Raw genomic sequence first — 72,089 nt, 5'->3', positions numbered from 1 at the left:
CACTTCTTCAGGTTTGAGGACCTGTTACAAGCAGGTGAAGCATACATATCAAAAACAAGTCACATGGTACAAGAAAAAGGGTGAGGGTGAAGAGAACTACAAACGCAATACCAATATAAACAAAAATAAAAATAAACAAAAGCAAAACGCAATCAACAGAAGGTGGCTGGACAAGGTCAGACTGACATACAGACGGGTCGGGGTTGTACGTGGAGGAAACCAATGAACATCACATGAATAGGCACAGCAAGTTGGTGCAAAGAGCTTTAGAATGCGTACGGGGAATTAGGGCTCAAGGGCGAAGGATTAAGGACACGCAGCACCTTGATGGCTAAGAGCTTCCAGACTCTGGGAAAGTGGTGCGGAGTTCGTGGTTTACTGATAGTGTATCATCGTGTATGATGTGAAAAATGGTATCAAATCATACTACAATAAAGAGACTCATAGTATAAAGGACTGCTACTCAGTAATAGGCCGCCGTACACGTTGATGCCTTGCGGCTGTAACGTTGCAAATTTCGAAATGAAATAGGACTCGATTTTTGCGTTTGACGTCATTAGCGTACCCGGATTCTAAAATGGTGATGACTATGTGCGTACGCAGATCATGTCCCGGAAGATTAAAATGCAGCGATACAGGTGACTGAAGTTTATTTTTTTTTTGCACCAGAAAGAATTATTTGATTTGCATGAAGTTTGTTTTCAATTAAAGTGTGTACCAATATCTAGGGAATAATGGTTTTAGAATTTTTACCTCCGGCTTAGGAATCTTCCTATCGTAGGAGAAAGTATTCCTATGGCTATACAAAATATCGAACGCCACAGATAAGGAATCCAAAATGAATCGCAGGTTTTTACTGTAGGATACCCCAGGATGTCGAGAGACTCGCGGACAATGAAGCTCAGTTTCGCGTCTTTCACGTCATCGCGGATCCCCTCCATCGGCTTGCCGAAAACTTCCATGAGTTGCTTACGCCGAAGATGGTGCCTTCCGCGAATTGTTTTGGCCGCTGGGCAATGTTTGCGTACAAATTCTCCAAGGAGACCATCAGTCTGCTTGAGGCTTATTCCAGTCTTGGCCTATGTGCTCACGAACTTCTGAATGACACGTTCCGCCTTCTTTTCCTTTTCACGCTGACGACAGCCAACTTCAGACGTTGTCTGCGCACCTATCGCTTTCTTCCCTAGACTTACCATGTCTTGTTGTCAATGCGAGATGTTCCCTCATAAGATCGTACGGTTTCTTCGCCGGATCAGACGGCAGCACCAAGTTATAAAAACGGAACGCGAGCACGCCCAAGTAACACATGGTACGCTAGTATGTATGTCTAAAAATGGGGTAATTTGAGACTTTAGGGATAGCGATAAATTTAGACATCTAGGAGCCGTCCATTACGCTATACATTATTTAGACGTCTAAGAAGGGGTGACCTGTGATAAAACAGTGATAAAAGTGATAAAACAGTGCGCCTGCTCGGGGAAAGGGATCGCGCGCGTCCAAACCGCGAGGCCCGCGTTGCGCTCGCACGGGGAATCGCGCGCGTCGCGTCCCGAGAACGGGTCCGCGCGCGGCTCGCGTGGGGCGCGGTTCGGGAGCACTGTTTTATCACTTAAACAGCAGCAGAGCTCACCATTGTAGTACCCTCGCGATAAATCTTTTATTCCAGCGCCAGCAGACCCAAGCAGGGTACCCAAGCTTGCAGCCAGCGATGCTGGAATGATTATTTTATTTGATTTCATTTCATTTTGAGTCATTATCGGCTCACCTATTTAGTGAAGACCTATGAACACATGTTAAGTAGTTTGGTTTAAAAATGACGAGAGCTACAGTGTGTAGCGAATGATGTTCACATTTGTCCGTTCTGCTCTATAGTATTCTTGCAAAATATATGGGTGCAAGAAAATAAAAGGAAAACGAAGAAGACAATTCACTCCTGTATGATGAGCGCTGCGTAGAAGCACGGCACCATTTTCTTTGTGGAGGTATAGCGAACGCGCATTCCTTTCTTTCTTTTTTGGTTCGCGTCGGCCGAGTGGCGATATCCTATTACATCCGGAACGAGGACCTATCGCTTTGCGATCGCATACAAGAGTGAGCCATCTTTTGACGATGGTAGGATAATTATTGACCTGAGGAATAATATGGATTTATGTGGTTGTGAGAATGGACTTTGTGTTTGTGAGTGTGAAAATGTGAGTGTGTGTCTGTGTATGTGTGCGCGCGGGCGCGCGCGCTTTCCTGAACCAGGGATCCCACTTGACAAGTAAGTTCTTTGTGTGTGCCTTTTCATGTGACACGAGTGATACATTTATGTACTATTGCGTGGAATAGTGGCTTAAAAAATAAGGGTAGCAGCGCTTGCATTGCTATCTGTAGGATAGACCGAGAGCGTTTTTAATGGAATTACCTCGCGAACCTGGTGAAGTCTTCGTTTTGGGCAGGCTATTTTATGAGAGCCGGTCCTGTTGCGATGCATTTGATACGCTTTCCTGAAGCAGCGTGCTTTGTTCTTGTAGTGTGGTTTACACCTTTATCAATAGAAATGAATAGAAGTGTTTGTTTGTTTGTTTGTTTGTTAGTTAGTATGTATCTGTCACGTTCGTAGCGCTGTTCAAGCGCTAGCCGCGTAGCGATTAGCGGTGATTCTCCGATTATTCCTGAGCGGTACGACTTAAGCCTTTTCCCTGCTCACTTAAGCAAATTTGTGTATCCCTGTCCTGTGACACAAATGCGTGTAATTTTTCGCGGTTCTTTTCTTCTGTCACTTCTTTTACTCAGAATGTAGGTGAGGGGGGGGGAAAGTCAGCATCCAGGTAGAGCAGGAGAAAGCCGCTCGGTAGAGGAGAGTTCATGAGAATGGAATTTGTTTGTTTTTTGTTATATATCGTTGAGTGTCAGTATTCACTAGAGGTTTGCGAATATTCGAAATTTCGAATATTGTTCGAATATTGTTGATATTCCAACCCTATTCGTATTCGAAAATTTGATAATCGAGAAATTCGAATATTCGAAAATTTCGAATAATGGAGCACAAGCGCCAGCATTCCCGCTAAAATGAACAGAATTCCAGGTATTGGGATTAATCTTGCGAAAATTCCACGTTTGGCACGTCCTTAGCGCGATTTCCAATTGGAATCGGACTTCATGTGCATCTAGCAAAACCGCAAGTTGGCTTCACAGCATGCTTCCGCGCATTGCGTGCAGCCAACTTTAAGGCACAACGTCTGGTAGGCTACCTAGCCGATTTGATTTTTTTAATGTGTGCTTTCGTTATTTTTTAAAAGATAGTACAGACTCGAAGAAGTGTTTGTTTGTTTGTTAGTATGTGTCTGTCACCTTCGTAGCGCTGTTCAGGCTTTATTTTCTTTGCAAAAATTCAGACTTTATGGTATTAAGCTGTTCGAGTAGAAGTGACTTTCCGTGCTCGCTTAAGATAGATTGTGTATCCCTGTCCTGTGCTTTCTTCACGCAGGGCCAATGCAAATGAGTATTTAGCATTATGCAATAATTATCTGATAGCAGAAATGGGTGTCTTTGTCACAGTTTATTAGCGTGTCCGTCGTTCTTTTATTTATTTTTTTCTCTTATAGCTATGCGAGCAAAAGTGCGTGTAATATTTCGCTGCTCTTTTCTTATTTTCTCTACTTTTTATGTAGAAGAAAGCCCCCTGCGTAAAAGCTGAATAGTGTTCTACCAGTGGAAGTGGGGTTGTTTGTTTGATTTTGTTCGATATCTTGACGAAGTAAGCAGAGCTTAATCTTGCAGGTTTTTGAGCAGAAATGCTGGTATCTGAGCACGGAGTACAAATTTATATATTTCTCTGCTCCCTAAGAAAATTTGTACGTCGTTTTCCAAGCAGACCGCGTTTAGTTTACGCAGAATAGAAAAATGAAGTTGTGTATGCTCTATGATGATCCGCCGCAGGCTTAGGCCTTTTCCCCGATCACCAGTGTTTTCGCATTCGATGTCGCATGTCTAGACTTGTTCAGTAGTGTTGCAGTTCTTCCCGCCGCTAGTATGTTGTTGGTGTCATGTTGTGCTAGCCGCGTGGCGATGTGTGGTGACCTGAGGTCTTAAGCCTTTTCCCTGCTCACCTAAGGATATTTGTGTATCCCTGTCCTGTGCTTTCTTTACGCAAGGGCAATGCGTCTGTGTATGTGACACTATCAGATACCAGACATGAGTGTCTTTTTCTTGGTTTATTGGCATATGCTTCAGGTTTTTTAAGTCAAGCAAATGTGCGTGTAATATTTCGCTGCTCTTTTCATATTTTCTCTACTTTTTATGTAGAAGAAAGCCTCCTGCGTAAAAGCTGAATAGTGTTCTACCAGTGGAAGTGGGGTTGTTTGTTTGATTTTGTTCGATATCTTGATGAAGTAAGCAGTGTTTAATTTTGCAGGTTTTTGAGCAGAAATGCTGGTATCTGAGCACGGAGTAGAAATATTTCTCTGCTCCTTAAGAAAATTTGTACGTCGTTTTCCAAGCAGACCGCGTTTAGTTTACGCAAAATAGAAAAAATGAAGTTGTGTACCCTCTATGATGATCCGCCGCAGGCTTAGGCCTTTTCCCCGATGAGCAGTGTTTTGTATGCGATGTCGCATGTCTGGACTTGTTCGGTAATGTTGCAATTTTTACCCTTCGCTAATATCTTGTTGGTGTCGTCTTGTGTTAGACGTTTAGCTTCGTAGCGATGTGCGGTGACGCTACGATTATTCCTGAGCGCTCCGTGTGTTTAATGCGTTGTCCTCTGTGCGTGCGTGCGTGTGCTTTTTTTTTCTTCCTGATTTGTGACGCCATCGTGGCATGTCTGGACTTGTTTAGCAGTGTTGCAGTTCTTCCCGCTGCTAGTATCTTGTTGGTGTCATGTTGTGCTAGCCGCGTGGCGATGTGTCGTGACCTGTGGTCTTAAGCCTTTTCCCTGCTCACCTAAGGAAATTTGTGTATCCGTGTCCTGTGCTTTCTTTACGCAAGGGCAATGCGTCTGTGTATGTGGCACTATCAGATACCAGACATGAGTGCCTTTTTCTTGGTTTATTGGCATATGCTTCAGGGCGAGTACAAGCGCGCGCAATTTTTCGCTGCTCTCTTCTTCAAATCACCGATTTTACGCATAAGAAAGTCGCATGGTGCAGCTGAGAAGAGGGTTTCTCTGATTGTTTGTTTGATTTTGTTGGGTGTTCGATATGTTGAGGAAGTGAGCTGTTAAAGGTATCCGTGAAGAAATGCTTGCATCTGAGCGCAGGATAGGAATTCCTGAAGCACGGCACCCTCAGTGTAAATTAATTATTTTGGATATGAGTCTGCTTCCCTGCATGACAAGGCTGAAATGGGAAGAGAGAAAAAATTGGAGCGCTTCATTAGTAGCGATCCAAGTAATAGGGCAATTATAGTTTCCATAGAAAGTAGAATTTTAATGGGCTCCTAAAATTATAGTTTAGTTGTAGTTTTTCTAAACTGCAATGCAATAATCATTAATATAGTATAGGAATGCTATCGTGTTCCCGTAAAGGCGTTCTGTCTTGTGCTTTGGAATGCGCGAATAGAACTTTGCTCCCAGGCTTTCCCACCTTTATGCTCGCAATGCGCGAATGGAACTTTGCCCACCCGGCTTCCGCGCCTTTTTTGCTCGCAGGTGTAGCCTCAGACAACGAATGCATGAGCATAGAAAGGGTCACGTATTACATAAGCCTGGAGGTGATGTTGAGTGGTCTCACTTATTATTTTAAAAGAGCAGTGGCAGTTTACTGTAATTCTAATGACCATGATGAGCCTTTGGGGTGAAAATCGTTAATATGCGGGGTGCTTTTTTGTTGAATTTTAATGAGAGAATCAATGTCATTAAGAGTAGGACAAATGAAATAATCTTGCGATTCAATAAATAATAGGAGTCTTTGTCGGTGTCTTCTTCAGACAGGATGTGATGACGTCACGCAGTCTGTAGCAATGCATTGACCGTTACTGGAAAAAAGTGTGACAATAGAAAAATAGTGTGTATTGTCCTGGGCAGATTTATGATGAGCACTGTTTTTGAATAAGAGGAGTGCGTGTGCTTAGAAATAGTTTGATGCTGGTTTCCTTCTTTGTTTCTTTTCGCTTTTTCCCCCCTTGTCTGACAAACATGTGCTGACATGCCTGGGCTTGTTCTGACATGCTTTCCTTCTACATGTAGTTTTTTTTCTTTTTGTACAAGGGGTTATTCTTGACGATAGTGCTGCCTTGAATGGGAGTAGAGCTATTCTTAATAATTTTGCGATTCATTTAGTTCAGAGAGTAACCGCGAGGGGGACAGGTGTGTGACTTTATGTCTTGCTGAACCATTTTTTTTTTCCTGTACAGTAAGACTTTGGGAATGAAATACTACAATCTCCTCTTGTCTATGGTGCTCTTCTGCAATAGTTTCCTATGCAATCGTTATAGAAGAATAAAGGAAATAATCTTGGGATAGTGATTCAATAAATAATAGGTCCCCTGTCTAGAGCGCACGCGTCCTTGAGCCACGCAGGTGCATGATGACGTCATACCGTGGCTTCACTGCAGATTGACCAAAGGAGCATTAGTGAAAAAAAAAACAGGGTAGCCCTGAGACAATAGGATGACGTCACGACCAATGAGAACCGCCAGCAGGGGGCGCAAGGATTCACTTCTCTCTTGGACACTGACGGGTCTCGACACGCAAATTCTGCTCCTGGCGTTGGCCGTCAGTGGAAGAGCGTAGCTTCGGTGGGGTTCTGTCTGCCTCTGATGGGGTGCGGATGTGGTTCGTCACTGGTGAATGGTGTTCGACGATGCAGGTGGATTTTGTGACGAGCGGATTTACAATGAGGGAATGCTGTGAATAGGAAAAATGATGGTGAGTGCCTTTTTCACTCTGTTCAAGTGTTTGTTTTCCTCTGTTGCCCAGCAGACGTACGATTTGTCCTGACGTGTCCTGACATGCCCCGATATGCATGCTTTCCTTTGTTGACACTTATCATCATCGTTATAGAAGAATAAAGGAAATAATCATGGGATAGTGATTCAATAAATAATAGGTCCCCTGTCTACAGTGTACGCGTCCTTGAGCCACGCAGGTGCATGATGACTTCATACTGTGGCTTCATTGTAGATTGACCAAAGGAGCATTAGTGGAAAAAAAACAGGGTAGCCCTGAGACAATAGGATGACGTCACGACCAAGGAGAACGGCAAGCAGGGGGCGCAGGAATGCTCTTCTCTCTTAGCCTCACGACCAATGAGAACGGCCAGCAGGGGGCGCAGGAATGCTGTTCACTCTTAGCCTCTCGGAGGTGGTCGTCCCAGAGGGCGCTAGGAGCGCGTATGCGTAGCGGCCGCGGAGCGGCGCCCCAGTCAGTTTCTCTCCGGCTGTCGCAGAAAGCAGACGTGCGCTCCCCGCACTCGCTCAGTTTCTGGCTGGTTGTCACGGAGAGCAGTCGCATCGGTCTGCGCTCCTGCTGTGGTGAGGTGATTTGTTGCATAACTAATGCTTTCGTCAACTTTGTTCCCGCTTTGTTTGCGATTTTCGTGCCAGTGCTGGTTGCTGTTGTCCGGGCATCCCTGGCATTTTCTATCATCTTCTGCCTTGGGAACGGCAGTAGTGCTGGCGTGATTCTTAATAATTTTGTTGTGAGATTAGTTGAGAAAGTAACCGCTAGGGGGTGCAGCTACGGGGCTTTATACAGGACAAAAAAGCATTACGAGTCAGTTTCTGCCTGACTCTCAGATGGAGCAGTCGCATCGTTCTGCGCTCCTGTTGTGGTGGGATCATTTGTTGTGTAACTAGTTCTATTTTCTTGTTAGCTATTGGTGGTTTGCATACTCTTGCTTTCCCAGCCTCTGTATTACGAGTGTTTTTCTCCTTGCATGTCCAGAGCTGTCCTAACTTACCCAGACATGCCATGATGACGTCACAGGATGTCCGGAACTGGTGCTGTGATGCTTTGCAACCTGCCTCCGTGCTCCGTCGCCCAGCGACAGTCAGCGGCCGTTCCGGACCGCTTTCTACAAGATGGCGTCGTTGATCTTCAACTAAACTCCTTCTCTCCACTCTATCTCTATCTTTTTATTTTATTTTCTACCTATTTTTTTATTTTTTATCAGCTCAAGTAGCCGGAAACTCACACAGTGGTCTGGACGTGTCTTAGATGATCCCCAATTAGTGTAATGACTCCCAGAATTATCCTAATTACTGTGGGGGGTCCCAAATTGCTCTAATTGCTAATTAATGGCGTCCAGGCGACTGTGTGAGTTTACGGATACTTGAGCTGATACACTACTACTCCCGTACACGGGAACACGACCCTGCAATCTCCCGCACTGCAAAACATGCAAGCACGTTCAACCGCTAACTCCATCAAAAGCACTGCGAGCAATTACGCCCACCCCGTTAACCACGCATTCACATGCACAAGCTCCAATGTCATATACTGCATTGAATGCGGCGACTGCTCTATGCAATACATTGGTGAAACCGGCCAAGAAATGAACAACCGCCTTACCGGACACAGAACCGACACGTCCAACAAACTCCCCAAAGCAGTCGCCGAACACTTTAACGTTCCTGGTCACAATTTTGACAACATTAAACTATATATTCTGGAAACCGGGTTTATATCCACACGTGACAGACGTGATAGGGAGTCTTATCTCATATACAAGTTCAACGCTCTTCACCCGTCCGGTATCAACAAATCACAAGGCACCCTAGCAACACTTCACAAATAAAATATGCTTTTCCCTTCTACCTCCATTATCATCTGTTATGTTCTGCATGGCCACTGCTTTCTGCATTCATTATTGCATGCCACAACTTAGTATTACAAAAAAAAAAAAACACTAAAGAAAAACTTTGCTCGTTCTGGAATTTTCCCCACGTAACCACTAACCTCCTTATCTTTCGCGATGCTTGCCAATTCTTGCCTGTTGTCCCGTTTCGTCCACGTGTTCCTGAGCCGTCCATTTTTCTGTAACCGGTCTGTAGCCTAGATCACTACGTTCACATAATCCCCTCCACACTTTAACAAAGCAGCCATTCAGTCCGGCCGTAGAAGCCCGTACGGAACCTTTCTTCCCTCCGAGCAGTTGACCCACAATTCGCATAAACCTTTAAACACGTCACACCTAACCCTTTAAATACCATGCCAATGATGAGGATTTTTTCTTCTGATTTTCTGAATGATAGATTACTTTGTTGTTTTGATTAGGAATATCTTCTTTGTAGTGGTATAGATTTGATTTCCTCTTGTCGTTCGTGTTCCGCGGTCTTCCATACATCTATCGGCACCCGTCTTCAACAAATCAGGGCAGATATCATTAGATCTGGTTGTTGGTTAGGAGCGTGCTATGTGGTGAAGTTCATTTTTAACATGTTTTCTGATGAGTTTGATTTTTTCTTCTGATTTTCTGAATGATAGATTACTTTGTTGTTTTGATTAGGAATATCTTCTTTGTAGTGGTATAGATGTTATTTCCTCTTGTGTTCGTGTCGTCCTTGTCGTTCGTGTTCCGTGGTCTTCCATATATCTATTGGTAGCTGTCTTCGACAACTCAGGGCAGATATCATCAGATCTGGTTGTTGGCTAGGAGCGTGCTATGTGGTGAAGTTTATTTTTAACATGTTTTCTGATGAGTTTGATTTTATTCTTCTGATTTTCTGAATGATAGATTACTATGTTGTTTTGATTAGGAATATCTTCTTTGTAGTGGTATAGATTTTATTTCTTCTTGTGTTCGTGTCGTTCGTGTCACATGGTCTTCCATACATCTATTGGCACCCGTATTCAACAAACCAGGGCATATATGATTAGTCCTGTTTGTTGGCTATGAGCGTGCTATGTGGTGAAGTTCATTTTTAACATGTCTGTTTTCTAATGAGTTGGATTTTTTCTTCTGATTTTCTGAATGATAGATTACTATGTTGTTTTGATTAAGAATATCTTCTCTGTAGTGGTATAGATTTCATTTCCTTTTGTGTTCGTGTCCCATAGTCTTCCGGGGTCTCTGCTGTTCACAGTTAATTACATACAACTATCAGAACTTCCCGCTATTGCACCGATGGTTCTCACGTATAGGAATATTAGACTTTCTATAATACAACTTATAATTTTGTTTATAATTATATTGATTAAGAATATCTTCTTTGATTAAATGTGGTGATCGTTTCTCGTTTTGATATGGCGTAGCTATTATTTCCCTACATGTTGGATGATTGGTTCTATATTAATGTTACGTGTTGATTCGATTTTTTTCCTTATGTCTGCGCTATTCAATTCAATAGAAATTGATTAATTAAATTTGTGTCATATTGGAATATTAAACTTAGCTTCCATAATGTGCTCGAAATTACTTAGATCTATCAGGTTCTCACGTCTCAGGCTTTTATAATAAAACTTGTAATTTTGATTGTAATCGCATTGCTTAAGAATATCTTCTTTGATTAAATGTGCTCCTACTTCTGATTCATTGAAAACCAGGGTGTCGAACCGAACCCGAACCGAAAACCGTACCCGAACCGTTATTTTTGCCGGAACCGAACCCGAACCGAAATTTTCATGACACTGTTGAACCCGAACCGGAGCAGAACCGTAAAAAATAATAGCGGTAACCGGTTCGCAACAAAACGGTTCGGACATAAAAGAAGTCAGCATAAGAGTTCCTCTCTATCCCCGAACGAAGACACATTGGTATCATCATCACGCGCCTATATCATAAATTTCAGAAATGTTCACCTAGCAGTCAGACGACGACGTATAGTAAGTATACTTTCAGCGTCTTTTCAACATGTTGAAGCGCAGTTATCCTTGTGAGTGCCGCGGCTAGCGCCCCACGCACGCGGAGCGGCGTCTACTCTTCAGAGACCAGGTGCCACGCGGACGAATGAAACACGAATGGAGTAGGCCAGTTATACAGGGTGTTTCAGTTAAATCCCCGGGCTAAATAATTCGCGAACGGGTGCACCAATCCACGAGCTTTCTTTTTTACAAGTATCTGTCCGATACCACGTACAAGCTGCATACCGTGTGAATGAGTGGGAGGCGCTCATTATTAAAATAAAAATGCAAATGAGTTTCGTAAAAAAGCGTAACTTCTAAAGCAGGCCGCTGTCGGCATTAAAATGGGTACTACCCCTTTTGGGACCTTCAGTGGACACCTTTTAGAGAAAAATCTGCCACCGAAGCGGGTCATTTGTTGCAGTAATTAATTGGTTTCGGTTTACGTTTTTTTTTTTTTTTTTTTTTTGCGGCTGGTCGCGGCGAAGCGCAAAAGGGCGTATTTCATTGGTGTAATTCATTGGTGTAAGGACGTAATTCATTGATGGATAAGGGAGTGAAAGAGCGTCCTTTTGCGCTTCGCAGCCACAAGCCGCGACAAAAATACGTAAACCGAAACTAACTAATTACTGCAACAAATGACCCGCTTCGGTGGCAGATGTTTCTCTAAAAGGTGTCCACTGAAGGTCCCAAAAAAGGGGTAGTACCCATTTTAATACCGACAGCGCCCTGCTTTAGAAGTTACGCTTTTTTACTTAACTCATTTGCATTTTTATCTTAATAATGAGCGCCTCCCACTAATCCACACGGTGTGCAGCTTGTAGGCGGTATCGGACAGATACTTGTAAAAAAGAAAGCTCGTGGATTGGTGCACCCGTTCGCGAATTATTTAGCCCGGGGATTTAACTGAAACACCCGGTATAGCTCTACAGGACGAATATGTGATCAAATAAGCGCCCAAGATTTCCCTGTACACGTGAGCAGCACAAATTAAACAAGTCAGAAACATGAGAACTGGAGAAGGAGCGTACGCAGAACGGTGCCTGTTTGATTGGTCGTGCTTTAAAAAGTAAATGTGGTTCTGCTTATTGGTAACGCAGTTGTGTCGTCGTGACACATTGCCGTTGTGTTGTGGATTAACAAGTACACTGCTGTGAGCTCGGACAGAGTAAGGCTTGCAGGCTTATTTTCGACATGCTTCAGTACAGTTTCAGATCGATTCACGCTGCGAAGGCAGTGTGCCGGCAGCTACTGTCGTCTATGTTACGCTGTCCATCTTATTAGGCTTCCTTTAAGTGTATCTTGCTGGCACTGAGCGTGTGAAAAAAGATATTCTGTGAACAGAAAGTAGCAGGACTACACCGCTTCAACAGCGTGAACTCTAGTTGCAATAAGTGTTCATCCATTTCTCATTTCTCTCACTAAAGGGCTACCTCACCGCTAGAGACGTCAATGCAGACAACAGCAGTATGCTATTAGCCACGCATTTCCTGATAAAAGCAGTTTTATGGAACATATATAACGGAAGCGTTGAACCGGTTCGCGAACCGGTTCGGGGCTGCGAACCGGTTTGCGAACCGGTTCGATTTCTGGCCTGGCCGAACCGGAACTGAACCGGAACGAAATCAAAACAACGCGAACCCGAACCCGAACCGAACCCGTATTTTTTGCGGTTCGACACCCTGTTGAAAACTTCCACTAATAAAAAATCTTCTGTTAGATTTGTGATAGCTATTCAATGCTATTGCATCAGATTTTTTGGTTAAGTTTTTCCTATTCACGCAGCGTCATAACATAATTCCTGACACTAATGATTTTAATAAACATATTTTCACTTGTACTTTTTGTGCATGACCCTTCTTTGCATGTCTCTGCATGTAAACCGCTCACAGCACACCTGTTGTACCGGAAAAATTTCTGAGGGAAGTCGGCCCAGGTAGAAAAATGACGAGAGAAGTCGTCCGAGGCTGAAAAATGTGAGAGGGTAAGCGCGCACGCAGCCCTCTCCCCGCTGATAATCACGTGGACAACCCTCCGCACACGCGCCGCGCGGGGAAATATACGCGCAGGGCTCAGGGCAGGGGTGCCGTAGTTTGGACACCATGTTAATAGGACCCCACCTCCTAATACTCCTTATATTATTATTATTATTTATTGGTCCATCAAGGGGCCTTTAGGCCATTACATGAGGGAGTGAGCACGTATGCAACACACTGGCACTGTACATCAAACAATGAACATAGACTAAAAAAACAAGAAGAAAAAAAAAGCCAGCAGACAGAAAAAAGATTATAACAAGGTGAAAAGCAAAGAATATATCTACGTTAGAGAGCAATGATGTGCGTGTACATGGAGCGACAATGGTCAAGTGAACTCGGCGATTAATGCGTTGGTAAATTGGATATGATCCGTGAGTTCTGCAATATGCCGTGGGAGTCTATTCCAATCTGATGATGTTCGTTGAAAGAAGGATGCCTCGAATGATGTTGTACGTGACCGAGTTAGTAGTACCTTATGTTGATGGTCAACGCGGCAGGAAAGGTAAGAAGGGGAGCGGATGTAACTACTGCGGAGCGCGGGAGAGTGATAGAACTTGTGAAATATATATACTTCATCATGAAGTGTAGGCTCTGCACGAAAGTCTTGTTCATGTTAATTGAACGGTGATTTCAAGCAGAGTCATGCAAGTGGCCCGGTCGACCTCTCAGACTTTATCGTTCCAGTCTGTATTGAAGCCTAGTGATTAGGAAGTACATCGGCGGAGGAAATAGCTGAAAATATATTACAATTTTTTGTTTGCGTTTTATCTTCAAGATTGACCATTTCGAGCACTGCGTTTCCTAGCAATTTTCAGGCCTCGTATCTTCGTAAGCATTAAGGTCATGCAGTTAATTTTTTCTACAAGAATTCCCTATGTGCTGCAGTACTGTTATTCTATCTTTGAGGTTCAAGGATCTGCATGTGTGCGGATAAAAAATCGCAAAGTTGCCTCCGTTCGAAAAAATTCCACTTATTCGGCGCGTAACTGCTTTTCTAGAAATACAAGAAGGTTAACATGGGTGACATCGTTCTGCTCGTCTTTAAACGCTCTTTCCGTTCATATAAAAGAGATTGTTGGAAAATCTTGTACATACTTCCTAACGTGCGTTTAGCGAAGGGTGGTAAAGCAAAAACGCGCAACTTCGGTTGCGTACTTTCCATATTCTCCCAATCGTATGTAAATTATGTCCCAATGTAAATTATGTCCCAGACTTCTGTCCATCGGAGGTCCGCAGGACATCTTATGAGGAGACACATGTTCTGGACGTCGCTCAGACATTGGTCGTTGTCTGGGGACGCCTCAACCCACTTGCAGACACTTTATAACCCTAGCAAAACGAACACTGCATGCCAGTTCCGTCAAAACATGCGAGAGGAAGAAATGAAGCAAATACTGTATGATAATTTAGAGCTGATCCGTAAGCTGTAACTGGAACACAAGATTATATGTCCCAGTGAGTCCATGCAAGTCAATGGTTCGGCAAGAAGCGCTTGGTTCTGCTAGATGAAAAATTCAGTTGCCCTAAATGGTACTAAGATCCCAAATTAGTCCGGTAACTGTAATAACTCAAGGTTTGGGAGCTGCAGACAAAACCGAAGAAACTGGACGCAGAACAAGCGGGAAAAGTATTCCTCTGCAAAATATAGCATGAACACATAAAATGCGAAGATGAAAAACGACATCACATAGCATGGCTCCATGTTATCATGTACCTTACACCATACATTGTCTGCTTGAACAGCAAAAAGTAAATAGTACGATCTTTAGATGAACAACGATATGCCAGAAAGGCGAGGGTAAGTATAGAAAAACTAGCATGAAGTAATTTGTGAAATTTTTATTCGGTAGCGGCATTGCGTTATTTCTGGAGACGCAAGTATTGCGCTACTTTCCATTGGAGTAGTGGGCACTGGCATTTCTTTATTCACTATCGGTAGTGCGTATAACATTGAGAAAGACGGGACGTGAAGGAAGCATGTCATCAGCGTCCAGAGTCCATTTAGTCCACACTTTATCCCGACACAAAGTTGTGGAAATATTGCAACGCGTGCAAGAAATATTTTTCTTCTCTTGGGATGTGCTTGTAGGCGCACCCCTGAAAAAAAAACGAAAAACGAAACGTGTAAGTTGTTGTCAGTACAGCGACATCAAGTTTCATGATCCCTGCCAAGTCCCTGTTGTTCTAAACTCGGTGTGAAGTTGGAACACTAGAGAATATCCAAAAAACTGAGTCTAGCGAATCATGTCAAGCGGGACAATCTTACTACGGAATGAAGACTAGAGCTTGTGCTGTAGCAACTGTATGTATATTTGACCGAAAGCTGCATCTGAACATAACCATATACGCAGTTCACCTGTGACTGGATGACAGTACAAATACCGACAATTTAGAGGGACAGCTCATATAGCATAAGCTCATGTTAAGGAAACGGTGTTACTCGCTTTCTTATGATGTTCAGCATCACCGTGTTGATGATGGTAGTGATGGTGAAAGGGCATCACCGTGGAAATATTTTAGACAAATTGACAGCCAATTGTATTATTCAACAATTGAATTTTATAGCCAGCGCGTTCGCTCTGTTCCATCACTGTCAGCAGCTTTGTGTGTGTAAAGGGATCAACCATGCCATGTCAACGTTATCCCTCTTACACACCCGCGTAACATACGCTAGTGTGCGCGAGCTCATATTGATGTCACCTTAATATCAAAACCTGATGCGAGTCTGCTATGTGTGTTTCTCGTAAAAGCTAATAATCGTGAAATGTACAAAATGACATCTACAGGTAACTTCCAGTGTAACACAACTCTGGTCTCGAAAACGGTTAGGAGATCTGAGCTACATCTTTACATTGAAATATGCTGTCGTAGAAAACGTCAGTTAAAGACCTGTCACACTGGTGCGATATGAGCGATTTTTATCCGAGCGACAGCCGGTGTTCAATGCCCTGCCGTGTAGAACTTCTGAACCTGTGGTGAGACACACTAGCTCCAAAAACGTTGTGCAACTTCGTATTCGAAATTTAAAAATTATCTCCGATAACTTCTATGGGATTCTTTTCAGCAGCTGTCGATGTGTCTGCCCTGTTGCAGTTGTAAATTTCAAGTGAACCTCTGAGCACACGTCGATGAAACTTTTCGAAGAATCGCGAAAAGGGGAAGGTGGTACGCAGGTAGCTCACTCTGTGCGCCCTTTGTGTGTGTGTTTGTGTGTTTGTATTCTCGTCTGTTTTAGCGCTTTTAATATGTGACAATTATCTATTATCAGTGCCTAAGGAAAAGGATGTGGTACAGGCTCAAAGAGCGAAGAAAAAGGGTGATTCTCCCACAGAATGCAATGTAATGGTGGCGAACGCGCCTGTTTACCGCGTGCGACGATTGCAGATGTTTCAGAAGATATTCAACGCCGCCGCGCGGCGCAGTCGTATGGCATGCTTCGTCCGACTGCTGGATGAAGTCTGCAGTCACAGCGATAAAACTAGTCTTACGACACTGGTCCCGCTGTAGTGTTGCGGTGGTGTCGCCTGAGGGTAATGCTAAGTCGGCGACATCTTCAGACACTGACGCTAGAGGATAACAGCTTTTGACTACTTGTGTCGTGTCGCGAAGTGTTAAATATCGTGTTGTACCAGTGTGACAGGCCCAATAGTTTCCATCATGTTACTTTTTCAAAAACAAACTATTTACCCCAGCAGCGTCAGCCATTTTGTGCACATGGCGACCGTAAAAAACAATCGTTCCACCTACCCTGAAACTCTGAATTACACGGGTGACGTTCACGTTGAAAGCAGCAAACTCGTCCTTGACAAGGAAGAAAATGTAATTTGTGTTATAATGTAAAGATAATAATAATACTCGTGGCTTTACATCGTGAGACAACTAAATGAGCTATGCCACAGTGATCGGTCTGCGGATTAATTTTGTGCGCCCACCTGAGGTTTTTTTAATGTGCACTGTAGCCTCAGAACACGGCACACCGTATTTAACGTTCCTCGGGGAGGATGGCGCGCCTAAGCATCTTATACATTGCCACCAACTTGCTGGCACGCTTGGTCGGGTTCGAACTCGCTTGGGATCAGAAGGTGGACACGCTACCAATTGATCCACCGAAGACAGAAATATACGAACGAAAGGATGGAAAGAGGATAATAAACTAATATACCACAGAAAGGACAACAGGTCAAACACCAATTTAGATAAAATTGCTGTTCCCATTATTCCTTATGTTACAAAAGTATTCCTTTTGTCCAAACTTCTCGCTGGTGCATTTTGTTTTGCGCTGTCGCCACCGATACCATCCTGCTTCCATACAAGTTGCATAACGACCGAGCACATGATGAGGTATGATGCTACTGATAAATCCATCAAATCACCATCGTAGACGTAAACACCACTTACACGCGCACGGTGGGGGTGCGTAGGGATATCGTCGACGCGAAAGACCCTAAACTCTTCACTTGACCCTATAGCGTGAAAAAGTGCACCTGCGCGCCTGCCTACACTGTTGAAAACGACTATTACTTCGATCATTTCGCCTCGTTCGACTTAACATGAACCGTGATTATGCATTGGATAGGGATTACAAGAAGGGAAGACGCCAAAGCTAACCGAAGCGTAAATAGAGTATGTTTGTTTAAATTATAACGATATTCGTCATTCATAACACTATTCATAACATCAATTATATTCATAGGTGTAGAATAAGTAATTTTACACAATCTTTATAATTTTCTATTGTCGTGTGCATGCTTCTCTTAAGGGGGCACTAAAATGCAAAAACAAGTTCACTTAAAGCTATGTTGCCCGCTATGATAATTTCGTAGTTGTTATCATAATTCGAAGCTTTGATTTTATTACGAAGCTACAATCAAAATTACACTGGGCTCTTTCTTGATTGGGCGCTAAGCAGTGAACGTTGCTTCAGGTCGTGCGTCGGTGTTTTTAGCCCGTGTTGCGCGTGCACGTGCGTGCCACGCCAAGGAGCAATCCCGGTGAAAAACATTATGCGCGTTGCGAAGTGGTCTGGCTTCGCTTTCCCAAGGACTTGAAGATAAATGTCGTCAGTGAAACATTCGCGAGAACTGTTGTGAGCTACAATTCAGTGAGTCGGTACTAAAAAGCGCACCACTGCGCTTCATGCCGCGCATATGGAACACTACGATCGAACCCGTTCCAAATCCGCATGTCCACGATACGTACGATACGTATGCGCGTGCTTCTCCTGCTGTCTCATCGGATGTCGCCAATGTTTGCATCTTGGGGATCCCATTCATTGCCGCCAAAACGGCTCTGTTTTTATAGCGTTTTTCTTGTAAACAGTAGCGTTGTGTGAACTAATTTCGTTTTAGTTGTACTGACTGAAACACGGACTTTCATTTGAGAGCAAGTTGTTTTTTGAACCCCTATAAATTCATACTATGAAAGGTAGCCATAATATCACTAATGTCCCAAATGACCCTAAGATTTCTGGTGTTATGACACTGTGGCAGCAGCAGCACTAATGTTCCAAATGACAGTCGCCAGAAAACAATGGGGTCACGCACGCGGAGGCTCGCGGAACACTGGGTGTTGTTCCATTAGGACATACTTTTCGCGCTTTTGAAGCCTATGTGCTTGCCTCATTGCAGAATCCGAAGCGTTACACGTACCCAGGGAGCAAGATTGACAAGGGCTAATTTACTATATGCCTGAAACATGTACGTGAGTGAAACGTAAGTGAAACAATTTGAGTGTCTGCTGGATGTCGTAGCAACAACCCCCACATCCAAAAAGCACCACAACCCTGGAACTGTTCTGGGCGGTGAATATGAATGTGGTAAAACAACGTAACCGCCGGCTCGCTTGTGGACGAAATCCATGATGAAACAAACCTGAGCACTTGTTACACGATTACATGAACAAACTCAACCAAGTTTTATGTTGTTCATGTTCCTATATTTGGTGTAGCCCATACTCAGGCATGTTTCACCACTTCTCAGCTGTTAGGCTACTTTATTTCATTAATGTTAGTTCAGCGAAAATCCACGTGAAAGTAGCAATATCAAGCTCGAAGTGATAATGTAGGTCTAATCAATAAACTGTGAACAAGTACGTTATACGACTTGCGACTTTCTTCCGTTTGGGGTTTTGGTACAGAGCTCTGGTACAGAGGGGTACAAGAGTACAGTGCACACCTGGTGTAGAGGTGCGGATTACATTTTGTATATTTATTTTATGCTGCGCGTTGTATAGAGGGCAACCTTAGCAGTATAACTGCTGGATCACGAGAGCAGAACAATCAACCGGCGAAAGAAATTCTACATTTACTTCAGGACATCTATACCAACACAGTATGAATGTTGAAGTGTTGCAGTAAATTGTTCGACTAGCGGTTGTACCGCGCGAGTAGAAGCGTCTCTACCACCACGTTTCTACCCGAAAAAAAGGTATGAAATTCGGGGGAACGCACTTCTACCCTCAAAGGTACGAATGTACACCTTTTTTCTTCGTGGAGTGTAACTATGTAGAAAGGTAGAAAATTCAGCGAACAGGTAAGAAAATATCAATGTAAGTGCCTCAGCCGATATTTCGAAGGGATAAGGTTTTGTTTTCTTTTTTCTAGGGCAGCATCGTCATCATTTGCACATTATTTAAGTGGCTAGGGATGAGATGTCGAGGGTTCATGGATATGAAGGAGAGAAAGCAACCTTCATGATGCGAGAATTAAGGAGAACTGATTTAATGATATCCCATCGGGTCGAAGCCTCTGCAGCTCGCGCCAGGTGAAGAAGATCGTGGTGACGATGGCGACGGGCCGCTCCAGTTGCCATTGCATTGGAGGAGCAGCATGTCCATTGCTTGATGTGGGCGTGCATGCGTGGCCCCAGGTAGCGGGCTGCGATGAGCTTCTGTGTGTCCTGGACTCCAGAATGAGACAATACGTGGAGCATGTCAAAAACTTGTCGACGCAGGGTGACTGGAACAAACGGTCGCGGTGTTCCAAGTGACACGTCGCACGCTACAGCCGTTACCGCGCCGGGGAGTAGCAAGTCTTGGAAGTGGAGTGCAGACCGTGCATCGGCGCTGAGCTTGGCCAATTCCTTGTCCGTGCGTTGCTGCTCAGCCACAGCGTCCAGTGTGAACCTGGTACTGAGCGGCCGGTGTACGAACTGAGAGAGAGTGTTGACGCGGCTAAGAGTGTCGGCTACTGTGTTGTCTTTGCCGCAAAGGTGCCTGACGTCCGTCGAAAACTCTGAGATGTACGAGAGCTGACGAACTTCCCGAGGGGCGTAGTTATTGCCGGAGGATACGAAAGCATAGGTGAGCGGCTTGTGGTTCGTGTAGATGGCGAACGTGCGGTCTTCGAGAAAATTTCGAAAATGCTTCACCGAGAGATAGACTGCAAGGAGCTCGCGGGAAAATGTTCTGTAACGCACTTCCCTGTCCTTCAGCTTGCATGAGAAGAATGCGAACGGTTGTCATTGGCTGGAGACTTGCTGCTGGAGGACTGCGCCGACGGCAGATGCCGAAGCGTCTACCAGCAGGATGATCGGGGCGTCGTGGACTGGGTGTGCCAGAAGACTACCAGTAGCCAAGTCACGCTCAATCTTCTCAAACGTATTCGATGGCGGCTTGCGTCCAGGTAAGTAAGGCGATACGGCCTTTGGTAGTAGCAAGCAGCGATTCCAAAGGGAGGAGAGTTGTTGCACAGTCAAGAACCGCCTGTAAAAGTTAGCAAAACCGAAGAACTCCTAGAGCTTGCGTGCGGACAAGGGTTGTGGGAAGTCCTGGATCGCTTGGACCTTTGCGGGAAGTGGGGTAATGCCGGAGCTGGTGATGAGGTGGCCGAGGAACTCCAGCTGCTCGACCCCGAACTCGCTCTTGGCGGCATTCACGACGATACCGTTGAGGCGAGTCAGTCGTTGAGGCGAGTAAAGAGAGTGCGGAGATGGGCGGCATGCCCTTGCGGGGTTGAACTTGCTATCAGCAAAGAGCACGACCAACGAGACGAGATGACTAGCAGATATAAACGAACACCTGGGGAAGTATTCCAAGCATGCAAGATTTTGCTATATACTTGACCTGATACGTGAATTTATTGTTGACTTAATACGTTCACTTTAGAGCCGGGAAGTTCAATTTGCTTTTTTTTATTTTTCGTACGTATGGGAGAGTTTGTTTGGGTGCGGTATTTATTTATTTATTTATAATACTTCTGGCGCAAGCGCCATAGAAGGAGGGACATACAAATGCAACACTAAACTACATCTCTAAATTACAAAAACAACCGAGGGCTGTGCACTGCCCGTATACTAAATAGGTAGCAAGAGGAAATAAATGCACTGAAAATAAAATAAATACAAGACGAAAGGATGGACATAATCATGGCTCCCGAAGGAGTTCAGTGATGCATGCTACAAAAGAAGAGTGCCGCAGTCAATAGCTACCTGTGGCAAGCCATTCCAGTTATCAATGGTTTTGGGGAAAAAAGAATGCCGCAAGCAGTTGGTCCTAAAGCGGTATTGCACCAAGTGTTTAGTGTGCTTAGTGCGACGACTACCAACGTTAGATAATGTTAGATACTTGCGTTTTGCAATACAAGTCTCGTCATTAAGTATGGACCAAAGGAGTTTAAGACGTTGTATTTTGTTTCTAGCATGGAGGCTCAAGATTCCTGCCTCTTGGAGCATACGAGTTGGAGAATCGAAACGAGAATATTTGTTATTTACAAACCGGATTGCTTTCCTTTGAATTAGCTCAAGTTCTTTTATCTTTGCTCCTATCTCTGGGAACCAGACGAGAGACCCATAGTCAATAATGGAACGTACTAGTGTTTCGTAAGCAATAAGCTTTACCTGCCGATCGGCATTACTAAGATTTCTCCTCAGCATGTAAAGCTTTCTACTGGCCCTACTAATGACTTCAGCTATGTGTTGATCCCATTTCAGATCCTCGCTAATTGTAAGGCCTAGGTACTTGTGTTTACCGACCTTCTGTAGAGGCCGCCCACTGACGGAATACTTGAAGGGAAAGACATTTTTCTTTTTCGCTGTTATCTTCATGTGGACGCTTTTTTGTGTGTTAATAGACATCTGCCAAGAATCGCACCAATTCTTTACAGAGTCAAGAGAAGATTGTAGGCATTCTTGGTCTTGATGTGAACTTATCTCTTTATACAGCACGCAATCGTTTGCGAAAAGCTTGATATCAACGGAAACTACGTTTGGCAAATCGTTTATATATAGGAGGAAGAACAAGGGCCCAAGGACTGATCCTTGAGGGACTCCAGAACTTACAGTAGACGTACGAGAACGTGAACCATCAAAATATACGAATTGCCGCCTTTCAGTGAGGTATGATTCTAGGCATGATATGAGTTTACTATTTTTAAAAACGGAGCGAAGTTTTAGGAGTAGTTTTGAGTGCGACACTCTGTCGAACGCTTTCTCCAGGTCTAAAAAAATCACGTCCATCTCTTTAGAGGAATTAATAGACATCGCAATATCATGTACAAACTCGATGAGTTGGTAAGTTGTTGAAGAACGCTTTCGAAAACCATACTGAAGTCTGCTTAACACAGAATGTTCTTCTAAGAAACCAGACAAATGACAGTATACTATGTGCTCAAAAATCTTCGAACAACTAGACAGCAATGAAATAGGCCGATAATCATTGACTGATAACGCTTCAGATTTTTTTGGAACTGGTATTAGCTTTGCTAACTTCCAAGCTCGAGGAATTTGTCCTGAATCGTATACCTTCCGGAATATTAACTCTAAATAAAGTGATATCCACTCCGCATAGCGCTTTAAAAAGGCATTTGGGATACCGTCAGGCCCTTCGCTCTTTTTCGTATCTAGGCTGAGCAGGAGGGACAAAATACCAGGCGAATTAAAAGACACATCAGGGATTTGAGGGATTTCTTTGTCGTTGACATGCGATGGGCTACTGTTGTCGTCAACAGAGTACACTGAGACGAAGTGTTCATTGAAGGAATCTGCAGTGAGGGTCCTACTCGCAGGTATTTGATTCATGCTTCTCCTGTTAGGAGTGAGATAACGCCAGAACTTTTGTGGGGAACTAACCATAAAGTCCCGCAAGGTACTGTTAAGGAATGTATGTCTATTAGCCCTAAGCGTGTTGCGGAGCGTTTTCCTCAGCTCTCGTATAACTACGGTATCAGCGTGACCCCTTTTAGTACGCCTACTTATGCGACGCTTAAGATGGATAATCTCACGCGTAACCCATGGCCTCCTTCTGCCTGTTCGCTTCCTCTTCAAAGGAACATAAGACTGCAAACAGAACTTCACTATACCAATGAATATCGACCAAACCTCATCGCTGTCGAGTGCAACTACCATTGTAGAAAATCTGTCAAATTCTAAGGCTAGATGGTCAATAATTGCAGTGTCGTCGGCTGTTCCAAAATCATGAAAAGTTACATACTTATCTGGCCTCCTATGTAATACCAAAGAACAATTAAGCAGGACAGCCTTGTGATCAGATATGCCTTCGATAGTGTCACATCGGAAATCCATCATGGTTGGATTAACGAACATCAGGTCAAGCAAGGAAGATGTGGCTGATGTAACTCTCGTAGGGTCAGACACTACTTGCTGCAGATTATGTTTGAAAGCAATGTCAATTAATACATCAGCACTGTGTCTGTCCCCACAAGTACCTCTGGTAAGGTTATTCCAGTCTACACCTTCCAGGTTAAAATCACCGCACACAATTATCTTCTGATTATTTTTGATTAAGTCACTTAGGTAGTCATTGAGCGTCTCTAACACAGATGGAGCGGCGTTAGGGGGCCTATAAACAACTCCTATAATCACATTTCCAATTGCTGTGTTTAATTTACACCAAGCACTTTCTAGACTAGTAGGAGGGAGGACAGTGAATTCTAAATTTTTCTTAACCAACAGTGCAACACCCCCTCCTCGGGATGACCTGTCCTTCATAATCACAACATAGTCGTCAGGGAATATCTCGTCCGAACTAATATGGTCGGAAAGCCAAGTTTCCGTAATAGCAATAATATCTGAATTGTGTTCAATCAGCATTGCTTCAACATCAGATTTTTATTTACAACACCTCGCGCATTGAAACATAAAACAGAGAACGACATAGATTCACTTAGTTTTTTTCAGTACGTGGCCTTACTGAGGTTTCTTTAACACTGTTTGAGTGTGAATCAAAGACGAACTGCTTATCGCCTATGATAAGCTTATCATACCGAAGCCGGTACTTTTCATTTAATTGTTTAGCATGCTTGATAAGTTCGCTTCGGGCTTTACGTACACCCGCGGAAAAGTCCTCATTTATGTAAATATTAGTTCCTCGTAGCTTGTTAGAGTTAGATAGGACGCTATTCTTGAGCTTGTATGATAGAAAACGAACAATGATTGGCCTGCTCTTTTGCTCCCTGAACTGGCCAACTCTATGAGCTCTTTCAATGTCATTTTCCAGTAGGGTTATGCCCAAGTGCTCATGGCAGAGATTTCTAACTTTGGTTTCTGATTCGGTCCACAACTCGGACGGAGAATCAGGCAGGCCTATGATAACTAAGTTGTTCCTCCTCTGGCGGTTTTCTAGGTTATCCAGTTTAAGGTCAATTAAATCGACCTTACGAGTGAGGGCTTGAGTCTCTGACTGTACGCTTTGGGTGCTACTGATAATGGCAGCATCAAGCTCGGAAACTCTGGCAGTTAGTGACGTCAGCTGGCTTTCAGTAGCTTTTTGCTGCTCTTTGATTTCCGTTATCGCATCATGTAAAGATTTTTGCCCTTTCTCTAAACGACTTAGCGCCTCGAGGATCTTCTGTATGTCAGTTGGACCAGGATTCTCTTCAATGTCGCCGTCCAAGAGAATCAAGGACGTCATATCATACATCACTTTCAACAGCGACAGGTACAACATGTGGAACCGTCTAAGCAAAGTGGGACACGGAAGCTCCAACAGGAACAGGTCATTGCTCTTTGTGAGACTATGAGAGTTACTAACCTGTAGAATGAAGCACAGAGGATTATTCATCGTTGCACTCCAGAAGGAGCAACCGTGCCCACTGATGCCAGAAGCATAACTGCAGCCTTTTATAAGTGACACTGGTGGCACCACTGATGTTGTTGATGATAGACTCGTGATAAGAAGTTCATTCATACAAACGACGTAGTCGTAATCGGCCGGTGATAACGCTGGATCTTTCTTCGGGGGCAGCAAAACGTGTGGCAGGCAAGATAAATTCTGCGATGCTACGTAGACTGAGGACTCCGCTCGAGAATCATGGACGTACACAGCCAGGTTTGCAATAACCTGTAGAATGAAGCACAGAGGATTATTCATCGTTGCACTCCAGAAGGAGCAACCGTGCCCACTGATGGTATTGGTATTGATTGGTATTAGAGAGGGTCAAACGTGACCAAATCAAAATGACAAGAAAATGAAAGCGCGCTACGGGCCCGCCACCTCAAAAGGCATCAAAGTTATCGCCATGAGGTTATCTATTTTGGAGCCCTATGGATTTCCAACTTCTTGTCAAAATGATGTAAGGGAAGTTGCTGTGTCACGAGGGTGTACGCTTCCGAAGTTCCGCTGGAGTATTATAGCGGCAGCGTGTTTTCAAAGTAAAAATAAGCAGATGTCCAGCAGTTAACTGCACTAAATCTGTGGAAAAAGGACGTAAAATGTACAGTGCACCCTGGGATACTGTGCTTTTCGAAAAATGTCATCGGCGTAAATGAAATTGAACTAAGAAGTGTAGGCACTTGTTATCAAATGTCGCGCTCTGCACTTATCATATTGAATTGTGAGTGACTGTATTAACATTGTCAACTCCTAATGTGAAAAGAATATCATTGAAGTCACCACCTTCGTCCCAAACTAAAACGAAACGAATGCATGCGAACGATCCTCAGACTGCAAAAGATTACTTCGTAAGATACTGCCTGTACAATTTCTTGCGCCATATCTCAAACGTTGCTCGTTATCTTTGTTACTGAAGGGTGAAATTGACCACGTTGTAACGGAACATTTCGCGCAGCAAAGTATGGCGATTTCAAAGCGCAACTCAAACGAAACGAAACATGCACGATGTGTGACGAAATCTAAACTTTATCATAAGAAAAGTACGTGCGAAGTATTTGTTGAAGTGCCTGACTTCTTTTGGGTGCCTGCGCTCCCAGGCGAACTCACCTTGGTTGTCGTTTAAGCCAGAGTTTATAAAGTTTTGCTTTGCTCCAATTGAGCACAATTTCGGACCGGAAGTTCGAAGACCCAGCATGCGAAGCGCCATTTGTCAACTTGAAAGCCACCCATTCCGAGCCACTCCCGAGTGCTTCGACGGTGCCGATAGAGTAGTATCGATACGGAGCGATTACGGCCATCGGGAGGGTTATCTTCCAGTTTTGGTACTCCCATGTCGGCTTTAGCGATAGCGCTCTTGGGGTATTGACTGTCGTTCTTGGCTGCAGAGCTGAGTCGTCTGAGAACGAGATGTCACGGCCTCAGCGAATTTCGCAGCAGGAGGAGAATCATGCGGAACGCCGCTCGTTTTGGAAGCAGACGACACATCAACACGTTGACCATGGAGCAGAAGTCTCGCAGTTGTCGTCCAACGCACGACCAACACGAAATAATGCTGCAGCCCAGCGTTTTGACGCCATCCTACACACAATTAGACAGGCAAATGGAGTGAACGGGATTAGCCGCGATATCGAGCTCCAGCGGAGGGCATGTCAAGATGGTTGACAAGTGGAGAAAAATGAGTTTCAGGCTAATCTCTCTTCATGCTGCTGATCTGTGCAAGGCTGATAGTTAAAGGGGCACTAAAATGCTTGCTAAAAACAACTTGCTCACAACTGAAAGTTCGTGTTTAAATTAGTACAAATCAAATAAAATTAGTTCACAAAACGCTACCGTTTAGAAGAAAAACGCAACGAAAACCGAGCAGTCTTTGGCGGCAACGAATGGGATCCTGCGGCGGCAAAAATTGGCTGCATCCAATGAGACAGCAGGAGAAGCCCGCGCATACCCATCGAGCGCATGTGGATTTGGAACGGATCCGATCGTATAGCTTTTCGATCGATTCGCATTGCATCGAGTTCGGATTGCATCGAGCTGGAACAGACCCGATCGTAGTGTTCCGTGTATGCTCGGCATGATGCACAATGCGGCATTTTGCAATATCGATTCACTGAATCGTAGCCCACAACAGCTCTCGCAAATGTTCCACTGACAACATTTATCTTCACGTCCTTCGGACAGCAACGCCAGTCCGGTTTCCAACGCGTGCACGCGCATATTCGACTAAAAATACCGATGCACCAGCTGAAGCGTCGTTCATGCTTAGCGTCGAAGAAAGAAAGAGTGTGGTATAATTACTATTGTGGTTTCGAAACGGAATCAAAGTTTTGAATTATGATAACAAGTACGAAGTTAACATAGGGTGAACTTGTTTTTGCATCTTAGTGCCCCTTTATGTGTAGACTTTGCGGTGAAGCATTTTGCTATTTCGCCAAAATATAAAAGTTAGGCGCTCAGTGCCATCAATCTGTTAAGTCTGGTATGTATAGCCGACACGCGAAGTAACTTGCAGCCATCTCGACAGCTTTCGCTCCGCTTAACAACGGGGCTGAGACTGTCGTTGCAGCCAGCGATACCGTAGCGTATTGACGACGCGTTTGGAGGGCAAGAAATGCCAAATTGTCATCGCTAGCGTTAGGTTGTGTCAAATACCACGTGCACACGCTCCCGAACGACACGTTCGCGCTACCGACCATATCGGAATAGGGCCCGTGGAATGACACACCAGGGGGTTCCTCGCCGGCGTCCTGCACATACAGGGTGTCCCAGGAAACGTGTCGTTGAATTTTAATGAGAAAGCTCCGCCACATAGAATTGTTCGGTCAACGGCATTTGTTCTGACTACGTTTTTGCCACCTCCTGATGTGCATCTCATGTAACCTAAGTTTAATTATGTAAATTTTTGCGAACTGAACTCGGAAGTTTGCCAAGTAAACGTCACTTTTTTACTCCATCAATGTGAAGAGCGTGCCGAATTTACTCAAATTAATGATAATTGACAGTAATATTAGCGCGCGACGAATTTTTCAGCGAAATCATTGTCAGTCCGACGAAAGTAGGTTGGAAACCAGCCCACACCGGCATGGTAGAAAGAGATAACACAGACATAGCTTATCGCGTCCGGCTTCGCCTGGGACCATACCTTCCCTCCCCAAATTTCAGGAACTGTCACTTTTTCTACTATCACTCTGTGGGCTGGGTTTTCAACCACCTTTCGTCGGACTGCCAGCGATTGCGCTCAAAAGGTCCTCGCGCGTTATGCTCAAGTGCCCCGAGAAGCATGATGTTGGGCTATTTTACCTGGTAGGATAGATCATGAACATCACTGTCAATTACCATGAATTCGAGTAAATTCGGCACGCTCTTCATGTTGATGGGGTAAAAAGTGACCTTTACTTGGCAAATTTCCAAGTTCACTTCGCAAAAATTTGCATAAATAAACTTAGCTTACATGACATGCACATCAGGATGTGGCAAAAACCTAGTAAGGACAAATGCCGTTGACCGCATGATTCTAGGTGGCGTAGTTTTTTTTTATTACAATTTAATGACACGTTTTCTGGGACACCCTGTATATCCTTCTCATGTGATCCTGGAGTCATTCGATGCTATTCTCGTCAGACGAACGTTGCTCTGCAATTTGTTGCCCACGTGTTACATCGAGCTGTGCTCTTTGTACTACGTCTTGTGCAATCGCAGGTAGAAAGCTTCAGGAGTAAGCAGTGTCGGAAATGACAACTTTGAGTGACCGCTGAGACAGAGAAACACCCTGTGATAAGGAAATTGCTTTGGAAATTGCTGTGTGTTTGATTGCACACTTTGGAACACCGTGCATCGATACGATTTTCCGTGCAAGGATTTTATGAAGAACCTGAAATGTCACGTTGCTCCTCAATGTACAGTGCATCTATTCATTTGACACCAACTGTCTAGATATAATTTTGGCCCATATATGGCATCGCATGGGGTTGTGTATAAAGTGCACGAAGCTGCTCTACGGTTGCATCACGTTGCGTCTTGTCATAACATTTCCAGATTTCTCACGGTGATGTTGCTTCCCCTTCAGGTAGCGGGGAAAGCGCCAAAGTCCCATGCTCGAAAGAAAATCCCAAAACATTTTATAGTATATTTTCCGGAGGCCGGGATTCTTTGCCGTCGGACGTTGCCCGTGCACGAGGCACATCTGGATGCGCGGCAGTTGCTAGAAACAAGGCTGGCACTCGTCTTGCTCTGCGTTCACGCAATGTTCACTGGCCCTACCAACGGGACTCGTGGTTGGTGTCCCGGGTTGAGATGTGGATGCTGCGGGGGAATCTGCATATCAATTCCTATAGCTGAACCGTCTTCGCCCACTGGATAGGATAAAGTAGGAAGCGGCTACCAATCGCACCTGTGATGGTTTCGAACAACATGTTGTTACACCGAGTGCGGGAGAAGTGAGGAAATCCTCAAATTTTGGAAGGAAATGCTATGTAGACGCACGGTGGGGTGAGGGACAGGATCGGCTCGCCGTGGTGACTTGGCAAAATCGTTAACGCACCAACTGAGGGCGTGGACACACCACGAAGTAGGACAAAAACCGTCTGTATGGCTGTTTTATTTGTTGTGCTTGTCTGCGTCGCGATTTTGCTGATACGCCGGTGCAAGGTATCTAGAGGCATGCCACGTCTTGCGAAGGGCAGCATGGCAGTTGGCCTAAGGAGACAGCATATCAACCTCAGCGGTGGAGTCTCGTGTTGAAATAATGCATTAGCATGTGCACTTCAGAGGTAATTGTGCCGAAAGCTGCGAAGTACTGGGTGCAGAGAAAGTGCGGGTCTTCCTACGCGACGAGGAAAGCAGGAAAACATAATAAAACAAAGGGAACGTCTTGCCATCCCTTGTGGAATCCCCCTCTGCATGCAGAATGTGACAACGGTTGGTCTCTCTGCGCAGCTCAAGTATGGGTGCAATATACAACGAGTTGCGTTTCATCTGAGTCGGAAATTTGGAAAGATGTACCTTGCTGACGATATGGCAACCGTAGGGTGCATCAGTTGCGAAATCATTCCGGTGCAGTTTAAACTTTTCATTTTTTTTATTTTGCACATCTCAACAATTGAAAGGGTGTCGTATAGTAAATTAGCAATTAGTCCAATCGTCCAGCTTGCTCGAATTAGCAGGACAACCGCGGCAACAGTTGGTATCCTAAAGATGTTGTCTCCGGAACTCGCTGTTCGTGAGTATGTGTACGTGGTACACATACTGGCATGTGTATGTAGTACGTGATTAGGCATGTGTATGTATTACGTGATTAGGCATGTGTATGTGCATGCATGTGTGTATGTGTGAAGAGTACTAATCCTGACCTTCTCAAACATAAAATTACTATCGTAACAGATGCCTCCACGTATGCCGAAATCATAGCACACGGATGCCATAGCTCTCGGTCAAAATACGCACAAAGCTGTAGGCATTGTCAAGGTAAGTAGTCATAGTGAAGTAACAATTAAGCCGGTAACAGAAACGAAAACGACAGATGGCATGCATTAATTTAAGATCTGACACCTCCTTCAATTGCAGGGGTCACTGTTGTTGTAGTGATCACTCCATTCTCTCACCCAATCCGAACGCATGCAGTCAATATTCCCTAATCCACCACGCGTCACCTACCGCATTAGTTGCAATTTACAAGACAGGCTAATAAGAGCTAAGATCAACAAACCGATGAAAGTTCAGGATGCCACCCCTGCAACGGAAGGAGGTGTCAGATCTGCAGATTAATGCAAACATGCCAAACAGTTCAAAGTACCAATTCACACTTTAAGACAAATGTACTTGGCAACTTGGATTGCAATTCCTCCAATATCATCTACCTCCTTCAGTGTAACACTTGCAATTCGCAATATATCGGCCACACAAAAACGTCATCCATAATTCGGTTCAACAACCACAGGTCTGATGTAACTAAAAAGCCCAACCTCCCAGTTTCGCGTCACTTCAATCAACCTGAACACTCAAAAGCTGATGTATCAATTTTTATTCTTGAGTCTGGATTTCAGTCCGACCGATCAAGGGAACAACTCGAGTCATTTCTGATATACAAGTTTAAATCTCTGATAAATGAAGATCCAGGCATCCTCTTTACTATTTGTAGCATCAACACCATATAGAAAAAGCAATGACCCCTCTCCTCAATTGTATAGTTCACTTGGTGTTACCTTTTTTTTTTCAGATTACAACAAAGCCGGCATTTCCATTATACCTTGGAACGCGAACCATCTCAACACAATACCCCAGATTATGTAAACCACAGGACAAGGACCCCACACGTGACCTTCCCAGAAATTTGCATGACTCAAAACGACAATCGCCAGGTGGCGAGCCCATACTCAACTGTGACGTCATTCAAGAAACCTACATAAGCCATAGCACGAAGTCATTTACAGGGTGTTGGAACGAACCGGAAATCGAAAAAGACAACGCTATTTTGGTGCGAACAGGAACGGAATCGAAACCGTATCCGTTTTTTCGTTTTTTTGTTTTTTTCGCTCAGGGGGAAAAGCGAAAATTTTACTTAACGGTTTTCGGTCCAATAAAAAACTTCGCCGGTTTGGACTACGAATAGGCGAATGAAACTGACGTCGTGTGTTCTGAAGTCATGTCATGGATACTTTACGAGGGTTACGGTTACGGTGGAATGTATGTACAAATACAAACAAATGCAATACAAATATGATATATATTTTATATTTATATTATATATTTTATATTTGTATTGCATTTGTTTGTATTTCTCTTCGCCCTCACCCTTTTCTCTTGTACCATGTGACTTGTTTTTTTATATATATCCTTCACCACTCGTAACAGGTCCTCAAACCTGAAGAAGTGAAGCCTACTGCACGAAAGTCTTGTTTTTTAATGTGTATATAGTAAACAGTTGATGCTCACTGTTGATGCTCACACTTGGTTCACTCCACGAACCGGACTCGCGTCGTCCCACCACCATCTTTCACGACAACTCCTTTCCCCGGGAGCAGATGACGGAGTTGACTATGACCTTTTTCTACACGTTATATCCATAACAGTTGCATACACTCTCGCTAGTCATATCCTCTCCATTTCGCTATTATATAAGTACCTCTGGCTTAACCTCACCCCTAGCTAATCACGTAAATACCAGGTGTCATCTTCAATAAGCCTAATATCTCTTTTGTGTTTCTTCTTAATAAACGTCAAGCACCTGCTAACGTCTAACTTACCGCCTACACCACCGTAGTAAGACCTACATTAGAGAACGCGGAACCAGAACCTGCACTGGACCTGCACCAGGGACCTGCACTGGACGTACGTTGTATCCCTCATGGTATATGTTTCGAACCGATGCGTTCGTGTCATTGTGTCCGATTACTGCATTCAATGAAGTACGTCACTAATGAAACGAAGCTTCATTGTGTTGAGGGGTCTATGTCTGGAAGTATTTTTTGACTTGAATACGTGTGTAAGTGCAGTTTAGCAGCCAGGTCACAATTTACCATGCAACCAAATTATGCCGAATTTGATCAGGGGATAACTCTGTGAGTAATAATCCGATAGAAACCAACCCGCTAAACTTTGATAGCTTACCCATGTAAACTGCTTGCTAACAAGGACATTGCGGATGGCTGATCTAAACTCTTGGTGTGGAGGGGCGTGCGAGAGAGACGTAATTATTCTTGGGTGCAGGCAGACTATCTCGCGAACGTGTGAAGCTAGGACGCCGATCCTATGACCGTCGAATCGTCGATCGTCGGATCCTTATTTGCTGTACAGTGGTGTCGAAGAACTTTATGTGCATGTTTTCAGTTCCATGAAGAAGACGGACACAGAAAACGACACACGTAGATTCTCAGAGAGAGATTCCCATTCTCTGTGTCCGTGTCTCTCGGTCTTCTTCATGGATCTATACCAGATAGCCTGCACCCTTTCCCTTGTTTCTTTAATGTTTTCAGTTTTGAGCCTTTTGTTCTTTCGAGTGAAAAATGATGTAGTTTATCCTTACTAAAGTTAGCAATTAGTTTATTTCTTACTAACCATGATGATAGCTGTAACATCATTTACATTTGTGCATAACTCATTAACATAATTTCCGGAGATGAATAATGTAGTGTCATCTTCAAATGATACTGTTTTGCACGTGAGGTGACGCGGCAGGTCATTCATGAAAGCTAAAAAAAGAAGGGTCCTAATATAGAACCTTGTGGGACCCCTAATTGTACGCTTCTTACGTTCGAGTTAGTCTGTTCAATGGAAACGTATTGGTGTCTATTTGATAGATAACTTCTGATTAGAGCGAGTGTCGTGCCACGTACCCCGTATTTTGATAATATGTCAAGGAGTGGATTACGGTCCATTAAATCAAATGCTTTGGTAATTGCATCTATAAAAATTCACATGGTCAATAATTCCTATTCAATGTTCTGTTCAATATTTTCTGCAGTGTCAAACAAAGCTGTTTCCGTTGAGTTGCCTTTCATAACGCCATATTGTTCAGGTGAGAGGCGTCCGACGCCACCAGTCCCATCATACTTCGCTTCGTGCTTCCACGTGAGTAGTAAAGGGCCGTTCAGAAACTACGGGGGGTCCAGTTAGAAACATGGACCCTCTGAGCCCTGCGCGTATTTTTCCCTGCGCGGCGCGTGTGCGGAGGGTTGTCCACGTGATTATCGGCGGGGGAGGGCTGCGTGCGCGCTTACCCTCTCACATTTTTCAGCCTAGGCAGACTTCTTTGGCCGACTTCACATATTTTTCCGATACAGCAGGTGAGCGGTTTACATGCAGAGACATGCAAAGAAGGGTCATACACAAAAAGGACAAGTGAAAATATATTTATTAATGCCATTCAAATTGAGATATATTTATTAAAGCCAATAGTGCTGGGAATTGTGATGCCAATCAAGTGAAGGAGAAAAACCCAGCCGAAAAACCTTCACCACCTGTAACAGGGTGGTGCTCGGGTGGAGGGTTGCTGTGGTGGGCGGAGCGTGACCTGAGGGCTGCGTGCGCGCTTACCATTCACCCTGGGCTGACTTCTTCCACCATTTTCATACTTGGGCCGACTTCCTTCCCGCGACAGGTGGGCGTCGCGTGGCCGGAGGGCTGTGTGCGCGTTTACCGTTTAGCCTGGGCCGCCGACTTTCGTCATTTTTCAGCCTGGGCTGCCGACTTTCGCCATTTTTCAGTCTGAACCGACTTGAATCATATTTTTTTCCAGCTACAACAGGTGTGCAGTAGCAGTAGGCTGTTTACATGCAAAGGTAATTCATACACAAAAGTACAAGTGAAAATATATTTATTAAAGTCATTAGGAATTATGTTATGACTCTGCGCGAATGGGAAAAACTTAGCCAAAAAATCTGAAATAGAAGGAACACAATACACATAACAATAATTATTAAAGGTACGATACAATAGCATTGAATAGGTATCACAAATAAAACACAATACTTTTTATTAGTGGAAGTTTTCAATGAATCAGAAGTGATAGCGCACTTAAGATATTCTTAATCAATACGATTACAATCAAAATTTCAAGTGTCATTATAAAAAGTCTGAGATGTGAGAATCTGATAGGTGTAAGTAATTTCGAGCACAATAGCTAATATTCCAACATGACACAAATTTAATTTCTTATGAAGTGAATAGCACAGACATAAGGCAATAATTCGAATCAGCACATAGCATTAATATAGAACCTAACCGACATGTAGGGAAATAACAGCTGCACCATATCAAAACGCCCACCACATTCAATCAAAGAAGATATTCTTAATCAATATGATTGGAAACAAAATTATAACTTGTATTATAAAAAGTCTAATATTCCTATACGTGAGAACCATCTTTGCAATAGCGGGAAGTTCTGATAGTTGTATGTAATTAACTGTGAACAGCAGAGACACTGGAAGACTATGGGACACGAACACAAGACGAAATAATATCTATACCACTAGAAAGAAGATATTCCACTTCACCACACAGCACGCTCCTAGCCAACAAACAGAACAAAGAACGACACGAACACAAGAGGAAATAAAATCTATACCACTACATTGATTAATCAAAACAACATAGTAATCTATAATTCAGAAAATCAGAAGAAAAAATCAAACTCATCAGAAAATAGACATGTTAAAAATGAACTTCACCACATAGCACGCTCCTAGCCAACAAACAGAACACGAACGACACGAACACAAGAGGAAATAAAATCTATACCACTACAAAGAAGATATTCCACTTCACCACATAGCACACTCCTAGCCAACAAACAGAACAAAGAACGACGTGAACACAAGAGAAATAAAATCTATGACAATACAAAGAAGTCCACTTCACCACATAGCACGCTCCTAGCCAACAAACAGAACACAAACGACACGAACACAAGAGGAAATAAAATCTATACCACTACAAAGAAGATATTCCACTTCACCACATAGCACACTCCTAGCCAACAAACAGAACAAAGAACGACGTGAACACAAGAGGAAATAAAATCTATGACAATACAAAGAAGTCCACTTCACCACATAGCACGCTCCTTGCTAACAAACAGAACAAAGAACGACATGGACACAAGAGGAAATAAAATCTATTCCAATACAAAGAAGATATTCCACTTCACCACATAGCACGCTCCTAGCCAACAAACACAATAAAGAACGACACGAACACAAGAGGAAATAAAAGCTATACCAATACAAACAAGATATTGCACTTCACCACATAGCACACTCCTAGCCAACAAACAGAACAAAGAACGACACAAACACAAGAGGAAATAAAATCTATACCACTACATTGATTATTCAAAACAACATAGTAATCTATCATTCAGAAAATCAGAAGAAAAAATCAAACTCATCAGAAAATAGACTGAGACGTGAGAACCATCTTTGCAATAGCGTGAATATCTGTCATAACATTTCGAGCGCAATAGGGAATCTCAGTTTCATATTCCAACATTACTCAACTTACTTACTTACTTGCTTACTTTCTTATTAAGTGAACAGCATAGACGTAAGGAAATAACGAGAAACAACACAATCAACAGCTACAATTAATAGAGAGCCAAAACCTGCGCACCATCCGACACATAGAGAAATAATAGGTAATCAATCCATCAAAGGCGAAATAGCACAGACTTAACGCTGAAGAACAGAGGAACACGCGGCGACACGTAAACAACGACAGAGGAAAATAATCAATCACTGAACCATCATAAAATCGATCAATATACAATTTTCATTGTAACAAACACTACGAAACTATGCACTGTTTTCACTCTTTTCCTCAAAGCCAGGAGACTTTATGTCTCTATCTATGTGACCATAGCACCGCGCATGCTTTATCACTCAAAGGGTCAGGGGCTATATTACTTCGTCCAGCAAACGGGACGCTCTAGAGGTCAGATAAGGGAGTTCAAAGGCGATATATTTTATTGTGCAGCACAAATAGATGTCGACATCACTCGCTGGGGTCACTATCTTTTTGCATCCTTTCCCTGAAACGGAAATCTTTCGTCAAAGTGGTTGACAAGTCGGCTAAGTTTGTAGAGATGCGATATTGTTATTGAAGATGTAGAGAAAGTCCAAATTATTATTTGGTAGCAACGATTTAATTACATAAATTTTTGTAATATCTTGCAATAGAAATTTTTAATGGACCACACAGAAATATCAAATGTGAAATGCAACTCAGAGTTATGAGGCATTCCAATCTTAGAGATACTTACTTATGTCAATCGAGTGAACAATTGAAGCAAATGCAAGACAATAATTATTTCAGGCAGTAAGTTCACAACTCATAGAGTATCAGACGAGTGAATACTTGAAACAAAGTCAAAACAATAATTCTCACGACAGTTGGAGATTATAGCATTCTAAACCAGATAATAAAATTTTAATCAATAAAATAAACATAGATACGCTTTTAATTAAGTGTAGACGTGCACTTGAAAACAGAAGAGACAATTGCTCTACTTTGAAAAGATGGACAGATTTTGTACTCGATACCATAAGTCATGGGAAGATGTGATAAAAAGCTGCTTCGAAAAGGAGGAGCCGCAAACGATTTCATTATCGCTGCATTTCAATACGTCCTAGACATGGTCGTATTCGGAGATATGGTACAAACTACAGAACTGAAGGTGCAAGAATTTATATGCCGAATCTACAATACTTATAAAAATATCTGCACATCAACGTCGGAAGGGCCATTGGGATTGATGGCGGAGTTTTTGAGGTTTGCCAACGAAGAATTGAAATACACTAGACCAGATGTAATTGTAATCATTGCAATGGGCATTGCGTACATCAAGAAAGCAGTAGGATCAAATTATCATATACAAGCGGTCTATATCGCACGATTCATTACGGATTTGTTGAAATTACACATATCTGAGATGGAAAGTACATAAAATCTTATCACGTGATATATTCCACTACCACGGCAACGCAATTATTTTCTTCTACCAGTCTGTGCAACGATGTCGAATCAACAGAAGTTCAATATTGTCGTGCAAGGTCTGATGTATTATCACCTGTTGAAACTCAACAAACATATCAATTGCGGTGAACCACCGGACGATTTTCATCTAATACTCTCTTGTACGCCATTCAAGAATCTTCATACAAAAAAAGGAAACATCAATAAGAGACTGTGCAAGTTCATCGCGACAAAGTGCAAGTTGTTGAAGCAATACAAACACGGCGACAACATAGCGCCTGCGTTAATCAACACCGGATTCAAGCGCCCAATAATCAGAGTAAACTATTTAATGTCTTCGGAATTCATCAATGAAGACAACAAACGAAAACTTCAGAGTTTGAAATAGACTGTTTTTATCGAAATAAACAAGTGTATAAGTGAAACAATAATTGTAATCTTTGTCATCATTATAATGAATTCTTTGCATCACAATGAAAAACACTTTACATTTAGCATGAGAACGATGATCGCTAAGGAAACGAATATTCCACAATTTGTGTAAGAATTCTCATATGGAATGAGACCTGACCACCAAATAGGTTTTACTCGACTACACTCTGTACAAATTCAACACCCGATGTCTAGAATTGCCGGAGAAGGATCGGTCATTGAAATTTAGATACATGATACATCGGTTCATGATTACAAAAAAGGATCACTAATCTCATGTGAAAACTTATCATGAATCAAATTCCACAGTGCATGTATATTTCACAATCAGTTGCACTATCCCAGACTTAGTAAATAAAGAAAAGGCCTCTGTGACAAGCAACCCAATTGGAGTGCGGAACAAATAAATAAATATTTTTGTCAACGCAGTTGTCCATTGTTTGAGTAGGAAAAAGGAGCCGTCCAAGGCTTGCAGTGGGGCCAAGATAGGGCAAAACGGGAAATAAGGCAAGATAACTGATTGCGGCGGGTCGTTCGCGACAACTTTTACAATCGCATTGGGGTTCAGTGCCTGGGAGATAATACGAAGCCTTCGAGAAAAGCGAATATATTATCAGATGCCACAATGCAAACGAAAGATTTTACGAGCACGACGTACAGGCCAAGTCTACGTTTCTAATCACGTAGTCTTCGTAACACACGGCATACAAACGTATATGAAATAATTTTCAAGTGGCAATCAGATTTTGGGAGAAGCGGATCACACAACAGCCATCAGAAGTGCTTAACCAATGTACAATGAAGATGAGTGTTATGCATAAACACAATGGAAGATATGTTATATTAATTATAATAACCAGATCAGTGCAGGTCACACATAAACGTAGATCCAATTCACAAAATATACCCGACTTTTCCCGTAACCATACAGAAAAACTATCACAATATTTTAGTGTCATAGCATCCGGGCACTACAAATGGAAAGGCCATACTTTAATTTTATAAGTATTTAGCTCATAAGATTATAAAACGCAAATTCCACACTAAAGATCATTTTCTTCTTTAAATTTTCAAAGTCGAAACTGCACGTTATTTCTTGCATTTTTCTAAAGATATAGATTAAAAAGTTGTGCATATACTCACACATACTGTAGAAGATATTTGATTGTGATTTAATTGCTAAAATTTATCGGTTCACATTCAGGAGAAGTGGTGACTACCGCACATCAGTAAGAGTTTAATTACAATTTGAACAGGTATTGCGATTTAATTTATGATCAGTGTTGTAGAATGTGTAATTTCACAATACGCAAGCTTCAGGTCGCTCACTTTGACGAGCACTCTTTCACGATGTCAGAGAAGTTATTCGAATGGATTGATATTTTCTGTATACACTATAACATAATGCGAATTCTTTATGTCGTGGATATTAAAAGTTACGAATATTTTTCGAACGAAAATTTACTTAAGAGTCGAAGAAAGGGTCACCCACGTCGACGAAGTCTGTCCATCTTTTCAAAGTAGAGCAATTGTCTCTTCTGTTTTCAAGTGCACGTCTACACTTAATTAAAAGCATATCTATGTTTATTTTATTGATTAAAATTTTATTATCTGGTTTAGAATGCTATAATCTCTAACTGTCGTGAGAATTATTGTTTTGACTTTGTTTCAAGTATTCACTCATCTGATACTCTATGAGTTGTGAACTTACTACCTGAAATAATTATTGTCTTGCATTTGCTTCAATTGTTCACTCGATTGACATAAGTAAGTATCTCTAAGATTGGAATGCCTCATAACTCTGAGTTGCATTTCACATTTGATATTTCTGTGTGGTTCATTAGAAATTTCTATTGCAAGATATTACAAAAATTGATGTAATTAAGTCGTTGCTACGAATTAATAATTTGGACTTTCTCTACATCTTCAATAACAATATCGCATCTCTACAAACTTAGCCGACTTGTCAACCACTTTGACGAAAGATTTCCGTTTCAGGGAAAGGATGCGAAAAGATAGTGACCCCAGCGAGTGACATCGACGTCTATTTGCGCTGCACAATAAAATATATCGCCTTTGAACTCTCTTATCTGACCTGTAGAGCGGCCCGTTTGCTGGACGAAGTAATATAGCCCCTGACCCTTTGAGTGATAAAGCATGCGCGGTGCTATGGTCACATAGATAGAGACATAAAGTCTCCTGGCTTTCAGGAAAAGAGTGAAAACAGTGCATATTTTCTACGTCTTGGATACCTCCATCAAGGTTCGTAGTGTTTCTTAGAATGAAAATTGTATATTGGTCGATTTTATGATGGTTCAGTGATTGATTATTTTCCTCTGTTGTTGTTTACGTGTCGCCGCGTGTTCCTCTGTTCTTCAGCGTTAAGTCTGTGCTATTTCGCCTTTGATAGATTGATTAGCTATTATTACTCTATGTGTTGGATGGTGCGCAGGTTTTGGCTCTCTATTAATTGTAGCTGTTGATTGTGTTGTCTCTCGTTATTTCCTTACGTCTGTGCTGTTCACTTAATAAGAAATTAAAAGTTGAGTAATGTTGGAATATGAAACTGAGATTCCCTATTGCGCTGGAAATGTTATGACAGATATTCACACTATTGCAAAGATAGTCATGTCTCACGTCTCAGTCTATTTTCTGATGAGTTTGATTTTTTCTTCTGATTTTCTGAATGATAGATTACTATGGTGTTTTGATTAATCAATGTAGTGGTATAGATTTTATTTCCTCTTGTGTTCGTGTCGTTCTTTGTTCTCTTTGTTGGCTAGGAGTGTGCTATGTGGTGAAGTGGAATATCTTCTTTGTATTGGTATAGATTTTATTTCCTCTTGTGTTCGTGTCGTTCTTTATTGTGTTTGTTGGCTAGGAGCGTGCTATGTGGTGAAGTGGAATATCTTCTTTGTATTGGAATAGATTTTATTTCCTCTTGTGTTCATGTCGTTCTTTGTTCTGTTTGTTAGCTAGGAGCGTGCTATGTTGTGAAGTGGACTTCTTTGTATTGTCATAGATTTTATTTCCTCTTGTGTTCAGGTCGTTCTTTGTTCTGTTTGTTGGCTAGCAGTGTGCTATGTGGTGAAGTGGAATATCTTCTCTGTAGTGGTATAGATTTTATTTCCTCTTGTGTTCGTGTCGTTCGTGTTATGTTTGTTGGCTAGGAGCGTGCTATGTGGTGAAGTGGACTTCTTTGTATTGTCATAGATTTTATTTCCTCTTGTGTTCACGTCGTTCTTTGTTCTGTTTGTTGGCTAGGAGTGTGCTATGTGGTGAAGTGGAATATCTTCTTTGTAGTGGTATAGATTTTATTTCCTCTTGTGTTCGTGTGGTTCGTGTTCTGTTTGTTGGCTGGGAGCGTGCTATGTGGTGAAGTTCATTTTTAACATGTCTATTTTCTGATGAGTTTGATTTTTTCTTCTGATTTTCTGAATGATAGATTACTATGTTGTTTTGATTAATCAATATAGTGGTATAGATTTTATTTCCTCTTGTGTTCGTGTCGTTCTTTGTTCTGTTTGTTGGCTAGGAGCGTGCTGTGTGGTGAAGTGGAATATCTTCTTTGTAGTGGTATAGATTTTATTTCGTCTTGTGTTCGTGTCCCATAGTCTTCCAGTGTATCAGTGTATCCAGTCTTCCAGTGTTCACAGTTAATTACATACAACTATCAGAACTTCCCGCTATTGCAAAGATGGTTCTCACGTATAGGAGCATTAGACTTTTTATATTACAAGTTATAATTTTGTTTATAATCATATTGATTAAGAATATCTTCTTTGATTGAATGTGGTGATCGTTTTGATATGGTGTAGCTACTATTTTGCTACATGTCGGTTAGGTTCTATATTAATGCTATGTGTTGATTCGAATTATTGCCTTATGTTTGTGCTATTCACTTCATAAGAAATTAAATTTGTGTCATGTTGGAATATTAGCTATTGTGCTCGAAATTACTTACACCTATCAGATTCTCACATCTCAGACTTTTTATAATAGCACTTGAAATTTTGATTGTAATCGTATTGATTAAGAATATCTTAAATGCGCTATCACTTCTGATTCATTGAAAACTTCCACTAATAAAAAGTATTGTGTTTGATTTGTGATACCTATTCAATGCTATTGTATCGTACCTTTAATAATTATTGTTATGTGTATTGTGTTCCTTCTATTTCAGATTTTTTGGCTAAGTTTTTCCCATTCACGCAGAGCCATAACATAATTCCTAATGACTTTAATAAATATATTTTCACTTGTACTTTTGTGTATGAATATCCTTTGCATGTAAACAGCCTACTGCACACCTGTTGTAGCTGGAAAAAAATATGATTCAAGTCGGCTCAGGCTGAAAAATGACGAAAGTCGGCGGCCCAGGCTGAACGGTAAACGCGCACACAGCTCTCAGGCCACGCGACGCCCACCTGTCGCGGGAAGGAAGTCGGCCCAAGTATGAAAATGGTGGAAGAAGTCAGCCCAGGGTGAATGGTAAGCGCGCACGCAGTCCTCCGGTCACGCTCCGCCCACCACAGCAACCCTCCACCCAAGCACCGCCCTGTTACAGGTGGTGAAGGTTTTTTGGCTGGGTTTTTCTCCTTCACTTGATTGGCATCACAATTCCCAGCACTATTGGCTTTAATAAATATATCTCAACTTGAATGGCATTAATAAATATATTTTCACTTGTCCTTTTTGTGTATGACCCTTCTTTGCATGTCTCTGCATGTAAACCGCTCACTTGCTGTATCGGAAAAATATGTGAAGTCGGCCAAAGAAGTCTGCCCAGGCTGAAAAATGTGAGAGGGTAAGCGCGCACGCAGCCCTCCCCCGCCAATAATCACGTGGACAACCCTCCGCACACGCGCCGCGCAGGGAAAAATACGCGCAGGGCTCGGAGGGTCCATGTTTCTAACTGGACCCCCCGTAGTTTCTGAACGGCCCTTTACTACTCACGTGTCGACTGGGGACCGCGCGCTGGAAGTTCCACAGCGTCAGCGTCCTGATGAGCGCTCTCGCAGTGGAGCCACTAGCATAGGAATCGTAGAAAGACGTCGAGCGGCCCAAGTTCTGCAAATGCCTGTACACCTGACATGGTTGGACGTGCCCGTCAATGCTCTGAAGCGTGTCGTAACTGACGACCTAAGGAAAATCCTTGATGTCCAGTCCACGGGCTGCTCCAGCAGCTGCCACTACGACATGAAATCCTCGGGAGAAAGACGGTGTGGATAGAGCCGTAGCCGTTCTTGTTGGCCACATTCGGAAACTGAATTGCTCGCTCACGGCACTCATTCACGGGAGCTCGAACCCCGAGGTCCGATGGGCTCCCAGGGTTGGGGTCCTCCAGCGATCTGTGGGGATTCCACTGTGGAAAGGCAGACCTTTTCACATACCCTGTCTGGGCGCACGTTCTGAAGCCTCTGCTAGCAAGCACGATCCTCATGTCAGATTTCTGAGAAACCGTCGATACTGCGTGCCGTGCATGTCGTAGGCTGCCACTCTTGAGAAGGTCGCACAGTCCGATCTGGCCGAAAGAAGCGAACGGCACACGGAACTCTTGCTTCCAGCCTTCGACGGGAACAGCGTCGTGCTTGGCAGTGCTCACGCTAGGCGAGGTGCTCGTTGAGATGAAAGAGTCCTCACCCGTTGACAGGGCAGGACGAATATATGAGGTCTCGACAGGCTTGTCATCAGGTCCCGACCGTGGCACGAGTTCAGGAGTACAATATCTTGCATGTATGCTTCCTGCACTTGAAGCGGCCCTTTGGCTCGTCAGAGTCGTTCCTGCTATGTTCTTCCGAGTCTGCATGGGGCGGTGTCCAGGTAAAACGCGACGTTGAACGATGTCGTCGATGTGCGCTGGAATGAACAGAGGCAGTAGTTGACGGTTTCAGAGTGACGTCTGTGACGTTGGCGGCTGGCTGCGGTGGTTCCATCGAACGGTTCGCCATATCGATAGGAAACGGAGTAGCAAACGTTGATGTAACCTTCGAATGGCCCAAGGATCGGTTGACACGTCCCGGAGTGACGACAACCAGCTCATCGCGCGAATCGCATGCTTCCGCCTCTCTTTCCAATTGTTCGTATTACCTCGTAGATTTGTCGGTCTATGTGTCGTAGAACTTTGTCGTTGCGGTTGAGCAGCGCTGCCTTACACTCCAGGAGCCTGACAGCAGTTGCCTCGGCGAGAAGAACTATGATTTCGGATGTTCGTGTCCTTATCCTCTCCCGGACAGGGGCTCGCCGTTGCAGCAGTAAATCGATGATGCACGGTCCAGTTTCCATGTTTGACGAAGGAAGCAGTCCCGGAACAACGAGGGGCGACACCAGGTCGACGTCTGAAAGGGAATCGGTCGTCCTTCCGAAATATCGAGAACGGGTTATACCCGGGTTTCGGCACCAATGTTACGAAAGGGAAGGAGCGAACGAGGCGAACTGCCTACAAACGTTTTACTAACAACAACAACCACATGCAAACAGAATCTCAAGTCGCGCCACCGGCGCGCGCCATCAGCCCCTTTTTCCTCTTTTCTCAACAAAGGGTTTTGTTGTGTTTTGTCTAAACACAGTTTTTTGCAATGGTTAATTTTAATTTTAATTTATTTTACCAGTCCGGCCGTGATCCGTGGCTGTTTCCTAAAAGAGCGCTTTGATAAGTGTTTCGGATATGAATAAGTTTGTTTAGCTTGCTGAAAGATATCAATAAACGCATCTACGGATTCTTTTTCGGTCACATCTGTCCATGCTGCAGATAACAGGTTATTTTCTAATTTATCCTAATCACACACGGTATAGTGAATAGGTGATTTAATGGTCATAATTTCTGCGTTAGACAACACGAATACCGGAAAATGATTGCTAATATCACAGTAGACGGTTCCAGATGTGAACTAATCTTCGTGAAAATTTGTTATAATGAGGTCAATAGAGGTATTCCTGGTCATACATGAAAGTGTGATTGTCATTCTCCATTGTGACATACCGTGTGATGCAAGGATATTATGAAATTGTGTGCATGAACTGAGAGATCTTCTGTCGCAATGTTAATATTAATATCACCTAATATTAGTTTTGTTTTTGCTAAGCAAGAATAATATCGCATGTACGCTGGAAAGACAGTTGTCGATGTCACCTAGTGGTGAGCGATGAATGACCCCTACGATCACTCATGCAGTCGGAGAAGACACAAGTGATCTTAATGACAAATCAGGACCAATTTCTACTAACAGTGATTCACATAGATGAGTTTGAACGGACAGGTCACGTCTCAATACATACGGAATGTTGTTTTGCATATACAGGGAGGATGCTCTAAAAGGCCAGTCACATTTTCGTGCGTGACGTGATGCTTCCTTGACCGATACCTCGTTGACGCACAGACTTCCGCAGCCTCAGAGTAAAGAATTTATGCCAGAGAAACCTACCAAAAAATTGTGGTTACAAAGCACTGTGTAACAAAATCGCTACAACCACGCAAACTTTCGTCTCAACCCATCGGTACAGCGCATAGAAAATGCACGAAGATCAAACTTTGCGTGGTCCTATTTATTTTTTCTACGCAGTGCATGGCAACCACGATTTTTTCGTACATTTCTCTGGCGCAAATTATTTACAGTGTGTTGGTGCAAGTCTGTCGCTCAAGCTGATATAGCGTCACACGCGAAAATGTGACTGACCTTTTATAGCACCCACCCTGCACAATGCTTCTCCACTGTGACTTGAAAGCGGTCTGTGGTAAAATTCAACAGAGTGGTTTGGAATATGATGGAATTTAGCTAAATCTTCTGACAACTATGTTTCAGAAAGAGCAATAATCGAGAAACAGTGATCAACTGTGGACATCAAATTACAGTCGACCCCCGTTTATCCGGACTTCATTTATCCGGATACCGCGGTATCCGGACAAAAGGCACGGGAACGAATTTTCCTCCATGGATTTTGTTCTCGTTTATCCGGACTTCAGCTTCCGGACTCGGACAAGAATTCCAGCGAACGAAAGTCGAAAATTCTTGCAATCCAGCTTCAGATATCCGGACTACCGTGAGTAAGAGGAGACGCTGACCCCGTTTCGTCACCCTTTTTGCTGTGTTGGGGTTATTCCCGTCACACGTCAGGGACCTACATTCCTCCGTAGGGGAGACAACCGTGCACGATGACCCCCTTTTCTATTTGTGTGCGTTGGGTCACGTTGACCAGTCGAGTCATTTGGAAATATGTCGAGCAACTGTCCGGTTCTAGAGGGGAAAACTCCAACCCGAGGGCCTGCTGCTTACGGCCCGTTGGCCGATGAAGACATTCCCCTAGCTGAGCTGCGATCCCTGATGCAGAGGCTCACTGCGACTGCCGTAGACGATGCTGCGGTTTCTGACTACGTTGACGTTGATTTATTTATTTATTTATTTGAAATACTATATATACTCATGATAAGGATGATGACGCGTGTGCGGCTATGACTGATGACGGTGTGATTGCTGCTGTTGCCTCCGATGATGTGCAGCAAGACGGTGCCGATGACGCCAGTGAGAAACAAGCTTCCGACATTCCGACATGCTCCGACATTCACACTTTGCGTCCGCACTGACATTCTTCGAGCAGCGCAACAGCGTGGCTCAACTCTATGCAATTAGCAAAAGTTTGAAGGAATCGAGTGCCTACACTACTATGTAACAGCTGTCATTGACTAGATTTCTGTGTTTTAATTAAACCTTGCTCTGTAGGACGTTTCTACTCGGTCGTTTCATTTATCCGGATGCCCCGGTATCCGGACGATTTCGCCGGGAACGGCACCGTCCGGATAAACGGGGGTCGACTGTACCTAGTTGTTCAAAATGAGTATTCAAACTACGGATATTTATGTGAAAAAATGAAAATGTATGGTTATTGGGGGTTAGCTTCTTGAAATCTTCTGGAAGTACTTTGGACTGTTGTGAAGGTATTCATATATTCAAGAAACAAGTTTACTGTTTCGCTGTATGATTTGTAACAGTTTTCATCTTAGTGATTTGACTGTCAAAGTTCCTATGGGTCGGTCCACAAGAACTGCCTTTTTTTTCCTTTTTGAGTTTCAGCGCTTCGGATAAGAACTTTTGGTTTTCAGGGAACAAGAGTTCGTTAAAATATATTGGCGCATTTTTGCAATCATTGAGGTCAATGTCATGTAGTGTCAACCGTGTTTTACGAGCCTGTACCTGAAAAGCATTTCTTGTTGATCTTGTTACGAAGCGGACAATAATATTGGGTCCATGCTCTCTGCTCGTATTTTGGACTGTATGAACAATGTCAATAGCATTATCATCTAAGGGTTGTCCAATCTTATCTCCATTTCCACGTATAAGCTGATTACAGTCTACTGCTTGAACAAGTGGTACACGACGATTCTCTAAGTTGTTTGAGCCTGTGTATTGCTCGAGTTCATTCACTCGCGAGAACAGTTTTACGTTCAACGTATCCCTCAGCATCTGTCACTAGAATTACGACATTATTTCTAGCCTATAGCCGAAGTTGGGGGGAAACGCTGTTTGCCTAGTCGTTCGTTGGTATTAGGAATCCACAACCTTTTGTAAAAATATATCTTCATGTACGAGTCGTACAAACTAAAAGGAGTACACAAACAGAACGCAGTTCAGAAATACTCTGCAATCAGTCGGAACTACATTGCACTTACTGGATACATCATCTCCAGAAATGTCAGGCCTCGTTCTATGCAAGTCAGCAGTGTCTCTTTGAACGCTGTGGTGTTCTGAAAAACATCCTCGAAAACAGGTCTCTACAGTCAGTTCTTACATTTCTTGAAACTTGCAGAATAATTACTAACGTATAGTGCTTTCGCTTTTACCGACGGTTGACCGCATCTGCATGTACAACACCTCCCATCGTTGGAAGGGTGTTGCGGCGCACATGGTTCGGGAAAACATTTTCATTACGATGGGAAAACCAAAAACCATGATACAATAGAAAAGAAGCAGTGTCGTATAATAGACAACAGCAGGCGCAGTTCAGCTGCGTTTGTAAGTGGCTGCACTTCTGAAACACTACAGCGCTTTGAAACAGCTGTACCACTGGCTGGCAGTCGACAGTACCTTCGCTCGGCTGCCGCATCCCACTGAGCAGGGCAATGTGGGAAGCTACACTTAGGGCGTTACTTCGAGACTAGGGAATGACTATGTTTTATAGAACTAGAACAGAGGTAAAGCTGTGTAACTTATTCCATTAAGTTAATAACGGTCCCTGAATTGTTAATAGCCTATTATTTTTTGCAACACATTGCACACATTCTGTAGCAGTTGCTCGAGTTGCGTTCAGTTCTTCAGCGACGACCTGCTTCATCTGGATTTATAGCATCGTTATTTAACGGGACAAATTATTAGTTCCATACAATATGCATGCACTGCCACGATGCAAGGATACTTCGCTCCAGTAGCACCTCCAGGTAGTAATGAAAGAGCCGAATGCACGTCACTGTCTTCATTCGCGTACCCCTTTATCATACTGCCGACGAAAGGAAGGGCCCCCCAAAATTCCGTGCCTTCAACTACTGATCTGGTAGGCTAGCGTAACAAAAAACGCGCCGCTTCCACCGCAGAGCGCCAAGTGACAGCAATAGGCTTCACTACATGTTCACACCCTTTGTCGGTGTCGGTTTCAGTGGGTGCCAATCCACATTGGTTTCGTAATAAACATATCCCCCACCCCTTTGTCGGTGTTTGCCGATTCCTTGATGCTCACTACCCCCTGTACACAGCGTACTATCCTAACGCCAACGAGACACGGAACGCCTCTACCGCACGCCGTAACGTGTCATTCGCGCCACTGAGGGCCCGACGCTTAGAGCCAAGCGATTGCCGTTGGTTCTTCTGGGTCTCCGGGCCGCCACTAAAGCAGGTTTTCCGCTACATTTTGTCGATCTTGTTTTCAGGACACCACTGAGCTCCCCTGTTGAGGTTTAAGGGCACCGACCCCTAGCCACTCCTATTATCTTACTCTTTATTCACCCAAATCGTACCACAGGCAGTCACGTCTTCCGAAGACACGACAACACTCGACAAACCCTCCAACCCCCTTACAGCGGCCCCTACCTGCTCCATTCAAAGCACGACAGGTCCTGGAATCTCAAGTTACCCCTGACGCCTCGAGGTCGTCAGCATCGACCCCGTTCCCCATTGCGTACACGGCGGATTATCCTGACGACCCTCTAACACAAGACAGTGACACAAAAGACAAAGAGAAAACGCAGAGCGTCACTACGCACTTGACAATAAAATATTTTCCAATAAAAATGAACCTCGCTCAGCGACCCCGTATGCGTATTATACATATTAATGTCGTGAGTGAACATTACGCGCTTCCACCTCCGAAGGGACCCGCAAAAACTTCATAGTATCGGAGTCTCCAAGAGTAGGTGACATCACCGGGTGCCCTGATGTCTCCTAGCAAGAGTGCTTTTCTGCTGGAAGACGGCCAGTAGCGGTGGTAAGAAGTGGAAATCGACTTCTGCTAAGCAATGTTGCAGACGCCCTGCAGGTTGGGCACCACGAGGCGTCGTACTACTCAAAAAAAGAAATTAAGTTTACGATGCTTCCGCATTACATAGAGAAAAAAATATTTTGGGAGAATACAGTATGGGACTCGTCGATTAGAACGACATAAATTCGGTAGCATTGAGAACGTACGAGATTTGGTCGATCACTTTAAACATATCACTGAAATCCTATTGGCTCTCAGCCTAAAGCTACCGGTGTGCAGCCAAACCGTCGAGTCTGGCTTCGCTTAGTGCACATACAGTAAACCTCCTCGCGAATAACGGGCCTCAACCCATTGCACATTTTGTTAATACGAAAAGTCGCATTCTAGAAGCTCACGGTAGGGTACGTCGGGGGGTATCGCCCATGCTCTGGAAACTGGTCACTATCCTTGATTTGGTTGGGGATGTCGCCACTCTGTTGCAAGTGGTGAAACGTCAATAGAAAAAAAATGTTGATCTTGATGTTGGCGATACGAGAACCGATGCATAAGATGACATTGGGACGCATGTTAGGTGACTGCCGGTGGCCCTAATGGCCTGAATTTTGGCAAGCGAGGTGGTTCAAGCGTTGCTCTCCGCCCAGTTACCGATGATGTTCTGTTTGCTGTAGTTGTATATTAGGTAACAGGCCCTGTACATCAATATGACATCATTCGATATCGAGCCTCATTGTTCGTATGGTGCTGCTGGAAGAAACACGGATAGACCTGATACGGGGGAGGCTTCACGGAAAACGCTCGGGAAATTCGCCCGTCGTCTCGTTCACCTTCGAATGGGAGTCTCTCAAAGTTGTTTCCTGATTTTAAAGACAGGTATGCCCCACACGTCAACAGGCTCAGGATAGATTTGTAGCTAGACCTTGCAGCAGCAGCCAGATTATAGTCTGAGTGGTGGTCCCTATCGGTGCTTCTGACTCACAGTTCAGTATTCCGTTAGATTGTTGGTAAGAGATTGAAAACGGGCCAGAGTGACGCTCCACGCATTAGGAACGAAGGTTGAGCTCCGCCTGCACAATTCACTTAAAACGAAGGCGCACGCTGCCCTGACCTGTGTCGGAAGAGTAAATTAGTGGCCGGGGTGAGCGGATGCCAACTGTTACTTGGTCTGCCCGAAGCACTGGAACGCCAACCTTGTAGGACATACGAATATCGACTGGAGAATGAACTGCGGCTGGTTCGACGTATTCATGCGCTCGAAAATACTGGCTTTGAATATCGCGTGTATGTAACCGATTTTCGTGCACGAACAGGACGAGTGGATATGAGTGGCTATAACTGTTCCCTGGCTATAACTGGCTATAACTAGCTCACTCTGACCAGGAATCCTGAACAATGAAATCCGAAATGTGTGTGAATAACGGCAGGACGCGAAGGTGATATTTTACTATGTGCGGCGAAATTTTTTCCGGTTGATCGATGCACATTTCTTCATCACAGTGGCGGTTTCGTGCGAGGCTTGGGGTAAACGCTCGCATTTCAGTAGCCAAATACTCTGGGGACTGCTAGACGGGCTACAGAAACTCACCTGAAACTTTTACCGCGCTATGTTTACCGCTACTCCTCGTGTTTTTTTTAATTAATGTACTTTGAAAATGTGGGTGCTATCCCCCGATTTACCCTATTTTGCGCGACCACCTAGTAGTCACTAACCTCTCTCGGGCGACTAAAAGTATGAAATACCTTGGGAACAATAGAGATACTGCACTGGGCTTAATGGTGCTGTTTCTTCCCCGAAAGGGTCCTAAAACGACACTTTCAAATAATAATACAACATGCGTCTACGAGAATTGCACCAAGGCACACTCACCTGTACGAAAGGTTCAGAAACTGCATAACATATCCGGACTCCAGTGCAAATCACCTGTGTTTTCTTTACACAGTCACAAGGAAAATGTGTGTGAACAAACAAACATTTTGAGAATAAACAAATGCATACCTGCAAAAGAGGCAAACGCGGGAATGATTTAGGCCTTGAACAGCGAGGAACAAATGCATTGTGGTTACCCTTATCTTATCGTAGAATACCTGAAGCAGCGAGCAAGTGACACCTCGGTCGAACTACCTTGATAAATGCGATACTGCTGTCACCCATTAAGGGGACAAAGAAGTCAGTCACATGCCTTAAGAGGCAGTTAGTTCTTCCGTGTAACAACTTCCAACCGTGGTACACAAAGGCTCATGGGAACTTAGAGCGCCTGAAAGCATTACGAGCCGACCAGCGGCAGAGGTCGAAAAACAACAACGTTCACGGTGTGCGCAGCAGTAGCGTCAGCCGGATAAACCATACCCGAAGCAGACGACAGGGCATTGCCACTCCAGGTTCCCATGCTGCTTTGCGCCGCGCGCATCCTTTTCAAATCGTCTCTTCTATTCAGATTGTACTGAGAGGCCTCATTGTTCGCAGCTTCTGGTGTTTCAGTACGTCCTGTTGCTGGACTGAGCTCTCCTGCTCCTTACACATTTCAATCAATTGATATCGTAAGTAACTACGCAGAAGTGAATACCTTATACATTGTGTAAGTACTCAGAAAGACAGGTTTTGCTGGTGGTATATGCGTCTCGCTTTACGGTTCCTGTGAACTGTGTAGTCATAAACCGTGTGCTCGCTTTCCGACTACTTTTTTGTGTTGCTGTTCAACATGGTAGTGGTAGTCATAAGAAATACGTTAGTATAAGCGAGTCATATGAATTGTGCCAATCTGCAGAAGTTTGGATATGCAACTCACGTAGAGTGTGTAAATGCTTGTTATACAATCACGCACGCTACGTGACTCCATTGTACTTCGGCTTCTTTCCCTGTTGAAAATGTGCATTACTGAGGTAAAGGGGCCGTAAACAAGCCGCAAAACATTTCACAAATAATGGTACCCCATGAAAGAACGGACGCCATAATACCCGAATATATATTTCGTTCAGCTCGTGCCAGCTCACTGACCCATATAAATGCTTTCAAACATTAATAACCCGCGCACCAATCTCCAACACGCATATGTCACGTGGGTACGTCGTTTTTTGCTGTCCGATCGGTGGGCCCAGAACCACGCTCTGAAGGGACGTGACGTTTCGAATTTCTAGCCAATAAACGGGCTTCATTATCCGCTGTGAGGCAGTCTGCTCTGCTCGCTTGTGTGAAACTACGCTTTGCGTTCTGTGGTCAGAAATTCAGCGTCATGACATCTCCAACATCTCCGGCTGTACTAAGCAATACTGAGCGACTAATTCTGATGCGAACGTGATCAACTTGGCTGCTATCATATGACGCAATGTCGGTGGTGGTGGTGCTGGTGGAAGGGCTTGCCGTTGTCGGTCTGCCGTCGGGGGTGGGAAAGCTCACGACCGACGCCCTGGGGAATGCGCGTCCCGGGCTGACTTCTAAGGGGACTATGCCGGTAAACATCAGAAAGCGACTGAGGAAAACCCAGGAAGAACCCCGGACAGCACTGCCGGCACCGGGATTCCAACCCTGGTACAACCCAGTCAGACGAGACATGGCCAATACGCTAACACTGAGCCACGCGAGCTGGTGACGCGATGCAGCGTGGCTTAAACCAAACTACAGCAGCCCAGTCGTCGGAACCATTCGAATATGACGAAGTTGACCCATCGTGCACCTGAGATTCCGGAACCGTAGCTCCAGATATTCACTCCAGCTCGCGGCGTGCTGCGTACTACTGTGCGGAAAACGCAGTGCGCGTGTGATATCTAACCTGAACCCATTTCTTTTCCAACTTGCGGTTGTAACTGTTTCGATTTTGAATGCAATAAGACTCACATTCATCTACTCAATTTCCGCAAGCGAAATAAAATCGTACGTGGATCCCTGGATCGTAATTGGTGATGCAAGCGCCACTCTCGACTGTGTGTTTACATCAACCCAGATAAGAAAGAACAGACAGCTAAGGCACGTGTTGTGAGTTTCGATATACAGGGTGTCCACGCTAAGTGTGAACAGATTTTTTAAAAATATATCAATCACTTTTTCCGATAATCACTTTTTGAAATCAATTGCAACATAGCATATGCTGAAGGGCACTCCCTAGGGGGGCATTAACAGACTCCTAGGGCAATGTCTTAATTAACTTTCAATAATTAACTTTTTAATTATAAAAGCTACGAAGTTGCTCCAATGAGAACATCTGATCTCTTCGGTCACCAGATACCAAGACCGTTTTCAGAACAAAAATCCGTTCGGTATATCGTCAGCAAAAAAATTCGTGAAGGAACGCCATTTTTTTCTTTATTTGGTTTATTGCGCATCTTCAAAGAAGCGGCTTTCCTTTACCCCCAGTGTGAGAGAGTGAAAGAGCACAGTGCCGCCTCATGCGTCGAAGATTAGCTTTAACTTGCGGAAACAAAACAAAAACACAAATCTATCGGGTGACTCTATCGCGGCTGCACTTATCTTGGGCTGCATTTTCTATTTTCTTTTAATCTTTTTCCAGGACGCAAGAGGCGATAGTGTGCTCTTTCATCCTATCGTATTGGGGGCGAAGGAAAGACGCGTCTCTAGAGATGCGCAATGAATAAAATAAAGAAAAAAATGACGTTCCTTCACGAATTTTTTGCGGACGATCTATCGAACGGATTTTTCTTCTGAAAACTGTTTTGGTATCTGGTGACCGAAGAGATCAGATGTTCTCATTGGAGCAACTTCGTAGCTTTTATAATTAAAAAGTTAATTATTCAAAGTTTATTAAGACATTGCCTTAGGAGTCTGTTAATGCCCCCCCCCCCTAGGCAGTGCCCTTCAGCATATGCTATATTGCAATTTATTTCAGCTCGGAAAAAGTGATTGATATATTTTTAAAAAATCTGTTCACACTTAGCGTGGACACCCTGTATAGATGGCAGTTCACTTCTTGCTGTTGATTAGTAAAGACCTACGATGCAAAAAGATGGTGAAGTAGTGAGGATGTGACTCTCAGTGCCCTACACTTCTTCCCCACCTAATCCGCTACCCGTTATGTACAGTGGAAATTATGAAGACGGATTACCGGTAGAACATACTGATGGACTGCACGCCCTGCACGAAAGCTCGTAACCCATTCAATTGTTTTGAGACGTTTCATTATTTGTTGCTTTTGTCGCTTGAATATCTTGTAGAGCTGTGCTAAGCGATATTTCTTCTTGTGTACGTAACTAAGAAGGGGCACTGTTCTAACTATCGGAGTCTACACGTCTGAGGCGGTGAACACGGCGGAAAGGGCCCCATGAAGGTCACACTGAGATGGAGTGAGAATAAGGAGGCAAGTGCACCTGGAGTCACTCAATAAGCTACGCTTCAGAGTATCGAAACTGCGGCAAAAGGCTGCCATGTTGTATCCGTTTGACCTCCAGCGCCATCCATGGAGCACTTTTCGAAGTGTTGTCTTGTTCCACTGCCGAACTTCATCTTCATCTATTTCTACTGCCGAAGTAGAGGTGGGGCTGAAGGACAAACGCAAACAACATGGTTGCTTTAACTCGCCCCTTTTGCCTCGGTGTCCATACTCTGAAGCTTAGCTTATTTCGTAACTCTAAGCGCACAAGAACTCGAAAAACACAATAAAGAATATCAAACCTCCTTACCATGACAAATGATGAATCGATGTTCTGTGCTATCAGATCGTGTTTGCAGGACAATATAGCTGACGTTGCAATGCGACCACCATTTCTATTACATCTTGAGAGAGAGTGAAGTAAAGCAGAAATTGAAATGTTAAAGGTACCGTAAAGCAGTTCAGGTGCAATCTCACAAAATGTGTTCATTCAATAGCGTAAGCCGGAAGAACTGCTATGTTTTGATATGACGAAGAGAAGGGGACGGTGACTGCTCTGTAACAAAGTCGTGACGCGCGATTTTTTTTTCTAGCACGTTTTGTGTGGTTCAGTGCAAGTCTTCGTCGGTCCTCTGAATGAAGGGTTTCCAACCATACAGAAGGGCGCGGTCGAGTTCCTTCTCCCACATAGCGGAAGTTGCCTGACAGAAATTCGTACATGGAATCCGGGACCAACTTCGTCGCAAGATATCGAATGTCCTAGAAGACGTCATGGATTGTCTGAAAGGAAAAGACAAGCAAGGCACGCGCACGTATCGAAGCTGGTACTATGAGACAATGGCTATGACTATGAGAAGATGGTCTATGAAATAGTTTCTAATATATATTTTCATTTGTTAGAGCGCAGTTGTTCATATTACGGTTACGATCCCCTTGTTATGGCTTTCCTTTTTTGCTGGTTACTTTTGGCTGAGCCATATGGGGAAGAGGAATATAAGCGGAAGCAACAACGCGTTTTTGTGTAGCTGACACGTTTTCCGCAAGACAACTTTATTTTGATGATGATTTGGCAGTTTCATCGCCAGGAGCGGCAATCGTAATGTGGTGAAATATTCGTACAATAATGCGTACATCGCCTCCAATGAGGAAATAAGTCCTACGTTCCCAAAAATACGTTATCTGCGAACCTGTTAACGTACTCATAATAGTACTTTTCTTAACTTATTAAAGCTCACAGCCCCCTCCTCCAGTGCCAACACACGTCACAAAGACACCTGAATTGTGTGTAATTTTAAATAAATTCCAAATCTATGCAAAAACTTCCAGCAAACAGATTCGTCAAATGTTACTTGTCTAAGTGTGTCTGATTATGTTACTATACTGTTCCACTTGCGTTGGTCATTAGTATTGATAGAATGATTTGATATGTGACACAGTGAACATTGCCTTGTGTGTGTTTATCGTTGACAACTGTCACGGTCAGAGTGGGAACCCAGAGTCTTGTCAAGCTGCTTCTTGCAGCTTTTTGCACTGGGCCTCCCACATTGTACTTGCTACAATGTAAAATAAAGTTTCGAAGTTTCAATTCAAATTCAATACTTTCAATAAATAAAAAAAAACCTTTTTTTATTAAATTGCACATCTGTCTTGATGTCTGGGTTATATACCTCTTCACGTATCATTGCTCTGCACAGACGTCCCTCTGTGGCTACAATGCCCCTTCCAGGTCCATCAGCCGCCACTACTCTCACGTGATAAATGCTAGGGCTGTGCTGTTCCCGAGGTAATACTCTCGTCTACACGCTATCCCCACAATTCTTGACACCGGCAAATCGAGGAAGCGTGCAGCTGTTGCTGAACATGGCGATGAAGCCCAGATAAAATCTGCTCACACGTACCAGCAGCAGGGAAAGGTTAGTCTATCCGTTATACGTTTCCGATGTAATCTTCTCAATTTCTTATCCTCTACATTCACGTTACTGTTTCTGAAATCAATAATTGCGGCTTCCGAAGTTCTAGAAAAACTTGATGTCAGCTTGTCTTGCCAAGGTGTAGGAGCCTTGAGGGATCTTCCAAACAGACGTCAAGAGATTTACTGTTTGCTATTTATCCAGAACCAATATACCTCAACACCCACGCTTGCATTTCGTAACCCCCTCCCCTCCCCCAACCCCCACCCCACCCCTTCTGACTTTTCTAGCTCTGCACTCCCACAGGCGTGCGCTTGCTATTTCATCTTCAGACACATGTCGGTAACGACACCTTTGGCCCTTATGACATAACTCTAATAGCGACCCGCTCCCCAATTTTTCACAATATCACCCCGGATGGGATTCTGCGTACACCACTGGTCACTGCGCACTTGGAAAACGCCGATTGCTCGCACGGGTTGTTCTATCCAGCTCGTGCCGTTTACAGTCTATAGCGACGTTCCGGAGTAGGTGGATTGTGAAATTTTCGGTGTACCTCGAAGTAAAGGAATAGGAAACCCCTTTGCAAAACAAAACGCCTGTAAACCTGACTATAAAATGCACAGTCGCGCGCGGAAAACTGCCAACGGTGAACTGAGACTAACCTGCACTCCTGGACCCAAAAATGCGAGCACTGAACTCAGACCAACCTAATAATAAACTAGCAAACATGCGCCCCGCCGTCATGTGCGCCCTGCTAAGTCTAACGACTGCTAAAATGTGGCTTTCGTTCGCTAAAACGACTGGGACAGACATCGAAGACCCCATGCCATGCATTTCAGTGGTTAAATAGTGATGTTATGTTCTTAAACACGCCATATCATCTTACGAAGCGATCGAGCATTCTCATTGATTTGCCTTTTTTCAAGAGCGTGAATTTCAAGATCGGGAGTCTCGCGACTGGGAATATCAAGGTTCCCCCATATCAGTTGCTAGTTGAGCGCTAATCTGTCCGTGTCTGTGTTTCCTATCGCATTCCTTATCGCGATGATTGTTGGGTAATTCAATTTTAAATCGGCAACGGTGCGCCTGTGACTTTTTCGTTTCAGTGAAAAAATACAGGGTGTCCCAGAAAACGTGTCATTGAATTATAATTGGAAAACTCCACCACCTAGAGTCATGCGGTCAACGGCATTTCTTCTTGCTGGATTTTTGCCACCTCCTGATGCGAATGTCGTGTAACGTAAGTTTAATTATGTAAATTTTTTCGAGCTTAAGTCGGATATTTGCCAAGTAAAGGTAACTTTTTTACCCCACCAATGAAGAGCGTGTCTAATTTACTCAAATTAGTGATAATTGACAGGGATATTCAGGAGCTATCCCATCGGAAAAAATAGCCGAACATCATGCTCTACGGAGCTCCCACAGAATAGCGCGCGATGAATTTTTCAGCGCAATCTTTGTCAGTCCGACGAAAGGAGGTTGAAAACCCAGCCCACCCCGGCATCGCAGGAAGAGGTAACACAGGCATGGCTTATCGCGTCCGACTTTCGCTGGAATAATGCTTTCTGTCTCCCAATTTTAGGAAATGCTACTTTTTCTACTATCACTCTGTGGGCTGGCTTTGGAACCTCCTTTCGTCTGGCTGAGAGCGATTGCGCTCAAAAAGTCATCGCGCGTTATGGTCCGGTGCTCCGAAAAGCATGATGTTCGGCTATATTTCCCGATGGGATAGCTCGTGAATATCGCTGTCAATTATCATGAATTTGAGTGAATTCGGTCCGCTCTTCATGTTGGTGGGGTAAAAAAGTGACCTTTACATGGCAAATTTCCGAGTTCACTTCACAAAAATAAACGTACTTAAACTTAGGTTACATGACATGCACATCAGTAGGTGGCAGAAACCCAGTAAGAACAAATGCCGTTGACCGCATGGTTCTAGGTGGCGTAGCTTTTTTTGTTATAGTTCAATGACACGTTTTCTGGGACACCCTGTACATGTTGGAAACGACCTTAAGTGAAGACGAAAGCAGGTACCCGAGCTTCATGCAATCAACCAGTCCACACATGGAAAGGGGGTAAGGCGGCACCAGTGGAGTGCAGCTGTAGCTTCCGCAGTTTCGCCACCGAAACCTCCGATCCCCTTGGCCACGTGATCATTCGTAGGGACTGGTGCAGGCAGAGCCGGAATCTGGCGCCAAAAAGCGCGCGCTGACTTGATCGAACTGCGCACGTGCGCTGCGTGCTCCTCCTATACCCTCTCCCTATAATTCGGCCCCCTCTTTTCCCTGCTCCCTGCCGAGCCATCTGCTAATATTATCGGGAAGCAGAAAATGGCAATGCAGAACACGAAGGAATGCACATGTACAAATTTATTGACACGGTAAGCAAGTAAACAATTTTTTGGTGAAAGTAAATCTACACGATGATTACAGAATACTGTATAACAAATAAATAATTAATACTGAAGAACAACGGAAAGAAACACATTATACAATCTTGAAACGAACCTATTCAGCTTGGAGAAAGTAGATAGTGCGCATAGCACGTAATAAGGCGCATCACACATTCGCTTCATCCTATCACAACTGTAGAATTTTCAGGTGACAGGGGCTACAAAACACATTTTTAGGGCTCTTACCACCACAATAGCAGGTAGAATATCTCTAAATCAAGTACACTTTTAATGTGCAATCTTTGGTATATCGTTCGATATATAGAACACCTTTCTCCCACGTTTCGTTGCCGAAAAGGATGTCAGTAAAAATAGGTGAGAGCAGAAAATTGCCTGTGGTTGGTATGGCATACCCGAGCCGCTGCAATACTTCTACCAATAGTTACTGAAAGGCCAATGTATACCCTCAATGCAGCTGCAAAATTATGTTGCACCATTTTAGTAGAGCGAAGGCAATGAATATTTTCTCTGTGCCCAGGTCTCGCCGTTGCGGCGTTGCACTCCGACTCCACTTTCGAGTGGCACGCCATTGCGCGTTTCCCATTTCACAGCGCCATCGGTCTAACTGGTATAGCACTGATTCTCGCGGCTGGCACTTATTTGTGGGCATGTCCACGTCGGCATTCCTGTTTATGTACAAACCTTTTATATGCCGTTGCGAGGCCAACAGATGGCGTCCGTCTATTATGCCGCAGCGACTGAGAGTGGATAACTGACGAGCATATAGCAATAACTTTGGAACAGTTTTATGGATACTGCACAAAGTACGCATTTTTGTTAAATTCTGTACTGGGAAGCGCTAGCAAGTTGCTGATCACTGAAGGTGCCGTCTTTATTACAGCCGCAAAAAGTAACAAAAAAGTAAAAAACGGCTGAATTGCATTGCTAGCATGCCTTTCTGCGATGGAAACTAGCTCAACACATATTCATAAAAATGAATAGGGACGCATTCTAACGACAAGTGTTCGCCTGGTATGGCGTGGTGCAACCTTCTTCTTGTTGACCAAATAATGTCCAGGCTCAGGAGATTCATATGCCACAGGTCTACGCAATGTAGCCGAACAGTTTTTGTTACTACTTTTTGCGGCTGTAATAAAGACGGTATATCCAGCAATGATACCACTTGGTAGCGCTGCCCAGTACAGAATTTATAAAGTGCACACATTGTGCAATAATCACAAAAGTGCTGAAAGGTTATTGCTATACTTAGCTACATATATCGCGAGTCAGTTCTTGACTCTCAGTCGCTGCAGCATAATAGACAGACGGCATCAGTTGGTATCACAACGGCATATAAAAGCGTTATACGTAAATAAGAATGCGGACGTGGACATGTCCACAAATAAGTCCCAGCCGCGGTAATCAGTGGTACATCTGGGAGCCCGAAGGCCCTGTGAAATGGGCGAACCCCCGTGCGACTCCTCCGTCGCGCATGATGACATTGCCAGAACCCGGCTAGAAGACATAGCCAGAGGTCTTGCGCTGCGCTTCCACAGCTCTGTTTCACGTGTCCAAGCGCTGCAGAACGAACCGACGTCCGGCTTCTGCGGCGTTACCGCAGAGGAACTCGTCTCAGTTGTGCGTGCTCTTCCGAACTCTGCCCCTGGTCCGGACGGCATTACAGGCAGGATGCTGCGGTCCCTGTGGGCTTCCCATCCTCGCGAGCTTCTCAACATTGTGAACGTATCGCTCGAGCAGTCATGGCTCCCAAATAACTAGAAGGTGGCCAAGGTGGTCATCGTTACGAAAATTCTCTCGAGGGGCCTGGTTATGGACAACATCCGTCCAACTGCCCTGACCTCCGTCCTCTGCAAGACCATCGAGCGCATTCTGCACCGCCGCCTTTCCTCTTTCTTGGAGAATACTTCTGCTTTTAATGACAGCCAGATTGGGTTTCGCCCCCGCTGTTCAATTTGGATGGCCCACGCGAACCTTGAAAGCCAGATTTGCCTTGCGCGTGAGAACGGGGAACTGTCCGCTCTGGTTGCCCTAGATATTGGCAAGGCCTACGACAGCGTGCAGCACTGCATCCTCCTTCAGCGCATGGCTGCCCTCAACATCCCACCGTATGTCATCTTGGGGGTGGGATTCTGCTCTGATGACCGTTTTACATCTTCGTCGCACACTCAGCTCAGGGGTCTCCCTCAGGGATCTGTCGTGTCTCCTTTGTTGTTTAACATCTTGATGAGCTCCCTGCCTCTGAAGCCTGACATTCTTACAATGACTTGTGCGGATGATATTGCCTTCTTCGCCTCTTCCACCTCTCTCCATGCGCTGTACGAGGTGCTCCAAGCATACCTCTCTGCTCTATCCGCCTGGATGCGCTCCGCTCACCTTACCTTGAAGGCCCAGAAATCCGCAGTGATCTTATTCCAACCCAACAGCCAACATGCGGGGGTCCTAACCATCGACCTGAAAATTGGCACAGAGCCTATCCCGCAGACAAACCTGCTGAAGTATTTGGGTGTCTGGTACAACGAGAAGCTCTACTGGGACCATCACATTGAGGTAGTGAGCCAAAAAGCTACAAAGGCAACTGGCATCCTCCTTCGCTGCTCCAGCCCCGCATTGGTATGCGGAGGACCGCCTCACTCTTCCTATACAAGTGTTATGTGCGGCCCATTCTGGGGTTGGGGTGGGTTCTGTTCTCCCACCTCCCGGACTATCGCCTGAACAGGCTCCTCGTTATCGAGAGGAAAGCCTTCCGCCTATGCTTGGGTCTCTCTAAGTATGCACCCAACCAGGCGCTTTATGCCGAAGCTCGTATCCCTCCCCTCAAGACCCGGTTTCGCCTGCTGTCAGTGAACTGCTTCCTTTCCCTCTGCCAGAGCCCACTGGCAGACACAATGAGTCCCTCAGGAACGTGACTCGGTTAGTCTCTCGGTGGTGGCGCAGGTCCAACACCCCGCAACTTGTATTCGTCGACTCTCTTTTGGCACCCCTGAAGATATCGCCGTCTGATCTGGCCCCACCCACCTGCACGCTGAGGGACCTGTCTCTTCTGATCGCCGAAGCTTTCCTCCCTGGACGTGTCCTAGCTACTCCGGCCAGGCTCGAGGCCCTCCTCACGGACCACGTCAGCCGGTTTCACTCACCTCATTGTTGCCACAGATGCATCCGTGTCCGCCGGGCTGGCGGGTGCTGGAATTGTCTTCCCGCAGCTGGATGTGCACTTCCCGATCCGCCTACCGAACTTCACTCCAGTATTTGAGAGCGAGCTCCTCGCCATGATACTGGCTCTCCGCATGGTCCCTCCTCAATTCTGCAAGGTTCTGCTCCTGTCAGACTCTCTGTCTGTCATCGCAGCTCTGTCGGACCTCTCTGCCGACGCATGGAAGACCTTCATGTCCCTTACTCCGAGTCATATCACGGACGCCGTCTTGACGTGGATTCCAGGACATCGTGGCCTCTCTATCAACGAGTTGGCTGATAACATGGCCAAGGCATCCCTCGGTGGGCAATTCAGCGACCTGTTGCCTCCATTGCCCGCAGTAACTCGGGCCAGATATAGGAGGCTGCTGGAGCTGTCTGGACGCCGCTTGCCTGACCCCCATTACGGTCACCTTTCCTTCGCGTGGAAGACTGACCGCTGCCCTTAGCGCCGTGTTGAAGTCCTGCTGACGCGCCTTCGATGCCACGCCTTGCCTCTAAACTTTTACCTTCACCGCGCGGGTACACATCCATCGCCAGCGTGCCCTCACTGCGGGCAGGACGAGACCACTGAGCATCTGCTGCTGCAATGTCGCCTGTACGACAGGACCCGCCGCAATCATTTCACCCTGCCCCTTGCCAGACAAGGCATCCCTCTGTCCTAATCGTCCTTACTCTGCTTCGGAGCCTCGCTCACGGCGTCCAGCGTCGTTGCCTTCTTAGCTACCTGCGGCCGCTTTTGAGTCGCCCTGCCTGAGTAGCCTGACTACCTAACCCCCACCACCGTCCCCGTCTTTAAAACGCCCGCCCGTCCCCCTGGAGCTATTATCCCCCCCTCTCATACTCCCCCTCTCAATCGCCCTGTGTGGCTAACCCGCGGTTGCACCAACGACGCTTAACGCAGAACCGAGTTCACAGAGCTAGTTGAGCTCGGTTCCGGTTGCCGAGCGTTGCACCAAACGCGCTCAACACTAGCGCCGCCCTCAAACTCGTATCAAACCTCCACTCTGCGGAACCGCCAAGGGCCCGAAACTCGCCAGTTCCTTTGCGAGATAAAGTAAGGCGCTTCATGCGTTTCGCGTCATTGGACGTCAGAAAACGTCACAAATTGAACGTCATGGAGACATCCGGTGGCTAGTGATTACTGATTGGTTCCCATGAGGATGAATTCCTGAGCGATGATTGGCCGTTTTCAAATTTGTTCGCGAGCGCTCAAACAGGCGACTGCGCGGCGGCTGTGCCGGTTGGAACCGGCGTCCACTGAGTCGCCGGCGTCCGTTTCAGACGGCTCGTGTTGTGTAGCGGTTGGGTTGGAGTATGGGTTGTGATTTTTCCTGTTTAAAAACGCAAGCTGTATCATGTGACTGCCCTTGAACAGTCCCATCTGCCAGGGAAGATGCCTGCGCAGCATTTCTGCTCTGCTGGTTGGTGTAGAAACGATTCGAGAGTCCGAACGCCTCGTACCCGATACCCGGTCAACGACTACCAACAGGTAAGTCATTTGTCATTGCTTGTTGCCTTACAACACCGCATTCACTTCGTGTATTGTGAATAAGTTGCTTAGCAGTCAGTAAATCGGGACCGGAATACGCTCTGACCGAGACAGACAGCGTAGCTTTGCAGATACGATGGTAGACTATATTTCTGTTCGTGAAACAATATCATCTAAATGTTATGATTAAACACCAGCTCACGTCGTACCATATAAAGGTATGACGCTAGTCACGTCTCGGTGATTTCGCTCGACAAGTTTCGTCCGACGTTGACTTAGTAGCTGTTCTGTACGTAGTGCCAAAGCCAAGTTTGTCAGGCTATTCGGCATGAATATATCATTGTGAAGTAGCGCAATAAAAGGTATTTTTTGAGCTAAGGACGCTCAGGACACCCCATGGCTACGAGCTTCTCATAATCCAACCACCGTTCTCAATAGCACCTTTATTCTTTCTATTTAAATTACAACTTTCACACGCATAGCTGTATATCTGATACTGTTACATGGAGGTCCAGTTTATTACTTTAGAGAATACATAAGGTACGTGTGTACCGGCAGATAGTTCGAAGGAGACTGCGCCTTAGCGTTCGTCTTACGTTTACACTAGAGTGCGGGAGAACAAAGTTCACTTGACAGCGTCCGGCCTCGAGTGTTTCGGGCAGGTGTGTGTCTCGAATAACCGCTCACATGATCGGTTGCTATGCGGCGTACGCAGCACTCTTTCCCACCCATGAAAAGTGGTCAGTGGTGTGACCTGTGTCGCGGTCGGAGCGAATATCGATGTCCTTCGGTTTCTGTCGACTCCGATGTGTCATCTGTGGCGTCATGGGCCGCGTTGGATGGGTCCGATGCGTGAGCTGTATCACTTTCGGAAGCCGCGGTATCTGCGCCGTAGCGGGTTCGCATCTGGTCAAGGTGGCGTGTGACAACACCCTGGGGCGTTTGCACTTTAGCCATGCGACTTCCTAGGCCCTCAAGCACGATACCCGGCATCCATCCCGGTCGATCGCATTGTTTGCGCACGTAGACAGGTGCTCCAGGTTTCAAACGACTGTCCACGTCTTGCTGTGTTGTCTTTTGGTTTTTGAGCACATCGGCCTTGATGATATCCAAGCGACTACGTGGCAGAAAATTGAATAACATTTCCGCAGGAGCCTTTCCCCCATGGGCAGCTGATGGTGTCCTTCTGTGGTTATGTAGCCAGCGTTGGAGCCGGATTTCCAGTGGTCCGTCCGTCAGCTTCTTAAGCGCTTCTTTTACGCTTCTAACAGCCCGTTCTGCAAGTCCGTTTGACTGCGGATGATAAGGAGCTGTTCGCATGTGGCGAATCCCATTTCTCTTTACGAATTCTTGGAAGGCCGCACCTGTGAATGTGGTGCCGTTGTCAGTTACGATGCACGTTGGTAGTCCGAAGCGGGCTCAAATGTCTCGGAGATGAACAACGGTCACTTCTGCAGTTGCAGATTTTACCGGGATAGCCTCTATCCAGCCAGAATGGCTATCCACAACGACTAATATCATTTCCCCTTCAATGAGGCCCGCATAGTCCAGGTGTATGCGAGTCCACGGTTCGGCGGACGATGGCCATGGCAGTGGCTCTTGAGATGGTGGTGATGATGCCGTCTGCTGGCATATCGGGCACGAACGTACTCGTTGTTCCACGTCTCGGTCGATTCCTGGCCACCAAATCAGGGTTCTGATGAATGCTTTGGTTGCATTAATTCCCTGGTGTGTGCCGTGAAGCTCTGCGAGCAGAGCGTTTCTTGCTCCTTCTGGTATCACTATGCGCTGTCCACGCAGTATCGCGTCTTTTTCAACAGACAGTTCATGACGTCTCGGCCAGTATGGTTCTAGATCCGGGTCGTCCAGTTTTTCAGGCCAGCCCTTCACGATCCTAGCTTTCAGCTTCTGCATAATAGGGTCGTTGAGTGTGATGTCCACAAGCTGCTTCCCAGATATCGGGCTCGAGTCGAACATGTCAAGAGCATTGATTGCTGTGTCACCTGTTCCCTCGGGGTGTACGTTACACTGAACCGGAAGCCGGCTAAGAGCGTCAGCGTTTCCATTGTTTGTCCCAGCCTTGTACTTCAGTGTATATTGGTAGCCAGCCAGTATCAGAGCCCAACGCTGTATCCTTGCTGCAGCTACCGTCGGTACAGGCTTGTTTTCACCCAGAAGTCCCACCAGTGGCTGATGGTCAGTTTTCAGGACGAATTTTCTTCCCAGTAGGTAGTCCCTGAATTTTGTGATGCCGAAAATGATAGCCAGTGCTTCTTTTCCCAGGTGAGAATAGTTCTTCTCTGCGTCACTTAGTGTTCTTGATCTGAAAGCGATGGGCCTGTCGACGCCATCAATGTTGTGTGACAGTACTGCTCCCAAGCCGTACGGTGATGCATCGCATTCGAGGATGACGTCCCTCGACGGATCAAAGTGTACGAGGAACTCCGCTTCTACGAGTGTTTTCTTGGCATTTTCGAAAGCCTTAGCTTCTTCTCTTCCCCAGCGCCAGCGGGTATTTTGTACCAGCAATGCGTACAGGGGTGCTAGTAGCGTTGACATGTTAGGCAGGAAACTTCGGTAATATGTCAAGAGTCCCAGGAAAGAACGCAGTTCCGTCACATTCCTCGGTGGCATAGCCTTGGAAATTGCATCAACTTTTAGTTCTGACAGATGCAGTCCATTTCTGTCGATTGTGTGACCCATGTACGTCACCTGTTCTTTGCCGAACTCGCATTTCTCACGTTTCAGACAGACACCGTACTCCCTGAATACTTGGAATACCTTCTTTAGAGTCTGACTGAATTCGTCCTTCTTCTCAGAAATTAGGACATCATCCAGGTATACTTGACATCCTGGTATGCCGCGTAGCATAGACTCCATTTTCCTTTGAAACAAGGCAGGCGCCGATGCAATGCCAAAAGGTAATCTGTTGTAACAGTACAGTCCCTTGTGCGTGCTTATAACTGCAATTTTGCGTGACTCTTCGTCAAGGGGAACTTGCAAGTATGCATCGCGGAGGTCGAGTTTCGAAAACCAATAGCCTCCTCCCAGTGAAGCGAATAAGTCATCCACCTTTGGCAGCGGGTACAGTTCAGTTGTGCATGCCGGATTAAGTGTAACCTTAAAATCACAACAAATACGCACTGAACCGTCCTTCTTCTGCACAGGTACAACTGGCGTCGCCCAGAGCGAGTGGCTGACAGGTGTGATGATCCCTTCATTTGACAGTCTGTCTAGCTCTTCTGCTACTTTGTCGCGCAATGCGTAAGGCAGAGATCGTTCTTTGAAGTACTTTGGCGTGGTTTCGGGACGCAGGTGAAGATGTACAGGTTCTCCTTTCATCACCCCTAGGCCAGGCTCAAATAAGTCGCTGAACTCACTTGTGAGGTTTCCGATCGTGGCATCATGCGATGTTCGCAGGACGTTGATGTTGTGATCCAGAATACTCAAGGCGTCTATAAGGTCCCTTCCTACCAAGGCTGGTCCGGAGCAGCCGACCACATATAGCTGTCCGTCAACCTCTCTATCCAGGTGTTCAACTGGTAGTCTGAGAACACCGAGAACAGGCAAAGTTCCAAGGTAGCACGACAGTTTAATGTCGCATGGCGAAATAGGCGGCCATTCCGTGGCATGCCTCTTGTAGACGTCTTCACTGATCACGCAAACTGGAGATCCTGTGTCGAGTTCCATATCTAACACAACTTCAGCCCACTTCAATTTGAGCATGATTGGCTTCATCTTACTTGAAGATGGTCCCTTAAGCGTGTACAGGTTGAAGCATTCTTCCTTAGAAGATGTCTCAGCGTGGTTGCCTTTGTCTTCTACCAGTTCCAAGGAGTTGGATTGGTGCTTTGAAGATATCTTTTGCTGTCCCGTCTTACATTGACTAGCGAGGTGTCCGCGCTTCTTGCAACGGAAGCACTCTTTGTCTTTGAACGGGCAGTTTGGAGGCTTGTGCTCTTTGCTTCCACACCTGATACACGAAAACGACTTCTGTGAGTCTTTCGGCTGTCGTTCTTGCTTGCTTTGCTTGCGAATCGCGTTGACGGCTCCATTGACACCTGACGCAGATGCTGCACTCGGCTCAAGTTCCTTAGAGCTCTGAGCTGCAAGCTCCGCTGCCGTAGCAATCTCAACACTTTGTGCGAGTGTCAAGGTCTTGGGCTTCGTCAGCAAAACTTTCTGGACGCTCTTATCCTTAATTCCGATGACAAATCTGTCGCGCAAGTTGCGTTCAAGCGCAGCACCAAAGCTACAGCGGTCAGCGATTGCACGGAGTTCGGCAACAAAAACAGTAACGGTTTCTCCCTCACCTTGCGTGCGGTTGTGAAATCGAAATGTTTCCGCTATTTCCGATGGCTCTGGACTGAAATGGCTTGTTAGAGTTGTCATGATTTCGGTATAAGGCACTTCCATTGGTTTCCTTGGGGCGAGAAGTCCACGCAGTCTGCTGTGTGTCGGCGCACCCACCGAAGAGATGAAAATGGATCTCTTTTTCTTCTCGTCCGTAATGCAGTTGGCATCATAAAAGGCGTCCAGTCGTTCCTTGTACTGGTCCCATGTTTCCTCGAGCTCAATGAACTCCGGTACTTTTCCGATGGCAGACATGAAGGTAGGAGCAGGGCCGGTTCCTTCCGTCTTGGGCATGACGTATCGAGCGCTACCACCAAGAATATGTACGGTGAATGTCACGTAGATCCAGATCCCGTACTCGTCGCCAGTGTTACATGGAGGTCCAGTTTATTACTTTAGAGAATACATAAGGTACGTGTGTACCGGCAGATAGTTCGAAGGAGACTGCGCCTTAGCGTTCGTCTTACGTTTACACTAGAGTGCGGGAGAACAACGTTCACTTGACAGCGTCCGGCCTCGAGTGTTTCGGGCAGGTGTGTGTCTCGAATAACCTCTCACATGATCGGTTGCTATGCGGCGTACGCAGCAGATACTAATTTTCATCATGCAGCCACGGAGCTCCAGCCCCCAGTAGCAGTCCTTGCAAGAGGCAGTCCGACATTATCAGGCTTCTTCAAGCAACTTCCGGAGCAATATTAGTGTCATGTTGTTTTCGTTACCGCATCATTCTGTATACGTCTTGCTTCGTATAACCGCATGTCGCACAATACAATGCTTCATGTGACAAAAACAACCAAGGCTCAGTCGTATTCCTGCAACTACCACTGCATTCCGACAAACGTGAACCAAAAAAGAGTTAATGGAAGAAAAACAAGGAACAACAACAGAGGACGGGAAGCAGAGCAGAGAGGAGGGGAGTAGTGAGAGAGAAACGGATGACACGTCATTTACGTCATTCGCGACATAATAAAAAAATAAAAAAAGGTAGCTAGTCCTCAGTCATTGGTCCAGCTCCGGAGGTCACGTGAGCTTTCAGCTACCATAGATTTCTACTACAGCTTCGCGCCCCTGGAACCGCCCTCGTCAGCGGCTCAGGGAGAGGAGCCGCGCTCATGCCGTCAGGTGTTTCCTCGATTATTTGTGGAAGTAGTCGTGCGGAAGCGACAACAAATGGATTTCTGTCATTACTACGAGGAAGAATAGTTGTCGACGGTTCTTCTGTTGATACACAAGAAGGTCGTTGACAAGAAGGATGAGCGGATTTTCAAGTCCTCGGAACGGTTTCGTGCAAGCGGCCATGTTGACTGTTGTGAGGTGCCTGTGTGTGTGTGCGCGCGCGCTCAAGTTTTATCAGCACAGATTGTGTAAAATAATGCCGCAGATGTGGTAGCTAAACATATGTGAGCAGCCGTGTTGGCTGCCTGTGTTCGTATGTGAATGTGGTGGTTTACGAAGTGCTGTACACGGCCCAGCTAATCGATACAAGTGAAATACGTCAGTGAACGGTTCATAAATGCTATGATTTGGGCCCGGATGAGAGAAGTGGCAACGGAACGATCTCTGCGTCGCAAGTGTTTGGCCAAACGTACGGTAGCCCTTGCTAAATTAACTTTTGTCGCGTAATTAGTGTTTAATTACTCTGACACTGGCTTTTGCTTTCGAAAGTTGTTCACTTCTGCAACCCGGGATTCTTTGCAGACGATGTTACGCAGACAGACGAATGCAGACCAACAGCGATATATTGTACAGTCCTCATGTAATAAATAGATGTAGTCTTCCACACTTGCTGCCTGGACGTTTTTCTTTTTGTAATGTAGAAACGAAATTTCCATCATTCGCGGCCTCTTTCATGCTGTCGAATTAGCTTCAGCTGCGATTGCAGACGCCAAAACAGTTGGAGGTCGTCTTGCGACTTCTTGTTGGTCAACAAAATGACTGCACTTTTGTCTGGGTTCTTGTCTGAGGACAGTGATATTCAAGATTTACAGGACGTTCTTCTTCTGCCAAGGGAAGCAATGCCAAGGCAGATGTGCTCACGAGATGACCCATTTAGCAAGTTGGATTATGAGGCATTTAGGCAAAGGTTCCGCTTGACGAAAACTGCGACTCTGCACGTTCTTGGACTGTTTGAGGCACAACTTTCACACGCAAGCAACAGAAACAAACCAGTGTTGCCACTCAACTGTTGATAACGCTGCGCTTCTATGCGACAGGCACATTTCAGGCTGTTCTTGGGGACCTTTCTTTCATTCATAAGTCTACAGTATGCCGCATTGTTAAGAAAGTGTCACGTGTACTGGCACCTCTGTCAGAGGACGTGATTAAATTTCCGACAAGAGCAACAGAGCGGGCTACCACCACGGAAGAATTCTATAACATATCAAACTTCCCGTTTGTTGTCGGTGCTCTGGACAGCACCCACATTGCAATTCGGTCCCCAGGTGGTCGACTAGCAGAGCTCTATAGAAACCGGAAAGGACATTTCTCTCTGAATGTGCAGGTTGTGTGTAATGCACACCTGCAAATCACAAATATTGTTGCCAGATAGCCGGGGAATGTCCATGACAGTACGGTTTTTCAATAATTCTTTGCTGCAAGGGCAGTTCGAATGGGGCACATATGGCCAGTCACCTGTGCTTGGTGACGGCGGATACGCCTGTCGGCCATACCTGATTACACCCCTTCGAGCAGCACATACAACATCCGAACGAAGATATAACGCATCCCATATACGCACCCGTAACACTGTAGAGAGAATGTTTGGAGTTTGGAAGCGGCGCTTCCCTGCTCTCAGGTGCGGGCTTCGCATCAGGATTAGTACAGCAGTTGAGGCTATTGTTGCTATGGCAGTGTTACATAACATTGTCTCTGCAACTGGTGATCCTGTGCCAGGTGCAGATTGTGATGATCCACGTCCTGTTCATCCTGAAGTGGAACCTCTCTCAGGATTGGACACTTCGACCGGAAACAGAACGCGACAACAGCTCATCCCAGGCTTTTTTTAAGAGTGATGAGGACAAAGCGTGTGTAAAGAACGACTTTATTTGCACAGCAAAATTTTTCCCCTTGAAAGGGTTGTGCTTGCTTTGCATATTTCATGTACGTACACATAAATGGAGCACATGTTGGATGTGCATTTTTAGAAACCTAATTCACTGGTTGTTTACCTGCTCTTGCAAGATTTGCAGCTCTAAATTCACCTTTTTCACTTGGTTTTCAGCTTCTTCTGTCTTGATACGAACCAGTCTCATCCCAGCCTCATGCCGCTCCTTCGATATTTTTAACTTTGCATCCAAATATGCCTTCCTCAGATCAGCCACTCCAGCATACTTGTGGAAGGCACTCCGGTTGGAGGGCCCTCCTGTGCGTGGATGTGTTGTGGACCTCTCATTTTGATTTACCCTACTGGCTTCTGCGGGAGTTTCATCCTGAAGCAATAGTTTAGTATATAAGGGCAGAGAGACAGCTACTCCAATTCAATGTTGAATGAAGTAAACAACACACACATGTAGTTTTCTATGGGTTTTCCCATATCATAGTTGTGACTCGTATTTACTTGTTAAGTCGTTTTATGTGAACACATTTACCTTGAGTGAAACGCGTTATATTCGCCAAAGATGTTTGAAGCGCAGATGAATTTGTTGCGGCCCCTTGTAATAAATAGAACCATAAATCAATCTATAAAATGTTATGGCATCTCCTTTTCTTTTAACATTCTTTTTTGTTTCCTTTTCACCCGGTTGTTCTTTGCAGCTATTGATATTTTTTCCGTGATATTTTTTTACTTTCACTTTGCGATGCTATCGCAGACAACAAAAAATTATAAAGGTGCCGTCTGCCAGTATATCGTCGTGAGACAAAACGCCGGAACTTAAGTCTGAATTCTTGGCGCACAACAGTGACTTCCAAGACCTTCAGGACATGCATCTTTTTCTAAGGAGCATCTTTTCCAAGGTCATTTTTGAAGAAGACTACGATAGACACACCGAACAAGAAAAATGTTTTATTTACAAGTAACTTTTAGTGAAATGCAGAGGTCATACACTTTGTGCTGCAAATATAGTATATTTCATAGACAAAGGAAGCATAAGCTAAATGTGAGTCTGCTGTTGCAGTCTCTGTAATTCAAGCTTTGCATTTGCCAGCCGTGTCTCTGTCAACTCTGCCTCGCAGAGGAGCACCCT

General features: G+C 44.8%; 1 protein-coding gene and 1 long non-coding RNA gene across 2 annotated transcripts; both read right to left on the bottom strand.

The window, feature by feature from the left end:
- Window positions 1-16,573: 16,573 nt before the first annotated feature.
- LOC135370718 (uncharacterized) lies at window positions 16,574-54,935 on the bottom strand. Its single transcript, XR_010415437.1, has 4 exons — window positions 54,856-54,935; window positions 51,095-51,157; window positions 47,432-47,506; window positions 16,574-16,605 (listed from the first exon to the last, which is right to left on the bottom strand). It is a non-coding gene; the product is annotated as an uncharacterized LOC135370718 (long non-coding RNA).
- A 9,358-nt stretch (window positions 54,936-64,293) lies between these two features.
- Window positions 64,294-65,073, bottom strand: LOC135386899 (uncharacterized protein K02A2.6-like). The gene is made up of 2 exons (XM_064616402.1): window positions 64,996-65,073; window positions 64,294-64,959 (listed from the first exon to the last, which is right to left on the bottom strand). Exons 1-2 carry the CDS (start codon window positions 65,071-65,073, stop codon window positions 64,294-64,296), a joined length of 744 nt encoding a protein of 247 aa, XP_064472472.1.
- Window positions 65,074-72,089: the final 7,016 nt, after the last annotated feature.

This window comes from Ornithodoros turicata, chromosome 1 (assembly GCF_037126465.1).
Source record: "Ornithodoros turicata isolate Travis chromosome 1, ASM3712646v1, whole genome shotgun sequence".
Lineage (NCBI taxonomy): Eukaryota > Metazoa > Arthropoda > Arachnida > Ixodida > Argasidae > Ornithodoros > Ornithodoros turicata.
The sequence above is the reverse complement of the archived record's forward strand: the minus strand, read 5'-3'. Positions and strand labels throughout refer to the sequence as shown.

Excerpts from the sequence above, each read along its gene's own strand:
- LOC135386899 (XM_064616402.1), bottom strand. The coding sequence starts at position 65,073 with ATGATATTAGTCGTTGTGGATAGCCATTCTGGCTGGATAGAGGCTATC. Across the intron at positions 64,960-64,995 it reads CTGCAACTGCAGAAGTGACC|CTACCAACGTGCATCGTAAC; the intron begins GTTGTTCATCTC and ends GCCCGCTTCGGA.